Raw genomic sequence first — 70,932 nt, forward strand, 5'->3', positions numbered from 1 at the left:
AAAAACTGACAAGGAGCAGGATTATCACCTTTTCCCTAGGTGAAATGGGAGAACCTCAGCGAGCTGACAAATGAAAGTCTATGGATGATGCAGCTGGAGAACAGCAGATGAAATGTCGCATCTCTGTTCACTTCAACATGGAAATTCATAGGTCTGTAATTTTACTTCATGGTGTGGCAGGACCTGAACAATGTTGAGGGGGAAAAGCAAACGTGATCCGGGAGGCAGGCAGTCACTGGAATAGGAAAACAAGAGCTTCTCAGGGGACACCCAGCAGTTCAAAGAAGTTATCACAAACGAAAATCAAAGTGTTAACAGTTTTCCATGGTGTGGAGGTTGGAGAAGGAGCTGTTGTGGTGCCGTGTGGAAATTAAGAACAAACCTGTAGAAGATGGGAGGGCTGGTGCAGAGGAGCTTTGGGGTGACAAAGATATGGCTAAGAAGGTGATAGTGGAAGGGGTACTGCCCCATGAGAAAAGTGTCCTGGGGCCCTCCTTAGTGCCGATGTCCCCACAAACCACAGGAGAAATGAAGGGAGAATGTGACTCTATGACACTGCTATCTGTTCATTGCTCAGGCTGTGAAATAATCCCTAAAGTTCAATTCCTCCAAGACAGCCTCTGGAAGTTTGTTTTACAGTCAGGGAAGTAAGAGTCAATTGCCGTGATTTGTATTTTTTAGTGTACACTACGTTTTCATTTAGCTTCTTTGGTTTTCTATGTTATGTAGGAATTTGCCTTGATGTAGAAAAGCTGGACAGTGTAGCTGATGCCATCATCTGATTTTATGCTTCTCAATAAATCAGCTGTTAAACCAGAAAATGAAATTGTACAAATAATTCATAATGTGAGGCTTTTAAAGGTGGTGTACACTTAGTCACAGTTTTACAAGCAGAATGAATTGTTGGTAGTAAAAAATAACCTTTCTTCTTAATCCCTGAAAATATATTTGCAGTTCAGGCTCAACCTTTTTTTCAAAGGAGTGACCAAAAAAAAAAAAAAAAAAAAAAAAAAGAATTTGATGGCTCTGAGGATTTTTGCATATCCTGAAGTTAGCAGATTGTGAATACCAAGCACGGTGTTAAGTGAGGAGATGTGTCCTCATTATGCTCCCCCTTTTATTTTGTCTAATTTCAGAACCACTAGGCTATGTCAGTATTTCAGGGGGAGAAGCTTGGTATTCTCCATAATATTTGAATGGCCTAAGTTGGATAGAATAGCCATAAATGAAAGAAGCTGCACTGAAATGTATATTTGGTAGGTTATAAAAGCTCTTAAAAGTCCTTTTCAGTGGACAGTCATTCCAACCTGGTCACTATTACTCTTCAACCTGGATTTCCTTTTAACATCCCACCCTATGGTATGAAGTATAGGCAGTATACTTCTAAAAGACAATTTCAACTTTTTTTTCCTAGGGCAAAATTTAGATGTGGGGATTAGGAGATTCTGCACCAGAGTAATTATTTTATATATAGTCTGGATGCCTGTAATGGAAAAATAATGTTCCACAGATTTCCATCAGGCCATTTTATTACTCAGTATCGGGAGAAACTTTGCAAGTACAATCTTCCTTGCTGCTGGTGTTGTAAGGTAGCATCCACCTTGGTGTAACAGGACATTGTCACTATTATTTGTTGGTTTCTTGTTTACAAAGACTTCTTAGTTGGTCTTCTCTTGATACAGCAATGAAATCTCAGAAAACCCAGCAACTTGCCACTCTGGGTGTTATCTGGATAGGAATTGGAGTGCTCAAAACTGAATGCATTAAATATTAGCATTTGGACTGATTTCCCTTGGTTACAGCTGCTCGTCTGCTTTGGACAGAGGTCTGGGGCTGTAGAGATTTTCCTTTATGTTAAGGCTGAGTAGTTCCTACATGTGCAGTTACTAGGTAGCCCTTGGAGCAACTAAGTGAAAGAGTGGAGATGCTTTTGACCCAGGTAGAGTGCTGTTGAGTGAGGGTGCATACTGACATGGGTTTCCATGCACACTGGGCAGGTTTGTTACCCAGAGCAGAGTCCAGCTCTTGTGTGGCTGCACAGCTCCTAACCTGGACTCATGAGCATCTCCAGACATGAGGTGTAGTTGTGCCTGTGCAGATGCACCAGTGATAGTATCAGCCAAGCAGAGGAATAAACTGGCTTTAATTTGCAGAGAGATTAGGCAAAAGGACTTCTTTCAGGCCTTCCTTTCATTTTCCAGTGAGGAGCCTGGGCTATAAATGTTTGTGAATCCTCATGTGGATCTCAGTAGAGCAAAGCTTGCAGCCAAGTATGCAGTGCAATTTCTGTGTGTGTTAGACTGGAGCTGACCACAAGTCCTTCTCTCCTACCCACAGTGGTAGCAGATGCCAAGGGATAAGTGAAACTGAAGCGTGGTTGTCGCGGAGGGGATTCTGCTGCCTCTGCTGATTGTGGCAGAGGGGAGAAATTAATTGGTGCGAGAGGATATTCCATAAAAAAATATATCATTTATTAACTTCAATATTCCGAACTCTCGCCACCCCCAACCACTGAGTTTTGATAATATTTTGGATCTTTCATGGTTATGGAAGACTTTCTAGGAACAACACCAAACAGAACTTGTTAATAACCAGCAAACAGAGAGAGGAAATTTCCCCACGGTCAAATGCCGCTTGGGGTCAATATGCTGCTTGCCCAGTAGATGGGCTGAAGCTCTTTCTGCTCTATGGCAGAAGGCAGTAAAGAATTACAGAGGCATTAAAGCATCTGCTCACAAATTCTTATTAATTATCAATCACCCTCTGGGGCTACGTCACAGCCTGTATAAATGTCCAGTCTTCAGGGAAGCTTTGCCCATGGGCAGTGAGGCTGGAATCCTTACGGCTTCAGGGAGAAGGACAGTCTCCGACCTTGTTCTCCTGGCTTCTTCTGGACACTCTGTCCAGGGATTCTTAGGCAGGACCTCAGGTGCAGAAGTATGATGCCATGCAGTCTCAGCACAGTGTCACGCTGACCACACAGGCCGATCACGTGCAGACAATCCAGGGTCTGCTCCTGGTTAACTCCGTGGCAGTGGCGCGCACCAGGCAATGATAAGGCAGCAGGCGTGCGATAGGGTGCACGGCTGCACGGGAGACTGAGCTCTGTAGATACAGGCAGGCAATACAGGATCTAGTCCTGGTGATTCATTGCAGTGGCGTGCAAGTGTGCACGGCTGGCTGGGAGCCCATGGGAGACTCTGCGGGTGAGCAGGCAGTCAGGCAAGCAGGCATAAGCAAAAGCAGTGCGGGTGAGCCTAAGCACTTTGTTTACCTCTGTACCCCTATTTATCAAATGTGGGCCGAGTTTAATGGCCCTTTGGCCACCAAAATGACCAATCAGCCTGGCAGTTAGCCAATCCATACCGTAATAGGCGAGAGCCACAGGCCTGGGCCTCCCAAATGTGGGGGTAGCATTTGCCTTGCACCCGGTGGGCCATAAGCTAGGCGCATGAGCTTATGCAACCATGCCACACAACCAGGGGCCCTGGGCAGGCCAGACGTTATGGCACCAGCTCTGTTGTGCCCCTTTTGTGTTTGTTTATGTGTTTACCTCTGCTGTGGGCAGAAAAACATGTCCAGGCAAGGCATATATAAGCCTGTTCTGAGCCTATGGGCCCTCCACGACAGTGGTAATCCCTTTCCACTGTAGCCTCTCACACTCTGAGGGCCTCCAGAACCACCAGTGGTGACTTTGCAACACTAAGCACGGGTGTACCTAATTTTTCTGGAGTAAAGTGTAATGGGAGCTGAAAAGTCTCAGTCTCATATAAGTAAGACAGTGAAGAAAGGTTGTGATGGGGGGAAAAAGGCAACAATTCTCTTTGGGAGAAATTGAAAACTTTCAGTGGAGGTCTGATGAGTATTTTGCAGGGGCCTTCCTAAGCTAATCTCTCTGTTTCCTGATGTGTTTGGAAATATCCAAAATCAACGTGGTATTGTCCTTGGCTGGGGCTGTTTTCCTTTTCACCACCTTCAGTCGCCACTGAAATGATGGACATGAGGAACCAAAGGAAGGCTGGTTCTCTGTTCCCATGGTCCTTGTTAAGGAGAGGGGGGTAATACAGCTGTTTCACTTGGGTGAAGTGAAGGCTAAAAGGGATAAGATTGCTCTCAGAAAAACGCCAGGAGGTAACACCAGGGAAAGCAAGAAAGTCTCTGAGAAAGTCTCTGAGCTCCGTAACAGCACCACTAAAAAATCATCATAAACCAGAAGTGGATAAACTTAGGTGAGGTGGTGATTAGTGAAAGGCTTTGAGATAAAACCTTTATGGGAGGAGCAGAGAATAAATGTCTAGGGCAATTTGAGACTTTACATGCCAGAGCTCATAGTGTTCTTGAACTATCTTTTGGCTCCTTGTCTTAATGCTGTACATTCAATTCCCCGTCTGTGGGGGAGGCTGGAGAGGAGATAAAGTGTCTCTACAGTGTGTGCAACAGTTGTTTGGACACAGGAGGAGCTGGAAGCTTGTACCACAAGGGCCTCATACCTGGGCTATCACTTAACAGCTGTAAAAGTGAATGAAACCTGCCTGGACATGTTCCTGTGTGATCTGGTATAGGTGAGCCTGCTCTGGCAGGGGGGTTGGACTGGATGAGCTTTGAGGTCCCTTCCAGCCCCTGACACACTATGGTGCTATGAAAGCAGGAGTGTACCTGTAGGCACAGCATGAGCTTAAAATAATGTTTTAGTAGTTCTAGTAGTGTCCTTCTCCTTGCAGTTTGGAGCCAAACTGCTTCTCTGAAGAGGAAACGGACTCCTCAATAGATTCAAATTTCAAATGTCGATTATTTTTGTGCCAGATGAGCCAAGGTCCCTTTCTCCCCAGTTAGCTGACTGCTACCTCTGACCTGCAGCAAAACGTGTCTGGCTGATACCTGTGCCTGCTCCTTTCCATGCGCTCTGATGATGCCCTTTCCTGTCGGGTCCCCTTGCTTCTGACTTTGCAGCCTATAAGGGCATAAACCACCTTTTACCCAGACACAGGTGCACCTACCTGGCACCATTCCCTGTGGGACCTGCTCCTCTGCCTTCTGGCTTAATGCCTTGACCCTGAGACTCGTGGATTAATTCCTGAGAGACATTTGGGTGTTCTCTTGATTTATTTTTACCCTCTTTTTATTTTAATGGCAAGGGAAAATGAGAGGAATGCGAGAATGTGAATGCCCTCTTTGATCTGTGCTGTTCCTGAGCATAATCTGCTAAACTGGCAGGCGCCAGGCACAAGAAGAATTGTTGCCTCTAATAGGGAGAAACTTCAGCTACTTTGCAAGCAGTTGCTCATAGTTTTCTCTTTGGCTTGAGGTAAGCAAGTGGCCAAGAGAGCCTTGCCCCTGTGTACAACAGGGCAGCTGGATGAAATCACTGCGGGGCCAATCGCCTGCTGCTCACCTAATGGGAATTGTTCTTTTAAGCAGAGCTCAGCTCAAATCATGAAGGTTCATCTGCATCTGAAAGCTACACAATGAAAAGCTTACCCTGAAACTGGTAGGACTGTGGCATCTGCTTCTCTCTGGAGCAACGGGTGGGCAGCTGTGACAGGGACAACCTGCAGGAGCCATCTGCAGAGGTGAGACGCCACTGCTGGGTGCTGGAGGGGAAACGGAGCAGTTAACTTCAGCTCTGAATGAGCTGCGGCCCTGAACACAGGAGCTGGGGGCTGCCTGGAGGGTGTATTCAAAATACAAGTGGAAGGGCTCGACAGGGTTATAGGAGAGGGAAGGGTGATCTTGGCTATGTTAAACTGAACAATGAAACTGTTAGTAGCCAGCAAAAGACCAAGGCTTCAAGAGCTGGGCACTCCACCATACCTCTAACTGCTGTTTTCTACTGCGCTTTGAATGGACATTGTTTGATCAATACTCTGTAAAACACACTTATGCTTTGCTCTGCAGGACACTGGGAAGGGCTTTATGCTCTGAAATCTGCATTGACCATGTCTCCTCCAGCCTCTTCAGACCTGGGCTATGTACCCCCTGATGGTGGATGGGGGTGGGCAGTGGTGTTTGGAGCCTCCATCTCAGTTGGATTTGCATACACATTTCCTAAGGCTTTCACGGTCTACTTTAAAGAGCTCCAGAGTGTGTACAGCATCTCCTACAGCCAGATTGCCTGGATAACATCCATCATGGCTGCTACCACCTATGGAGGAGGTAAGTGAAGCAAGACTCCAGTTTTCTTTGGGAAAAAAAAGAGCTCTGATCTCTGCAGCAAGGGGGGAGGGGAGACTATGCCTTTGAGAAAGTTCTTGGAAAGCTCTACCTGCAAGCTCCTGTCCCTGTTTTCTGAAGATGCACGTTGGCAGAGCACAGTAAAGCAGCACTGCTGAGCACTGCCCTGACCACACGTGTGGCGTCATCAATAACACCACTTGTCTTTCATCAGCAGTCTCGCCTGTGTGGGCAGCGGCTTAGCCAGGCTGGAGCTGAGTCTTGGGCAGTTATTTTGGTGTGTTTAGCATCACGTATTTTGTTTATAGCCTTGGATTTCTTTGTTGGGAAAACAAAAAGTAATTTTTGCACCCATGATTGTAGGGGAACTCAAACCCTGAAGTTGTGCTGATGAGCAGGCATGGCACACTTGCATGTAAATCTTGAGGTGGTATATAAATATGGTTTTAAATATTCCCTGATTCTGCTCCTAAAAGCTTGCTGCAAGTCATTTTTACAGGTTTAGCACTCTCTCTGCAGAATCTTTCTGAAAGGACAAATATGTTGGTTGCTTGCTTCGAGGTAAAATATCTGCTGAGTACTTGCATCCCAGCTGCAGAAGTTGCTGTGGTGCAGAGGTTGTGGGTAGATATTGCTTCCTCATAAGGGAACCGCCAAGTGCCTGTTCTTGGAGGCATGTTTGCCCCAGATGCTGATGCCACGAATCAGTCTGCCACTTTCATCTGAGGAGCTGGTGTGTATCTTGCTGTTAATGGTTAGTAGAGGACCATCTTGCTTTTAGGTTGCTGGTGCCTGTGAGACGTGGCTGTTGAAGATTGTTGCTGGGCTCTTAGCAGAATCAGGGAGGTTCTTAGCCTGTTTTGCAACAGTGAAATGCAAAAGGATTAACAGTTAAGAACATGAGGATAGCCACATGGACTCGCATCTACCTCAGCATCTATTCTTTCTGAAACAAAGATCAGTGACACAGAAAGACTATTACAAACAAGCCATAGGTGGAGGGATCTTCCCACTATCCCCTTGCCTTCAGGACAGTGCAGTTTGGAGGCTTCCTGGGTCACACACTGCAAATGGCAGGGTACGCCCCAGTTACAAATGTATGCACGCTCATCTCCAGCACTTCAGCAACTGGTTTTTCTTGGCAATAACAAAAGAGCCGTTCTGTCATCTGATATGGGATGGATTAAGGTGAAAGGAGAACATTTGTGTAAGGCTCACCTGGCACTTGGAACCGTGATACACGTCATTCTGCCAGCTCTGAGTGTTGCCTGTGATGTTGTGGGCAGCCTGTGTCTTTTGCTCTTTTGACAGCTCATGCCTAGTGTCACTGAGTATTGAGTGATTCCCAAGGTGAATGTGTGCCTTGGAAAACTGGCAGAGGAACAAGTCACTTCTTACTGGTTGAAATGCAGCCTTTGACAAGGGGGTCTGAAGCCTCCTGCTGCCACCAAGCCAGCAGCTGGTCTCAGCCCTTTCCGAATCGAGGCAGGTACCAATGTCATTAATCCACCTGGGCTGACTGGCATGCTCAGGGTTTGGGATCTACATAACAAGAGAGGTGTGAGATGAGTTCCCTGCTTTCAGAGAGAGCCTTTTCAGGTCTGGCTGGAGTTGCTCAGGCAGGCAGAGATGAGGCTTCCTCAGATGCTTCAGGCTCTGCAGTCTCTGTCACAGGTGGGCAGAAAGATGCACTTCCCGGGTTATCAAATCAGCAGCTCTACTGAGCATCTATTTTGCCTTGAAACAATGACTGTGTATCGTTTGGCATGTTGGGAGCTGAGAAGGACTAACAGTCTGAGCAAGAGATAGAAGACAGATTCAGGCTGTGAGGACTGTTAGAGGGCTCATTTCCTCAGGGGTGTCTGAAACACAGCACTAAACGTTAGACATGTCTCAGTCTGGGATTTCTGGCCTCGCATTTTCCACTTTCCCTGAGCTAGGGCACTGTAGTGGGTTGGGAACTTCCCCTCCCCCAAGTGAGATTTACCAGACCAGCTCAGAAGGCTTGGAAGTAAGCCAAAGCTCTATGCACAGTAAAGCTACATTTACCAGCATATATACATGATTTATTTAGAGGTATGTACAATCTAGAAATAATGCCCCTCCCCAGGCAAACCAAAGAAGCCCAGAAGGCAGCCAGTGCCACCCTCTCTCTCTCCCAGGCAGAAACAACCAGCGAGGCTTACTTGTTACCTGTTAGCCAAGCTTAGTGGAAGAGGTGAGCAGAGCAAAGAGATCCAGCGCTAGAAGTAAAGAGGGACAAACCCTTTGTACTTCAGCTTTGTGTGCCTTTTAGCAAACCAAACAGTGATGTAGAATTTATCAGCATTTTCTTTTTACAGTGATCTAATTTTTCTTATTAAAGTATTCCAGTGAGCCTGAAACCAGCATAGGCACTTGGCACTTGGCTGAAGATGCAGAGGGAGGCTGTGGCAAGGGAACTGCTGTCAGTGATCTCGATGGGGGAGAAGCAGCTGGTAAAGCATGAACCTTGTGGTTTTCATCTTTCATCTTCCCACTTTTAAATACAGACTTCTATGAAATGTTACTGCTGCAGAGTTGTGGTTCTAACCTACAGCCACCTGGGCAAGTGCCAGCCTTTTCCAGGTGCAACAACTAGCAACAAGAGGGTGTCAGTGTAAGCAGGAGAGTACAAGATCCCCTGTCTGGGGATCTGTCCAATAGTGTCTTATCTATTGCTCTTCACTTCACTTAGGGCTTTTTAATCGCTCTGGCATCTGGGTTCATAAATAAACATACAAATATTGAAACAGAAGTCTTTGGAAGAATCTCTGTGTAATGAATCCAGACCCATCTAGAATTCAGGATAATCAATTATCTCCTCTGTTCTTGCAAATGATAAATAATTCTAAGCGTTTCCCTGTCATGTTCTCATCTTTCAGTTGTTGTTTGCAGTAAATGGTGCTGACATCTCCATAGATCTGAGAGCAGCAGCATGATAATAGTAATAGAGGAGGGAATGGTGATAATAATAGATTTAGGAGTCTCATATGAGGGAATAAATATCTTTGAGTGCATAAGTAATTGAATATTCAGTTTGATCTTCCTTTCAGCTACACCAGCACAAGTCTAGAGCAATGCTGCTGCAGCCAGTGAAGCTGCATGCTGTGCTTGAGGAAGGAGGAAAGCACCAGCAAAACCTGACCAGAGTGGTTGAGGGCAGGTGGGGGGTTGCTTCACAGAGGACTTTACCTTTAAACTCCAAATTTAGTTTTACAGCATTCAGAAATGGAGTGTCTTACAAACAGGACCTAGATACTAGGTGCATCTTTGAAGCCTGTCATTTCTGTGGCACTTAGAGGGCTCTTGGGAAGGTCAGTTGGTAAAGCCAGGATTACAACAATCTTGAGCAAAAGTCTCCTCTTTTTGATCTTGTGTGGTAACATGGAAAGGCCATGTTCCTAAAGAACAATCTGTGTAAGACCTTGAAAGTTAATACTGAAGCACTGTGTTTGATCTGCTGGACAGTGGTCAGCCAGAAGGGCAGAGCAATAGAGCAGATGCAGGTAAAGGAGCCTGGTTGAGTTCACCTCCAGTTCCGCTGTGCACTGCAGCACCCTGTGCTAAGGGCACAGAGGGCCCATAGCCTCCAGTGAGTCGAAAGTAGCTATTCACACCACCTGAGGCACCGACTGATTTCTTCCCTGGTTTGATTTGGTTTCTTGTTTTCCTGCATTTGAAAGGTAATGAAGGAGCTTGCTGAGTTTCCTCCACCCTATGGAGGAGAGTGGGTTACGTGTGGAGTGGTTGCCGACCTGGTCCTGCTTCCACCTCACTGTCTTGTTGTGTTTAGAAGCCTCACTGGTGACAAGAAGTGTGTGGTGTGAGATGAGATCTTTGATAACTTGGTTCTATTTCACTGAAAAGAGTAAGGAAACTCACAAGAGTATTTCCATTAGAAGCCACAGAAGGGCTGTGGGCTCAGTGGAGGTAAGCCCCAGCCCATGGGCGTGAGCTGCAGTATATGGTGGATACATCCATTAGCCATAAAGTCCTTTTGTGTCTGTGGGCTGTGACCTTGTAGAGATTGGCTAAATTTACATTCAGGGTGAAAAATGTAGTTAAGTAGTGTCATAAGTAAGCAGGACTAAGGTATCTAGCAGGCATCATGTGGAATATGTGCTGGAGTAACCCAAAGCATGGACAAACACTGTCCTTGGAAAAAATTCCAAGGATTTAAGTGCCTGCTGCCTTTTTTAGTACATTACCATCACTTCACATCTGAGTGAAGAGATGCACAGGATCACACAAAGAATTTGTAAGTAGAACTGGGCGTACAAAATGACTCTAAGTTGGCTGAAAGCGGCAGAAGATGCTCTGAGGTGGAGCAAACCACTGTCAGCCATGCAACTAGTGTCTCTGATAGGATCAGCTCCCCTGTGAAAGCATTGGAGATCTGCAGGGCATTGCCTGCGTGACACAGTTTGCATTTACCAGGACATCCCACCCTTGGCAGAGCAAAAGTGTTGGTCCTTGATTTTTTTTTTGTGTATGCTTTTGCTTCAAAATACAAGCAAGTGGGCAAAACAGGGGAGGCAAACTGGAGCAAGGTGGGATCTGGTACCGCTTTTACTCTGACAGTACTTGCATTCTCTGTGTATGCACCTTTGTTCTCTATGTGTGTTTACCTTGAGCAGAAAGGGCATGAACTTGTTATCCCATGGTAGAATTCCACAGCAAGGAAAACAAGGCCTGAGCCTGTGAGTGGAGAGCCATGGGGTGGGCAGGCAGATGTTTCCCTCTGCACACACTCTCCATTTGCTTTGAGTGCAAATGAAAGAGTGACCGCTCTGCTCTGGCTAATGTGTAATTGCACCTTCAACACAAGCTCATGCCCCAGCTGTTTGTTTGCCTGTGCTTGTGTGCTCAGTCTGAAATGCCACCAGGCTCTGCATTCAGCAGTGCTTGGGGAAAGAAAAACCACAGTGCTTGCCCTGATTCATAGTCATCCAGGGCTTGACACAGCCAGGCTTCTGCAATCAAAGTTAATAACTAAATTTGTGATGCATCTTTGAGTACTTCAACCATGTTGTTTTTCCCTTTCTGTGCAGTCATTTTCCAAATATGACAGAGGAAGATCCTACTGGGATTAAAATGTAAATGAGATGAAGATGCAATAGCAGAGGAATAATTTGTTTTAATTCCCCAGTGAAAACATTCTGGTTATTAGATTTAGATTAATTGTAGCCATCTTTTTACCAGCCTTAATGTCTTGGTTTGGGCTGCTGATTAAACTTCTGCAAGAGGAGAGCAGAAGAAGTGATGTCACTGCTTAGTTTATTTTATCATCTCGAGGAAAACAGCAGATTCAGCATCAATGCTTCCTGCACCTGGCTTGTTTGACAGAATGGATACAGGCCTGCAATCATCTAAGACATTTGCTGTTTCTGGAGCAAGTTATTCCACGTTGTATGAACCCCCCCCACCTGCCTGCTCTTAGTACTGGGGTTTAGCAGATAGTAACTTTAACATTTCATAACTTTCTGCTTTGACCTCTCTTTGAACCCCTTGTAAAACATTACTCAGTGGAAAGCAGTGCCATGAGGCTCTGCCAGTGTCCCAGCAGCTCTGAGCAGTGTCAGTGCTAACGTCCTTTGGTTCAGTGTGGTGCCACCCAGCTGCCCAGATGCAGGAGGGACATGTGGGACTGGCTCCTCAGCCCACAGCAAGGATCTCACAGAGCAGCAAAGAGGCTGTTTGAAAATTGAAAGTCCTCCCCAAAATAGCCACAGGGATGTCAAGGATTGCAGGTTGAACACATTTGTCCCAGGTCCCTTGTTTGGAATGTCGCTGGGTGCTGCCTGCATGCATCCTGCTGCTCAGAACCCAGGGAACTGATGGGCAGAGTTGGGTTCCTTTAATTAAAATCTCAGGCATGAAAATATTAGTGGTAAATCCCTGAAGGCTGGTAGCCTTGTGGTTAAACACCGAGGAATGTGTTGTATCAGCTCGGTCATGCTCAGCAGTGAGGAGAGCCTGTCGGGGCCGAGGGAAATCCTGAGCTTGCCAGAAAGGGAACTATTGATCCTTGCATTTCATGATTGCATCTGGTTGGGGTCTGGAGCCAAGAACTTGCTAAATTCAGACCTTTTCTCGGGTATATTGGTATGGATTGATCCCTAGGAAAAAGCCAGAATGTTATTAGGAACATAACTGTGCATGCCTGTTGTTGGAGGCCAGGGATATTGCTCTCTGAAGATGGAGTGCACTGAGGACAGCAACAGTCTCACAACCTGGGCCATGGGGTCCTGCCCTCTGGGTTTGTGGATGATTCCTACTTACAACCTCATTCATTGATTCAGAAGCTCTGTTTTTGACTGGACTGGATTTCACTGCTGGTGCATTTTATGAGCAAGTGCAAAGTGACAATGGAATTGTTTTGAGAGAAGTGCAGGTAGGCTGTGGAAGTGAGGTTCACAGAGAGATGGGTTAAAGTAGTGCAGTTGCTGTATCCAGTGCGGTTTTCATGCAGCAGAGCTAAGTAAGGAGTGATATTTGGGTTGATTTTATTTTTCTTTAATATGGAAGCAATTTCTAAAGCTTTTAATTGACTTTCAAAGACTCAGTAAAGGGAAAAGAGTGTTGGGGGTTATAGAGTTGTAGCTCCTAACTTAGGCTGCAATAAAATGCCTTGCATAGAAGGCTTTGAATAAAATTCTCTCCAAATACCAGAGTGGTCCACTGTGAATAAACAGAAAAGCTTTCCATTCTCAGAGGAGCTCAGGTTGTGGGTTTTTCTTCTTTAGGAGAGGAAAGACCACTCAGCTAGTCACTTCTTTTTGTTACTGACCTTATATTCTTCGCTGTGAAGGTGATGAGGTGCTGGAACGGGTTGCATTGCCCAGAGAAGTTGTGGATGCCCCATTCCTGGAAGTGTTCGAGGACAGGTTGGGTGGAGCTTGGAGAAACTTGGTCTAGTGGAAGATGTCTCTGCCCATGGCAAGGGGAGTGCAACTAGGTCATCTTTAAGGTTTCTTCCAACCCAAGCTATTCTATGACTTTAAATATTGTTCATTGAGCCTTGGGCTTCAACAAATTAAGGATTTTGTTTTAAAAATAATGACTTAAAATATCTCAGGGAACTGTGGGAGAAAGCTTTGCAGAGGCTGGAAAATGGCCCCTTTTGGGCGTAGAAGAAGAGGTTCAGGCTCTGCCTTTTTTCTTGCCCTCATTTCCCACTTTGCCCCTATTCTTTCAACAGCTCTGCAGTGGAGCACTGGGAATACAATAGCAGCCACTTATTTACATGGAGGACTGCGACAGAGAAATGAATCATTTGAAAAGGTATTTTGCAATTTTAATTAATTTTGTTGCTGCTTGCCAGCAAATTAAAAAACCTGCCCTCCAGGAAGCCTCTGCTGCGTGGATGAGCAAGCCGAGCCCAGCCTCGGGGGAGCCTGTGCTCCTGGAATAACGGGGGAGCACTCACGTGGGCAGCTGATGTGAGATCAGCCCAATTCCCCCCAACTTGCTAGAGAGTAATTTTTGACCTAGTGAGCCCAGGTTTTCTACTGTGAGTTCCACCTTCTGCCTTCAGGCTGTCATGCTTTGCTTCTGAGCATCTCTTCAGAGCAGTGATGCAAAGACAAAGACTAATTGTTCTCAGACACCTTTAGAAATCATTTATTTGCCCCTAATATCTCTCAATCAACTATTTTCCTGCTCCACTCTTGAGTCTGACACCAGCTTGTGTGAGTGTTTACCCAGAAGGTGTCATGCAAGTGTTTGCTGCAGAGGACATTATTTAACATGGCATCAAATCTAGTATTTCTGCAGGAGAAAAGTCCCAGTTTCCATCTGGGGTCATTGCTGGGGTTGCACCTGTGTGAGGAGAGGCTGAGGGAGCTGGGGGTGTGCAGCCTGCAGAAGAGGAGGCTCAGGGCAGAGCTCATTGCTCTCTACAACTACCTGAAGGGAGGCTGTAGCCAGGTGGGGTTGAGCTCTTTTGCCAGGCAAGCAGCAACAGAACAAAGAGACACAGCCCCAGGTTGTGCCGGGGAGGTCTAGGCTGGGTGTTAGGAGGAAGTTTTGATGGTTTTAAAGGGAAGGTGTGGTCTGAGCCTTAATACTCAGAGAAGCCAAGTAGGAAGGGAAGCTCTGCTTAGTGGAATTGGGAAGAAAGGGCCACACCTGCAGCACAGGCCACGGAACTGATGAATGGGGAAAATACATTTTCTAGAATGATTCACAAAATCTGCCTCCATCGTAGCCCAATCTTCATAGTTACAAGTGGGGAAAGAAGGTCTTCCTCTCTCGGGAAGCAGAGCTGGATGTGGCAGGCTGCTGACACTCACCTCTTACCTCTATGAATTTCCCCACAACTAGGGCCAGGAGGGCATGTGGCTGAATTCCTCCAAGACCTGTTGGTCTTGAAACCCTCCAGAGCCTATTCCTTAAGCCAGCAAGAGGCAAGGTTGAGCAAAGTGCATGTCTGGTATGAAATCTGTAGCTTTTCAGCAAGAGCAAACATTGCCAGTGTCTTCCCAAATGGAAGTTCACACACACAAAAAGGAATGTACAGTGAGTTGGTGAGCATAAACTGTGGCTGCACAACTGCACGAGTCCCAGTGGCGTCGTGGCACAGGGAGAGGAGGACAGCCTGCAGTGTGGTGAGGAAGAGAGAAGAGCATTCAATGGTTTAATTAAGGCCTGCGGGGTAGCTGGGTGCTGCTGCTATCCCCCCCTCCTCTGCAGCGCCTGGGCTCTTGGGGAGCGAAGGACAAACAAGAGGGAGCTGCAGGGTGGAAGTGAAACGCAGGAAAGCAGGCGAAGCCCGGAGGAGGTTCGGGCTGCGTCCCGTGTCGGGGCCGGGCCGGCCAGGCACGGGGCGGTGCTGGCGGCTCCCCGACCCCGGCTGGTCCTGGAGGCTGCGGGGCGGGGGGGCAGTTGTGCTAGTGGCCGCTCCGGGTCCACGCTCCCGCAGGAGGGTGCCGCCCTGGGGAAGGGTCCCTCGGGCGTTCGGGGATGCTGCTGGGCGCCTCGCAGAGAGGGCCGGGGGTTTGGCCCCGGTCGGAGCCGCCGGGTGTACTTTTACCCACCTCCGGCAGGCATTTCGGCACCTGCCCCCGTAGCGGAGGCAGCGACACGTCCGCCTGCCGCTCTGGCACTGAATGGCAGCGCGGTGCCACTCAGTGACGTCTGGGCACTGGGCGGGACGCTCCGGTCTAGGGGCTGGTAGAGAGCGGGACCGGACGGCAGCTGCGCTGGGACGACTCTTGTCACTGCAAACTGGGGTCTGGGGCAGCAGCACCTCCGGGACTGACCCTGCACCTTTGCACAGTGTTGCTGCAGAGTAGGGAGTCCGAGAGAGCGGTATCTGACTGCGCCTTTGCACTTTGTGTTTCAGGGCTTCCCTGGCTCGCACGGCCCGGCCATGCTACCTCCAGCTAACGCCGGGCGAGCCCCGGGCCCGCCTGACGGTGGATGGGGCTGGGTGGTGGTCTTCGGTGCTTTTGTGTCTATCGGCTTTGCGTACGCCTTCCCCAAAGGCTTAGCCATCTTCTTCAAAGAAATCCAGGATTTCTTTGGCACGTCCTATAGCGAGATCGCCTGGATCTCCTCCATCATGTTGGCCACGACGTATGGTGCAGGTGAGTAACCCCGCACCAGCCCCTGCTGCACGGCGTGCGGGAAGAGCAGAAACGAGCCGGAGACCTCTGCCCCGGGCCAGCCCAGAGGGAAGGCAGCAGTGTCGTTAGCACACAGGCACCGCCAACATGTTTTATTTTCTCATCGCGTTTCCAGCCTCGTTTGGGGAACCAAGTCTCGTGGAGCCGAACGGGGCTCAGGGCAGCTGTTAGAGAGCGGCTGGGGCCGGCTGGGACTTTGAACGAGCCTGGTGCCTTCAGGATTTGTCACTGCGTTGCATTTTTTGACCTCTTTGGGTTTCTTTTGGGCTTGCGAGGGACTCCAAATGCCTTTGAAAATGCAGTCTGTGAGTGAGCAGTTGGGTGCTGACATCTTTATTTCCAGCTGGGCTTGCAGAACCTTTGCTGCTTTCCCAAGGAGAGCTCATTTCACTAACATGGATGTGGAATTATGCAGATGCTTTTTTGACGGGGTGCAATATCCTCTCTGCACAAGAGCCTGAGGTGCTTGGTGTGTCCCGTGGCTGCACCCTCTCCACTGCCAGCTGTGGGATGTGTCAGGGATTTTCTCTGCCACCACAAACAAAATGTGGCCTTAGCCCTGTCACATAGCACGTCCACTTCCCCCAGAGTGGACAACACCAGCTCTGCTGCTTGCGTCCCAGTGGTGAGGGGGCAGACAAGACACTGGTGTCCCCCTGCCTTGCTTTGACACAAGCTGGGCACTCTTCCCAAGAGCCTGTGAGGTGCTAGTGTGGCCCGGACCTGGCATCTTGCTGAGGGTAGCAGTGGTGGTCGTCTGCACCAGAATCTTGCAATTACTTATGAAAGCTTTCTGTGGGCTTTGTCGCTCTGAGAAGAGGCTGGTGTGAAGTGGCTGGGGCTGGGTTTCAGCCAGAGGCAAGCATGGAGCAGAGCAATAAATGAAATAGCTGCTTGTTTATTGTGGTAGCTTATAATTACAGCAAATAAATCACCACAGTCAGTCATTGTCAGTAGCAAAGCAGTGCATATAACTTTGCTTTTTGTTGTTTTAATGATTTTGGTATCACTTTCATGACTCAATGAAAATCTTGGGATGCCTTTGATTAAATCTGCAGTGGGAGACAGACAGGAGCCATGTTCTGTAGTTGCAGAGAACTTAAATATTTATCCTGAATATTAAAGCAGTTCTAAAATATTCTTTATTTTCAAAGTGGGATTTTTTTTCCCTTAGTAATGCACTGTAGTGCAGTTGGTAATGGAACTAAAGACGTTTTGTAAAGATCTGTAGAGCGGAAGTGATGCTTGAATTAGAGCCCATCTTAATCTACTGCACTGCAACCTGCTGCAAAGGCTTGGTCCCACAGACAGTAGATCTGTAAGGACTGAGTTCCTATCTGAGGATGCACTTCAAGGAGAAACTTCCTTTAGGAAGAGAAATCCTTCACTTAAGCCAGTGCCTCTGTCTCCAGCCACCCTCTTGGCCTTCATGATGGAATGCTAAACCCAAGCCCTGGGAAGTGCTGTGGCTTTGGGATAGATTTCCACTGAGGTGTGTTGTTAAATCCAGAGGAAAGCACTTCTGCCTCAGTCCCAGCAACAAAAATAAGCACCATGCCTTTGGTGTGTTCAGCTGCCTTCGGATGAGTGTCTAAGAAGCAGAAGGGTTTGGATGTCACAGAGGTTGCTAATACTTGGTACCAAATGCATGCCAGTGAGTGGAGACTGCTGTAAATGTCATGGCTGTTGTGGAGGCAGGGAATTAACGTGGCTGGCGCAGGAAAATGTATAAAAATAGAATTATTTTATTTTCCTGAAACCTGCCTCCAGAACTATATACAGGAATGAGTTTAATTAGCAGACTCAGTTTGATTGAGAAGATCTTACAAGGATACCAAAGATAAATTTGAGTATTTCAGAAGTCAGGAAATGGAAAGGCTAAGCTGCAAACACAGCTTTCCCAGTTATCAGTCAGGCTGAGCAGAAAGTTATACTGCTCACAGCTGAGCCAGGCTGGCTGAGAGAAAGGGTGGCCCAGATGTGTGTCAGCTCTCTCCCTTTCAAAGGACATCCGAGGCTCCTTAGGCCTATCAGGCCTGCATAAAGGGGGCGCTTATGGTGGGAAGCTGTCCAAAGCAGAGAGAGTTGAGACAGAGCTTGTCCTTCGCAGTGCCAGGGGACTCCTTCTGCAGGAACTATCCAGGCAGGGGAGAACTCTAAGGCGGGAAGCACCCCAATATTTATCCCTTTCCTAGCCCAGAGCCTAGGCGCAAAGAGCACAGCCAATCCCGGCCCGATCCCAGCGCGGGCACTGCGTGGGCACCCTCGTGCCACAAGGGCTCCTTGCTCCCCCCCTGCACACCCCCAGGTCCGGGGGGGAAACAGGTTTTTCATGCCTTTCCTCTCCCATTCAAACCACGGAGGGAGAGGAATTTTGGGGTATCCAGGGCTCCAGGACAATGGCCTGGTGCTATAATTAGGACCTGACTTGTTGTGCAGGCTGTGGTTGAGGTGTTGGCATGAGCTGAGTTGAGTCTGCTGTTACGCACACCATGCTGCATCTAGCCACCTTCAGAAAATGAAGGTGCTAGCCAGAGCAGAGTATTATGGGGCTTGAAGTTCAGGCTGTAACATGGGAGGTGTGCTGTTCCAGTTGCTGCTTTGGGGTTCTGGCTTTTTTGGGTGTTGTCTCTTCCTCTAGGATGGTGGCCAGACAGAGAGGAATGGGGGAGTAGTCTTGTGGCTTGGGCTTTTGGCTTGCCTGCTTCTGCTTGCAGCTGCTTTGTGCTGTGCTTTTTCTGCCCATAAGCTAAGAGAATTACATGTTTTGTACTATGATTAGCTGATTTTGCTTGTTAAGCTCTATTCTTACTTCACCTTTTTTTAGGTCTCAATCTCAAAGTTGTGTGTATTACGTTTCCCTCACTCCCGTGTTGGGAAAACACAGAGGTTAACCCACTGGTTTGGTTGCACCTGCTTTGTTCTGAATTGAACCATTTCAGGTGTTAGTATTAGGTGAGTGTACTAAATGTGTCCCATGGGGACCAGAGACCTGCTGTCTCTGATGGCTGGCTACCAAACACATTTCTCTCTGTCTTCCCAGTAGCTTGGGGCATCACACAGCTCAGGCCTTCTTCCTGGGCAAACACTGTTTTTTTCATTGCATTCGCTCTTGGGTAGTTGTTAGCTGGGGCTGGAGGCTCCATGGTGATGCTCTTATGATTTCAACCACTGTCATCCACGGTGAAGCAGTGGCAAACCCTGCCCTGATATGGGGTGGGGTGGACCTTGTTGGAAGGTCTCCAAAGGTCATGTCCCTTCTGCAGCTGGCCAGGTGCTGAAGCAATCCTGTTGCCTGTCCCATACTGCTGCAGTAAATACACCAAGGTAGTTAGTTACTCTGGTATGCAGGACTATGGACAAGCAAGGAACACGCTCTGCAGATTAAATCCTGTGCTTGCCAGCCCCTGAGTTTCTCATGTGTCTGCACAAGATGGTAGGGGTTGAGCCTCTTGGTGCACAGGTTGTGGCCAGGCAGCTGGCGCTGGAGCAATTGGAGCACTGCTCTGATGCCCTCTGTCTTTGCTTGCAAACTTTCCAGCCCACTTTGTTATCTTTCTCTTCAAGTGTTGAAGCCAGTGCTGTGTAGCTGGGATGTGGCAGTGACCTGGTATCCCAATTAGCTGAGCGTCTCCTGCCTTTTTGCAAGGGACTTTACCCTCCCTGTGGCTATTGTATGGTAATATGGGGGATGATACAGCTGGGCACACTTAGTCTTAATTGCAGGCAATTGTACCTTTGTACCTTCCCACCCACCTTGCAATTGCTCAGGGTTATGTCCATTTAACAGTCCTCCTCTCCTCTGTTCTTCAATGAGATTTATGCTTGTTTGATCATCCCTCACTCTACAGCAATGCAAGCTGCGACGCTGAGTTGCTCAGTGGCTGCTAACAGGGCTGTGGTGGGAGTCTGCAGAACATAGAGCAGATGAAACACACGTGCCCAAGAGCCTATTTAACACATCTAATTTGATTGACTGGGCATTTAATGCCAGAGTGAGTTTGACTTATGAACGACTTCGATCATTTGGAAATTGTCGTTAATGGAACGAGGCGCTGGCTCCCACGAGCTGCCACAGCCTCGTCTGCTCTGCTGCCCAGTGGAGCTGTTAGGATGCTTGAGAGCAAAGCTTGATTTGCTTTGCTGAAAAACTAGACAGTGTCATAGAATCAGTCAGGGTTGGAAGGCACCATGAGGATCATGTAGTTCCAGCCCCCCTGCCATGGGCAAGGACATCCTACTCTAGATCAGCCTGCCCAGAGCCTCATCCAGCCTGGCCTTAAACACCTCCAGGGGTGGGGCCTCAACCACCTCCCTGGGCAACCTGTTCCAGCCTCTCACCACTCTCATGCTCAATAACTTTCTCCTCACCTCCAGTCTGAATCTCCCCACCTCCAGCTTTGCTCCATTCCCCCCAGCCCTGTCACTCCCTGATATCCTGAAAAGTCCCTCCCCAGCTTTTTTGTAGGTCACCTTCAGATACTGAAAGGCCACAAGAAGGTGACCTGAGAGCCTCCTCTTCTCCAGACTGCACAGCCCCAACTCTTCCAGTCTGTGCTCACAGCAGAGCTGTTCCAGCCCTCTGAGCATTCCAGTGGCCCTTCTCTGGACACACTCCAGCATCTCCACGTCCTTCTTGTAATGGGGGCTCCAGAACTGGACACAGTACTCCAGGTGGGGTCTCAGAAGAGTGGAGTAGAGTGGGAGAATCACCTCCATCATCCTGCTGGCCACACTTCTGCTGCAGCCCAGGCTCTGGCTGGCCCTCCGGGCTGCAAGTGCACACTGCAACTGCAGTTTAATGCTGGATTCTTGCTAATCTTTTCTGAAAAAAGGACATTCTCATATGCCAAAGAGTGCAGTGGGTTGGAGTGAGCCTCTAGAGGTCATCTAGTCCAACTCTTCTGCTGTAAGCCGGGTCAGCCCTAGCTAGATCAAGTTGCTCAAGAGCCCCATTGAGCCTGAGCTCGATGTCTCCAGGGATGAGGCCTCTACCACCTCCCTAGGCAATGTGCTCCAGTGCTCCACCATCTTCATAGTAAAGAACTATGCTTTCAACATAGTCCTGAGTGACTAGTAGGATTACTAAACCACGGAATCATTGCCACAGCTTGTCCATGCCTTTGCTTCCTTGCCCAGTGGCAGCAAGTGGCCATGATTTTGGAAGGTGGCCACGCAGATCAAAAGCTTTCCTCAAGAGCACACAAAGTCTGCTGTTTGCACAGCTGGCACCAGGGAAGGGCTGCAGCATTGATGTCCCTGGTATTTGTCCATATCTCCAGGCGGTGCTGTGGCTCTTGGGGCCAGGTTTCAGGGCAGCTAGGCTGACATCCAAGCATGGAGATGCTCCCCATGAAGACTGACCTGGCTGGCCAGCTTGGCTTCCTCCATCCCTGGGAATTTGGCACCTTGGCAGAGTGCAGAGGGTCCGATGCTCTCACTGACAGCAGCTTTGATTTTCAAGCACCCTCAGGAAACAATCCCTTGTGTCCTTGGCATGCTCGTTGGCGTGGACACTCATTCCGAAGCTGTGCTGCTCCCTGTGTAGCAGAGCTTATGTTTGCATCTGGTAAATAGTGCAAATGAAGAGTGTGTTCTGAAAATGCACCTGTGAACTAACCCAAACCTCCCCTGGAGCAGCTCTGTTGGCTTTGACAGCATGGATGAAGATTTAGGGTGATCACCTGAGGCTCTGTCTTGTAGCACCAGAGCAGTGCTGTGTTCTTCACACTAAGGCTGAAAAATCAGCAGCTGGCACTGTTTCTGTCCTTTGCTTTTTGCTTAATTCCCCATGGAAGCAGTTTTACACCAGCCGAGGCTCTGGCAATATATATTGCAGAAGTTTTAATGTCTCTTATCCCCCAGTTTCTTAATCTGAACTAGGTTGCAGAAAACAATTCTGTCACTGTAATACAAGTAGTAAAACAGATTAGTGTGCAGTAAAGTGGATAGCCTAGACTTTATGATAGGGTACTTGTAGTTCTTGCTGGTGCTCACGTTTAGCAATTCCATGTTTCCAGTTGCAGAGGGCCAGCTGGGAGGTTGGTGAGTGAGTGGCACAAAGGAACATTGCTTTTCTCTGAGCAAATCCTGCAGGGTGAAACCCTATCAGTCTGATGAAAAAATATTTCTGTTTTGCAATATTTCTCTTCTTTTCTCTTTCCCTTTCCTTTTCCCTTTCCCTTTCCCTTTCCCTTTCCCTTTCCCTTTCCCTTTCCCTTTCCCTTTCCCTTTCCCTTCCTTTCATCATAGGCAAAGACCTCATTCCTTACTCCAAAATGAGAACAGTATTATGGAGCAGAGACTGCTGTTTGTAAAGAAAAGGAGCCAGGATCTGTCCACAAGGGAACAGGAGAGATGCTGCCACCCTTTCTTCAGGAGCTCAGCTGGCAGGCGTCAGGCTCTGGGGGTGCTGAGGACACGCCAGTAATGTCCACATGTGCAGCATCACAGGACAGCTGCTGTGCACCCTTGGCAGGATTGCTTTTTGCAGGCTGCTTCCTTGGACTTTGCTGCGCCAACACAAGACTGAGGCTCCCAAGGTCTTGCCTCATGTACAGGGATGACTTTTGCTCAGGAAAGCAATCTTAAATAGTCTAATTGCAACCACCAAAGCCTTTGACCTTCACATCCCTGGCCTGGGCTGTGTGCCTGTGTTGTGCTCACAGTACCAAACTGTGCTGCCCTTCTCCTATTTTTAAGGGTGACACATTTTGAGCTAGGCCACATATGGGTCCCCAGAGATGGCCATTACCCAGGGAAAGCAAGAGGCAGCTGAAATCCTGGGGAAGAAAAGATAAGCAATATTAATTTGCCTGTGATTTAGTTGCCCTATTAAGCATTGAGGGTAGCAGCCAAACATTCTAAAAATACGAAATACTGATGGCACTAATTTAATAGCAGTAATGTTCTTGTAGCTGTTACAGTCTCCTCTGGGGCTACAGGAGAGGTAAGGATTGTGGGAAGGAGTAATGTCTTTTATTATGGCCAACTGCTAGAGCTTGAACGATGAGCTGTGCCAGAAGAGAGAGAATAATTCCATACCGAGACTGGTGTCTCCGTTTTCAGTTCAGTTTGTGTGTGTGTGGTAACTGTGTGGCCAAAATGCTCCTTTTGTTGAAATGAGACAACAGAAGTCATTTGAGTGGAACAGACACGCAGAGTCACTTCAGCAGCTAAGCCTGAATAGCTGGGGCTAGAGCAGGAGACATCTGACCTTTGCTTTTCCTCCTCATTTCAAAGATTGTCACTCTTTCACTCTTTCTTTTGCAGCTGCTGAGCAGTTGAGCCTGGTGTGCTTGCATGCAGTTTGCAGATGTAACCACGTGCTGCTTCTCTTGCCTTTCGATGTGCAAAAAGCTAAGCTGCCTCAGGACCCTAAGTGGTTTTATCTGGTATGGTGTGCAGTGGTCTCAGTCGTGCTGTATGCTGCTGTAGTACTCCCCCCTAAGCCTCCAGGGTGCTGTTCTTGCACATCCAAATTTCTGTTCAAACTGGAGAATCACCTTCTGTCTGTTTTGCAAAGGCAGTGGCTGAGAGCTGTTTGCTGCAAACAGAGGGAGAGTGAGAGCATTTCTGAAGTAAAAGCTTTATCCTGAAGCCAAACAGTCTCTGTTACTCTTGTTACTTATTGATTCATAGTTTGGATGAAATGTCTGAAGATTTAATTCTGGAGGCGCTCCACAACTGAGCTTTTCTCCAAAGAAACCTTCTCCCAGAGCTTGTAACTGCTCAATAGAGCATCTGCTAAGGCAGCAAGGAAGAGATTGGGAAGTTGAAGGTCGACCATTGACCTTGAACATTTAATGCAAAATTTTATAGCTGTATTTTATTACAGTGCTAGCATGATAAATTGCAGTGACAGGTTTAGAAAGCACCTTACAACATGCGGCAGCATAAAGCTATATTAATAATGAGTTCGATTCTGCAGTTTTTAACTTAATCAAAACTGCCAAATTCTCTTCTCACCTGGTTCAAGCTTCATCAAAACCTTCTTTGCTTCCAGATGACCTCACCCAGGACTCTTTACTCATCCCAAGTGTTATGAGGTACATCACTAAAAGAGGAAACCGAGGCATGGGGAGGGAGCTATAGGTGTTTTTCAAGGACAAGCAGCAAGTGGGTGACAGAGGCTAGGCCAGGCCTCAGAAGGTGCAAGCTCTCTGCAAGCCAGCTTTGGCTCCAATGTTGCCTGATGGGACCAGAAGTGCTAGGGCAGGACTTGCCCTGATGGGTGGAGACTTTACCTGCTAACAGCTCGGCTACAGGGGTGCTTGGTAAATCTGAGGGGCAGGGGTGCTTGGTGAAACTGAGGGGCAGGGGTGCTTGGTGAAGCTGAGGGGCAGGGGTGCTTGGTGAAGCTGAGGGGCAGGGGTGCTTGGTGAAACTGAGGGGCAGGGGTGCTTGGTAAATCTGAGGGGCAGGGGTGCTTGGAAAATCTGAGGGGCAGGGGTGCTTGGTAAATCTGAGGGGCAGGGGTGCTTGGTAAATCTGAGGGGCAGGGGTGCTTGGTGAAACTGAGGGGCAGGGGTGCTTGGTAAATCTGAGGGGCAGGGGTGCTTGGTGAAACTGAGGGGCAGGGGTGCTTGGTAAAAGCCAGCATTTTGCAGCTGGCTCTCTTCTGTGTGGAGTCCCAGCTGGCTGGACCTGGTCCTTGCTGCAGGAGGAAAGGTGTTCACAAGAGAGGAGAGCAGATCACTTTTGTGGAGCTCCCTGCAGAGCTGTTGTCCAGTTTATAATGGAATTCTGGAATGGTTTGTGTTGGAATGGAACTTAATGATCATCTAGTTCCAACCCCCCTGCCATGGGCAGAGACACCTTCCAGTAGATCAGGTTGCTCAAAGCCAGTGTGGCCTCTAAGGAACAGTCTCTCCAAGGCACAAGTGCTCACATGCTGTTGCTGCTGTCTTCATTCCCTGATGCTGAGCAATGAGCTGCCACAGCATGTGCTGGGCCTTTTTCTTGCTCTTTCAGAAACCCAGAGCCCCAAGCCTGTGAATTCCTACATGAGTGGCTTCACTCTTAAAAAGCAAAGAGGTTGCCCTTGTATGCCATGCTTGGGTGGCTGTTCTAAGGGAAGCCCATCATTTTCTCTAATACGGGCTTAACAGAGAAACAAAAGTGTGAGTACCTGAGCACAGTTTGCATTCAGAGATGCTCAGCCCATACTGATGCAGTGCAGATCTGTGGTGTGCAACCAGCTGCTCACTGGGGTCTCCAGAAAATCCAGCACCTGTGTCCTCTGTGTCCTGTGCTGTGTCTGACCACTCTGTGAGATGCCTCAGTTACCTGAGGATGTCCAAAATGGCATGAACACCTCCTCATCAGCCCTTAGTGCTGACCGAGGGCTACAAGAGGAGTGAGGAGGGGAGGACAGGTGGTATTTGCAGTAATGCACCATGCATCTCCCTACTTAGGTGTTTACTGCCTTGGCTCAACTAAAGTTCTGAGGTAGGCTGTTTGCTAGGGTTTTCCCAGGTGTATGCTTTTCCACCTGGATATTCTGTGTAGGCTGATACAAAAGAAATCTCTCTGCTTATCCACGGTAGGTATCCAGCATCCTGCCACCGTGGCCAAAGCCCAGGCATGTTTACCCTACATACCTGTGTCTCGGCTACCCCATGCTGGACTTCATCCTTTCACTTATAATCATCAGCTCTTTGAGCCTCAGCAAGAGCCCATTAGCCTCCCTTTGTCATTAGAACAGGAAGTCTTCTCAGCCTGGGGTGATCTCCAGGGTAGCAGCACAGTTATGACTGTGGGTTTTGTTAAGAAAGCCAGATGAGGAATGATTTGATTTCTGTAATGGATGGCACTGCAGGTTGGTATACTTCTCCTGACTCTCAGAGAGCACTCAAGCCCTGCAAGGTCACCACACATGTGCTGATATTTTTTATTTTTTTAAATAGCCCTGCTCTACTTAAGAGCAATAATGGCACTGTAGGTTTGGGTGAAATATTTCTGTGTTCGTGGACTTGGTCACAAAGCTTTATCATTTTGCCCTTCATTGGAGCTAGCAAGGCCACCAGGCAGCAGTAATAGAGATGTGATAGACTTAATAAACCCCAAGATTAATAAGAACTGGGAAGAAGAAAGCAAAGAATTTTGACTGGGAGGTGGTTAATGCTTTGTGAGCAGGTGTTAAGTCCAGGAATAAGTTATAATCCACTCCCACAAGTTAAGTTCAAACATGTGAAAGCTTCTTCCTTGGTCAATGCAGTACAAGTTCTGTGTGCTGCTGTAGGATGGAGTGCAGAGCGTTGATGTCAACTTGCCTTGCAGCATTGCAGCTTTTCTGCCCCTGGATGGTTTTCCAGTGTGATTGGTCTCTTGGTCAATTTATGCAGGGCTTCCAGGAGATGGACAAAGCCCTTTGAAGAGCAAGCCCAGGCAGGGGCCGATTTGCTTGTAGAGCAGTGTGTTAGGGCTGCTAACAAAGGGCTCCTGGTCTCAGAGAGCAGATGTTTCAGCCATGTAGGGAACTTAGGTTCTGCAGTTGGGCTTCAAATGACAGAAGAGATGAAAGTGTGTGGTCCTGCCAAGCAAAAGGTTAGCTGAAAGAATCTTAGGAAAGGAATTAAAAAAACCTCGAAGTCATGACCTTCTGAAGGTCAGCAGCTGTGATCTGCTGCGTGGGCAAGATCCAAACCAGCAGCCTGGGGAAACCGCTGAGCTCAGGCAGCTGCATGCTCAGCACCTGCAACGCCATCCTCTCGCAGGAGCAGTTATTTAATTGCCTAAATATGAAGTGACATGAAGGACCTTGGCTCCAGCCCCAGGTTTGGAGCCGCTGGCCTGCGGCTCCTCTGTGTGCTGCAGGAGCAATGTGTGTCAGCTGTGCACTCTGGAAACTGAAACGCCACAGCCTTGATCAGGTGAGATCGCTGGGCAGGGAGGAGGATGCTTTGTCCTTGTGAAGCTTGGGCCTCCTCTGCCTTGTTTAACTTCAGCATGCTGCTGTGGCAAATGCACCCTTTTCTGGTGAGGGGGTCAGTGTCTCCAGCTTCCCGAGGATGTGGCTGGTGGGTGCAGGGGAGAGAGAGCTGCCACAGTTTGGCTTCATTTACACCCATCTGCCTTCTCAGCCAAGTGTGGTGCCAGTTCTGCCCAGGAGATGGAGCAGCCACAGAGCCTGGATTGATGACCAGATGAGATGAGTGCAGACAGTCTCTCCCGTGCTTGGTTTATGCTTCTCATGGGGACTGTGCTGAAACTGTAGCCATTGCCCACTTGATGTAGAGATCATTTTCCTCACCTACAAAGAGGAACAAGTGGAGCTACTGTTGACTGGGTGGTTATGGGAGCTGCTATTGCCTGTGCTGGACTCCAGCCTGCTTGTGTAAAGATGATTATTTGCAGTGTAAGGTAATACTAGCAGAAGGCATAAGGGCAGTTTAGGGCTGGACAGGTCTTTGAAAGCTGCCCTTTGGGGTCTGGTAGTGGGATATTTGATACCATGGCTGTCACCTGGAGCATTTGCTTGCTGTTGCTTACCCCCCTGCACTGACGCTCATGACTATCCTGTCTCCAGCAGCGCTGCTTGAGGAAGTACCAGTTGTGTGCAGGCTCCTCAATCATTGTATGTGCAAAATAAACCATCTGAGCCAAGCAGCTGAGTCTAATAATACACTGTGCTATTGCTACGTACCAGCAGTTCTTTGGTGATCTCAGGTAGGCACATGCAAGGCTTAGTTGCCATGGGTCAGCTGGTGAGCAGCAGTTTTCCAGGCCCTGGTGACAAACATTCAAGAGCATGAACTATCCAGATGCTGAACCTTGGATTTCTTTTCAAGGAAGGCAAAAGACCAAAAGTCTGCAGGTTTTTATCCTCCCTTCCCTTTTCCCTTGCCTTTGTGACTGTGCCCTGTGTTCTCTCAGGCCACTTCCCTTTTGGGGCATATATCATTAGTGGGTGCTGATTGCTGCTGCTGCTGCTCCTCCCTGCCTCAGGTGGTCGGTGGATTCTGTCAGCCTGTTAATAACATGGGGGCACTTGCTTTCATTTGTGGGGTAATGAGGAGGTTGCTCTGCTACAACGGGCTGGGACCCTGGTGGATAAATTACGAGGCCAGCGGCAGTGTTGTTATTCCACCAAGGGAATGAGATTATTACTGAGGAAATTGCAGGCCTGCTCATGTTGTTGTTTTACTACTAGTGTAATAATAGACTTTGTTTTATTAGTATAAATGATTTCCTTCTCTTTCCTCCCAGCTGAGTACGCTCCTCCTTATGTCCCCAGTGACTCCACACAGTCAATGCTAGTCATGTTGTGCTGAGTTCCTCACTACTATCTGTGTTTTCTCAGCAGTTTGGAAAGTATTAACTATCCAGGCAGGTTTGTTGGTGCTGACCAATGTCCCTGTGCAGTAACAGCTCTTCAGAGACATTTGCCACTGCAGAAAAGTGGGAAAAGCTGAGCTGCATGTTGCAGTCCTGGTGATGGGGGCACTGCTGGTCCAAATCTGCCAGCGCTGGGGCCCGTGCAGTGGATCGTTTTAAAGGGCTGCTATTTAGTCATCTGAATGGCCATCAAGTGCTTTCTCCAGCAGACACAGGACATTTGCAGTGGCTCTGTGCCACTTTACACTCTCAGAAGGTCAGTCCTGTGAAAGCTGGAAAAAGCCCACGTTGCATGGAGGCCTCTAGGTTGTGGGGTCAGTCTTTCAGACTCTCAGCTGCTTTTCTGAGAGCCCTGCACAGAAGTATTCAGCAGAAATTCATCCAAACCAGAGTCCACCAAAAAAGAAGGAAACTGTTTCTGTCAGTATTAGGTCAGGTTAAAAAAAAAATGACAAGCCAAAGGTTACAAATGAGGGACGGGTTTTTATGGTCAGAAGTATGGGAGAGAAGAATGTTTTAGTCCTTGTTAAAAACACATTGGGATTTTGTACCAATGCTGGAAGTTTTGCAGCTCATGAAACATTCATGAGGCTTGCTGAGGAAAACAGGCAATTCAGGTGTCTTTGTTTTTTTTTGAGCACTGTCATACTTGCAAGAGTTTAAGCCAGCCTGGATTGATATTTCTAGTTAAATGCCAACTCTATGCTGTGATCCTCTCTGGATCATAGTTCAATGGCTCAAAAAGAATAAATTACAAGATGGCCTGGCTTTGTGCTGGAGAAGAGAGGAGAGGCCAGAGTATTTTTTTATGGTTTTCCAACCTCCTCTTCAGGGCCCTTTTCACTTCTGCAAACACAAAACTCAAGGTGAAAAGTAGTTGGACAAGCTAACAAATGAGTCAGGGTTGGCTGTATTTCCCACCGGCGAGCTGCTGTGTTTTGCTTGCCACCAGGATCAGCTTCTTTGACATGGCCTTTCATGTACCAGCTGACAACGAAGGGAAACCTGCCACAGGTATGAGAAAAGAGAGGCTTTGTACAGGACAGGCACTAAACCAGCATGATTTATATGGGCTGAGGATAGTGCTTTTCATTACAGCAGTCTTCCAGGAGTGCTGTGATCCCAACTGCATCTTTAGGGGATATTTGGTGCAAACTGCAGCCTTGTTCTTCTAAGGTTTTGGGATGAAAAGACAGGAAAAAATTTACTTCCAATTGTCTCATTTGAAGGTCGGCAGTGCCATGGCAGTGGGGGTGTGGGGACAGTGCTGGTTAGGGGACACTAACCCTGGTTGCTTCAGTCCCTGAGAAGCCATACATCAGGACCACACTCAGCAGCTGGGGTATTTTTCTCCTTGCTATGACTTTTTAGGGACTTAGCTGCTTCTGCAAAGTCAATGCAGGCAAATGGCAATTTTCTGAGAGTTTTGCCAGCTGTTTCTCTTGCCCTTTCCTCACCTGACTTTGTAAATTAAGAAGCAAAAATCAAGCCAATTCCTGCTAGCTTCTCCCACTGCTGGCTCACAGGGGAGAATAATGATTTTGTTTGGAGACAGGGAGCCTGTGGTTCCTGCACGTTTGACCAGGCAGGTATTAGCAAGTGAAGGTGCCTTGGGATGTAAGCTGCACACGTTGCTCCCAGAAATGGTTTCTGTGTGGTAACACACAGCCTCTTTATTCTCTTCATGCCGGCTGAATAACTGGTAGGTGACAGGTCCTGCTTGTCAGTTCCGCCACGTTTCCAGGGGCTGTCAAACTTTTACTTTTTGCAGTAGCTGCTAGCAATGCAGTAATTGTGTTTCCCGTTCCCCACAGCTGCACTGCTGGCTTTGTTGCTCCCTCTCCTTAATTTCTCTGCCCTGATGTGAGCTATTTGATGTTCTCTGAAGCTCCTCACCGCATTGTTGCTGAGGTTATCTAGTGCTTGATGGCCGATCAGCCCCCTGTGAGAAATACACTATGGGTGGCATGTGGCAGAGCAGGGCAGCAGAGGTGCACTGAGATCTGCTGGGTGTGATGCTGATGGCTGAAGGCGTTTGGGCAGGGCGAAGGTGTGCACGGCTGTGCTCCGTGTGCCTGCCCGGCCTGGCAGGGTTTGCATGCTGGCTGCGCACAGCTGTGTGACACATTGCGTGCACCGCTTGCTGCTGGGAGATGGGACAGCTTTTGAAAGCCTGCTCCCTGAAAGCCTATGCACCTATTTGTAGCTCAGGATGACTTAAGTGGAAGTAATTCTGGGGATGTGATTTTGTACTTGCTTCAGTGCATTTCAAAGGTCTGCTCAGGACTGTTATAAAACTATAAGCAGCAGCTCAGGGAAGTTTAGTTTCTTGACTGAATCCCTGAGTTGGATCCTCTGGTGTTGTGCTAGTTTGCAGCTAGCTAGAATGTTTTGGTGAGAAGAATTAGATCACAGGCTGTGAAAGAGAAACAATGGTGATGTCTGCTTCACTCATAGGCTTGCTGAGATGTATAAGAGCAAGAATCCAAACATTTGGGCACAGCCTGGCATTTGGGCACAGCCTGGGCTTTGAACTGCATTTCTCTTTAACCTCACCTTCTGTACCTTCTGTCTCTCTGATTAATCCACTTGCTTCCTAATCCCCCTAGCCAAACCCCCATTCTTCCTGGGGGCACAAGGCAACATTTGAAGTAAGGTAGAGGGGTGGGAGAAGGTGGAAGGGCAGTTGAGAGCCCCTCCTGGGGACTCAGGTTTCTGGGAGGGGAGTTGTGTTTCTGTATTACATTTTATTCTGTCTATAACTGTCTATACTGTAACTATCTGCTTGTATATTGTGCTAAGCTGCAAATAGAAGCTTCATTCAATTTCCAGAGCTGGCTGAGTCTAGTCTGGGTGATTTCAAAGTGTGTGGAGGGGAGGACGGGTAACACCCGAACCATCACAGGTGTCCTGTAAAGCCCAGGTCCAGCTGATGTGTTCTCTGCAGGTTGAGTACTCATCGTGACATTTCCTGTGCATTGTTCAGTATCTGTAAAGGTTGTTCAGTATCTATAAAGATTGTTCAGTATCCAGATGCTGTGCTCCTGTTTTCTCCTCTTAACTGGTTGCACTCAGTACCACAGAGATCTCCAACTCTCAGTCCTGTGTAGATGATGCTGGTCAGGGAGATCAAGTGCTGTCACTCAGGCTCACAGGGTCTGGACTTAGGGTTTCAGGGCTGTGAAGGCTTATGCTGCTTCTGAAGTTGGTTGCAGCTCCCTGTGAGCTCAGCATAGCCCAGGAAGATAATGCCTTTGAGACCAGAGGTCACCTACCTTGGCTGGCCATGTGGGACTGATTATCCCCTTGTAAAACTGATGATTCTGGTTACAGCAGGTAAAGGCTGCCTTGCTGAGGGTCACACAGACCTGCTGTAAAGCATTGCTGAGAGATCACACAGGACAAGAAGATGAGAATAGGGAGCAATTGTGGTCTCGTGGCCTAACAAGCGATGACTGGGAAGTTGGGTTACAGTTGAGGACGCTAATGGTTCGTGGAGGCTGTCCCAGGATGCTCTCATTTGTGAAGCCAGTGGTTGGAATATGAACTTTTGCTTTCTTCTGCTACAGCCTCCACTTTGGAGTGTCTTTGTTACCAGGAAGGAGAGCAGAATGTGTCCCACCTTCAGCTCCTTCCAGTTTATCATCTGCTGTCATGGTACCAATCTGTTAGCTGCAAATCTTCCTTCAAGAATGCAGTGTAGATCTCCACCTGTTGGTGAAGGATACCACACAGATTCCACATGATTCAGTGTGAATCCCACTGGAGACCTTTGGCATTTGTTCTGACTCCATTTATATAGTCTTGAGCATAGAGCACACACCTGCACGTTAGTGTAATCTAGGCAAGCACAACCCAGTCTTTTGCATACGTCACACCTTGTTCTTCTCATTAACCAGGTGTCCACTATCTCTTCTCTCCTGTGGGAGGTGTCCTGAAGCTGTGGTGTGGGAGCCAAGGCCCAATGGTCACAGACTGGCTGTTATTATTCCTTTTCACAGTGCATTCTCACAATAATCCATCCACACTGATGCGTGGAGCTTATACCAACAGCTTATAGGCTGGAGTGAGAGGGACACAGATCCACATTTCCCTTCTTCCCAGGCAGATGCTGCAAGAGTGAGATAAATGTGAGCGTTTTTGTTTTACTTCTCATAGCAGAGGCTTCTCTCCTCAGAGGCTACCCGAAGTCAGGATAGAAGAGAGACCTTAGCAGGATTCTCGTTGGCTTTAATTGCTCTGCTCCATGGTAGGACATCCTGTTGTTGTAGGGCCAGCGTGAGAGCCCTCTTCCAGCAGGAGAAGGTAACTGAAACTACATTTTCTTAGTTGAGTAATTAGATTGATTCAGGAGAAACGCAGACAAGTGGAAAATTGCAAAGTGGAGGAGTTGTGAGCCCTCGGGCTGCAGATAAATATGGTGGCGCCTTTCTGAGGAGCGCTGGCTCGATCGATTGAATTACAGGACACGTGGAAGCCAGCTCAAGCATGATACAAATCCAAGCCCTGACCAGTGGAAACTCAGTGAGAAAGGGCTCCCTTTCCTGCTGTGCTGATCTGACACAGCTCTCTCTTTCCCCAGAACTTCTCACTGAATTCTGTAGCGCTCTGTGCGGCAGCAGGATTCATGTGTGTGAATCCCATTACGGTATTAGGAAAGGAAAAGTCTCCACATAATTATACACTCACAGAAGTTTTAATTGAATGGTGCAGTCGATGGGACCTGCTTACAGATCACTCAGTTACAGAGAGGCTGTTAAGACTCTGCTTGTGTGTATTTAATTTCTGAGTGTTCTGACCTTAGACCTCTAGTGGAAAATACTTTACATCCCTACATTAAGCCAGTCATACCTACTGGTTTTCACTCATGCACACTAGAACAGCTGAGAACTTGTTTGGATGTTGTCAGCCAGGCTGAGGGGAGATTGGGTTTTGGGCCTGACTTCTGTGCCCAAGCGTGCGATGGTTTGCAGGGTCCGGTAGGAGCTCTGGTATGATTTCTGTCTAGGACTATTTAAGCAAAGGTAAACATCTACCAAATAACACTATGGTGAGGTAGATCCCACTGCCAAGCTCTTCAGAGATGCCTGTAAGCTTTAAACACCCATTTCCAGCAGTCTGTATGTGGATGGCGTGGGCTGTTTGTTACAGCAGCAATCACAGCATCACAGCAACATGCAGGTTGGTGAAACCCCTCAGGATCACCAAGTCCAAGCTCTAACCCCACTCTACAAGATTCACCTCAGACCATATCTCCAAGCATCACATCCAAACAACCCTTAAACACGTCCTGGGTGGGTGACTCCACCACCTCCCTGAGCAGCTCATTCCAGTCCCTGACCACTCTCTCCATGAAAAACTTTTCTTTAATGTCCAGTCTAAACTTCCCCAGCCTCAGCTTGAGGCCATTCCTCCTTCTTCTGTCTCAAATTACCTGTGAGCAGAGCCCAGCAGCAGCCTCTCCACAGTGTCCCTTCAGGTAGTTGTAGACAGCAATGAGGTCTGCCCTCAGCCTCCTCTGTTTCACACTACCCATCCCCAGCTCCCTCAGTCTCTCCTCATCAGATTTATTCTCCAGGCCCTTCCCCAGCTTTGTTGCCCTCCTCTGAACCTGCTCCAGCACCTCCACATCTCTCTTGTATTGCAGTGCCCAAAGCTGAACACAAAACTCAAGGTGTGGCCTCACCAGAGCCCAGTCCAAGGGGACAATCACCTCCCTGCTCCTGCTGGCCACAGCATTTCTAATCCCAGACAGGATGCCACTGACTGCCTGGGCACACTGCTGGCTCACATTCAGCTCCTGTCTGTTACAACCCCCAGATCCCTTTCTGTCAGCAGCTCTCCAGCCACACTGCCTCAAGCCTGTAGCGTTGCTTGGGGTTGTGACCCAAGTGCAGGACCTGGCCTTGTTGAAACTCATCCCATTAACGTTGGCAAGCAGGTACACTGGGCTCTGAAGAACCACTGCACTAGAAACAGTCAGGTAAGGTAAGATACTAAGTGCTGCCTCTATCCTCCTGTCCCATTTCCACAAAGTTTTGCAGTGTTTTGGTTTGGGTTTTAGTAATACAGAATCTTTGTCTTACATCTCATAGTTTGACTTCTGGACCACTCTGTCCCTTTTAGTTTGCTCTGCCTTGATTGGGAGGTTGGTCCTGAGACCTTTAAAGTCCCTCTGATGTATATTATTCTGTACTTCTGTTTTCTACTGGTTCTCTGCCTGGTTGAGACCTTCTTCCCTCCACTACCCAAAGCTGCTGGCATGTTCCAGTGCTTCAGATTCAATGTTTCCTTTTGGTGTGCACAATCTTTGTTAAGCCATTTCCCTCTTCCATAATTCTGCACTTTCCTGAACCGCCTCTTCACATAAATGGAAAACCAAACTGATTCTCTTGATTTCTGGCTAATCTCTCATCTCAAACTGTTTCTAGCCTACATAGACTGGTATTAAGATTTAATTAACAACTGTTCTGCTGAAGCCTCAGTCCTGGTCTGCAGTACTGGAATCAGATTAGAGGCATTAAAAATGCAACACTCTTCATTTTTTCAGGCTTGTTATGTGAACCACAGCTTTGTGTGTATGGTTTAGCATCGTTATCAATCAAGAAGCTCCTATGTTGAGATCCTGTGTTCACCTTAGCTGCCACCAGCTACGCTGCCACTGTGTGGCATGAGACTTGCTGCCATCTCCACACACACTGCGGATCACCTTTCTCTGTCTCCCATTTTCTCCCTGGAGCCACCCTGGAGGCTGTCAGCAGCACCTCAGGGCACTGATACTAGAGAGGTTTACCTACTTTGTGTCAAACATGCCCCACTCTGAGACGACACCTACCTGAAGGACCATTTTGTGCTCTTTCCCCAGGTCCCATTAGCAGCATTTTGGTAAATCGCTATGGCAGCCGACCCGTGGTTATGTTTGGAGGTCTGCTCTGTGGCACCGGGATGGTCTCAGCTGCCTTCTGCACTAGCATCCTGCAGCTCTACATCTGTGTGGGCTTCATTACAGGTAAGAAGAAAGAATCTCTTTTCCACCTGCACTTGAGGTTTGTGGGCAGTGGTTTTAAACCAGAGCAGAGTGGGTTTAGATTAGACATTAGGAAGAAGTTCTTCACTGTGGGGGTGGTGAAACACTGGAGCAGGTTGCCCAGAGAAGTCACAGATGTCTCACCCTTGGAAGTGTTTAAGACTAGATTGGACAAGGCTTTGAGCAACCTGGTCTAGTGGGAGGTGCCTCTGCCTGTGGCAGAGGAATTGGAACTAGATGATCTTTAAGGTCCCCTCCAACTCAAGCCATGCTATGATTCAGTCTATGATTTCTTGTCTTGGGGTGTCTCCACTTGGGTACCTCAGCCAAACACAGTGGGAAGCTGCTAAGATAAAAAGCTGGTGAGACAGGGACCGTTGCTCCAGATGAGTTTTAGCAAAGAGCATGTCCTCTGCTGCATGCTGTGTTCCTGGCTAAGCATGGCGTGCGGGGCCTTACCAGCGAATGTGCTCTTTGCAGAGGCGATGCTGTCCAGAGGCGATAGTGAGGCTGCGGCCATCAGAGCCTTCAGCTCCTGCTGAAGTGAACGCAGGCTGACTGTGCTTTGCCTTGGGCAAGGCAAGCTCCTGGAGATACAGTGTGACTGTGAGGAAAGAACCTGTGTTCCTAAATGACTCTGTGTTTTCTTCCCTTATGAGATGCATGAAATGAGATTTCAGGCATTTGCTTTAGTCTGCTTGCCCTTGCCTGCCTGTCAGGCTAGGAGGCCCTTTATCTGAAAACAATAACTCCTGGAGCTGGCTGGAAATATGCAGTGTTCTCCTTACATAAAACTGTGCTTCCCTATTGAAGGGGCAGTTAGAACTCTCTGTATTGAAGTATGAATTTCCATAGTGGAATCTCAATCAAGAGATTGAGATAGGCTCAATCCAGCATTTTTGAAGCCTGCAGTGGCTGGGTTATTTCTTTTGGAGGCAGATGGGTTGGAGTTCTCCACCTGTGTGAGTGTAGATGCTGAACCGTGACACTTTTGCTTACGATTATAAGCAAAGCGTACCCAAGGTACAGCCAATGTTCCTCCCGGTTGTAGCTAGGACATCTGCCTGGAAACATGACACAATGAGTTCAAAATGGGCTTTGGAGGTTGCAAGGTGTGTGTTTTAATGAATGTTCCCTATCCCTCTGCAGCTGCATGAAGCATTGCTTCCTGAACAGGGAGCGTGAGCTCAACATTTAAATCAATAAAACCAGCCACCAGCAAAGGAAACTGGGCAGAAAGTTTGTCACCTCCTTCTCCTACTCCAATATTACTTCACGACATCTGGACGGTAGTGAATGAACTGCCATGGAGGATTCCCTGTCTTAAACCTTAGTCTTTCTGAGGAGTAGTAGTTAGAAACCTAACTCTTTCTAATTGCTGTGGTTAGATGAAGCTGTGCTTTTCCTGAACGGATTGTGGTTCTGTGAATAACTCTCACAGATTCCATGAAGAAGATCCCAGAAACAAAATTCTGAGAAATGAAAATTTAACCAGTGTAGTCCTGTGGATAAATTCAACGTTCATCAATGCATGAGCTTGCACCACTCCCTGCTAAACAAATGTCCTCCAGCAAGTTGACTAATGCTGGATTAGTCCTTTGCTGAAAATGCATGCATTTTTGTGGGCTGAAGGGCTCAGGCAAGGAACAGGGCTGCAGGAAGGCACCGACTCCAGTTTTCAAAGGTGCTTGGCCAAAAACATGCCAGGAGAGAATTTTGTGCCTACCTCCGTACTTAGGACTTCTGAAGAGCCTGCTCCTTTTTGATCCCTGAATATCTTTACCTATCCCAAAGAGCTGATAGTGCGAGCTGTGCTCAGTGCAGCCTCATTCCAGCAAGAAGGTACAGGGACTAGCTGCCCACTCATCTGCTCGTCTTTGAGGCTCAGAGCAAAGCACAGGCTTGTTGTGTCTGTGCCTTTTCCTCTTGCTCGCTGAATGAGGGCAGCTGTGTGGATGGGTTCCTAGCTAATAACCCATCATTTCCAGCCCGGTCTGTGTGCTGGGGAAGGAATATTAATTGGATGGAGGAGGGAAGAGGCCTGTAATTCTCCTAACATGCTTGATGCCTCTAATTACTCTTGAAGTGCTGTCAGTGGCCAGGCCTAACATGGATGTATTCAAGGGTAATTATGAAGCTGCCTGCTCATCTCACAGCTGAGATGGTGTTGCTGTACAAGGAGAGAGACGACGGAAAGGCGATTTGCAGTGACTTTAACGCAACCTGTAAACATCACACTCTAGTCTCCTCACTGCCAGCCTGAAAAGGAAACAGGCTAGGGTAGAAGACCATATCCAAGTAATTAGAAGGGATGGTGATAAAAACAAGATGCTAAGAGGTTTCTGCTATAGTCTTGTGCCTTTGGCATGTTAATGGAAATCTCTTCAGAGTAGCAGGGCAGGAAGTATCTGTTTATGGTGGAGGGATTAGACAAGGCTACCTCAACTGCTTTCTTGATTGTGCCTGTTCCCATTGGCATGCAGAGCAGGAGATGGGCTCTGCCGTGGGAGGCAGCTCTAAAGAAGCTCTGTCTTTGCTGGCACTGAGCTGTGGGCTGCATGAGGCACTCGGCATGTGCTGTAACCCCATGCTCTCTTCTCAATTGTTTCACTATAGCACTTAGAAAAATAAATGGGGTTTGCAAGCTGTCGACCTGGATCGGTGCCAGCCTGGATGCATTAAATAGGTGTTTAGACATGCAACCCCTGCTTCAAGTCTGAGGCAGAAGCAGCAAATCTCAAAGCTAAACACAAGGCAATAATGGCTGGTCAGAGTTTAGTTCAATCTGTACCAATTAGACCACTATGAAATAAAATGGGACCCGAGGTGAAGAGTGCTTACTCATCTTTGCACTGCTAATGCTGATCGTTGGCATTCCTGGGTGGGATCTTCCCTTACTAACAAAGTAAGAGCAAGGTCAATAGCTGCACAGCTCACTCCTGTACCACCACTTACTCCCTTCTAACGTCAGGAAGATGTATTTGTTCTAGGGAAGGTTGCTCCTTTTGGCACAGGCTTGGTTCTGTTCATTCAGTGCCACTGGTAGACATCTCTGGCATATCCCTGAGGAGAAGGTGTGGTTGAGTAGCAGTTTAAGCCATGGAAAAGCTGCTGTAGTTTCTGAAAACAGGAATAAAATGGATTTAAATATTTCCAGCTAAAGTCAGCCAAAAGCTTCAAGTAAATGGAAATTCTAGTCAGCCAAATTGGAACTCTCCAGATTTAATTAATGGCAAGAGCATGAGGTAATATTAAATTAGATTTGTCCAACTGGCAAATTAATGTTCACATAACAAAAAACTTGAGTTGATTATTGTTTAAGTGGGTAGCTGGCATCCAGTCTGATTTTCCTTCTCTGCAAGATATGTGGTAGGTCCCTACCAAAAATGATTCTGCAGGAGTGATGGTTTGATTTCTGCCTTTACCTGCCAGCCTGGGACATACAAAACTAAAGCAAACACTAACCCACCATGTTGCATCTTCTGAGGCGAAAGAAGCTGGGTTCCTGTATCTGAGCACCAGCAGGGCTGTTCTCTAAGTGAGGCTGTGTTTATATGCACAGTTCTCGGGTCAGCCCTCTGGTGAGGAAGAACGTAGCCCCTTCTGTGTTGCGAGCAGGCTGTGTTTTCCAAAGGCCTGCCTTGCCAAGTGCATGGGCTCGCGAGGAATTGTCACGCTGTGAGTGTGCTTTATACCGAGATTAATTTGAATATGTTGCCATTTGGGTTTATTTTTAATGCTGTAAACTTCCAAGCAAATAAAAAATAATGAAAAGAATCTTAGCCTTGGCAAAAATCATAACGGTGCAAAGTGGTTCAAGCTGAAGCTACCCAACGCTGGCTGAATTCTGCTGTATCAGTTGGATTCTACTTCATTGGTGACTAATGATAGTCTCCCTTAATTAATTTTGAGGACCTTGACCCTTCTAAATTATCTTCTGTAAAGCAATATGCCTAATTATGTACTGCACAGTTAAACAAACTAATTATATAGACTAATGAACAAGAAAAATTCTGCATGACCCTATTTTCAGGATTCGTGTTCTCTGATATAATCACCTCAAGGATTACATTTGTGCTTTGTGCTAATGTGACTCATTCTTGTCCGGATGATAGGGTGGGAAATATGTGCCATGATTTTTAAAATGTCATTTGGATGGAGTTCTGAAAATGTAACTTCTAAAGGAAGTACTGCACATGATGGAACTCTTTGAAAAGGTGAGCTTGTTCTATGCTAATGCTCTCAGATGGAACCACAGCAAGTTGAGGCTGTACAGCATTTGGCATTTCTGCCTTCAGACTTGACCTGTGCAGGAGAAGCCAGCTGACTGAATTAGCAATGCAGATGTGTGATGCCATGCATATATCTAAGTGCAATAAAAATGCATTTCCATTAAAAGAAACATGATAGGCTCCTGTTTCATTAGCATCCTCAGTAGCTGTTTTGCTGTGTACATGCAGAGCTCTTAATTCGGAATTGCTCGTACCACCAGCTAAGTAGTGGCTGAGAGAGGGTTGATGTTCTTCCTGTGCAGGTCTGTCTGTGCAGCAGCAGTGTTGGGTGCCCACCATCCATGCAGGGGGGTGCCAGCCCCAGTTACACTTCAGAAGGATGTGCTTCAGTGGTTATAGAATCATAAAATGGTTTAGATTGGAAGGGACCTCAAAGCTCAGCCAGTTCCAACCTCCTGCCATAGGCAGGGACACCTCCCACTAGAACAGATCACTCAAGGCCTCATCCAACCTGGTCCTGAACACCTCAAAAATCACATTGGGTGATTCTGTGCTCCACAACCTCCCTGGGCAACCTGTGCCAGTGTCTCACCACCCTTGCTGCAAAGAACTTCTTCCTAACATCCAGTTTAAACCCATTCCTCCTCATCCTGTCATTACAAGACCTTGTCAATAGTCCCTCTCCATCCCTCCTGTAGCTCCCTTCAGATACTGGAAGGCCACTACAAGGTCTCCCTGGAGCCTTCTCTTCTCCAGGCTGCAGAGCCCCAACTCTCTCAGCCTGTCCTCATAGCAGAGCTGCTGCAGCCCTCTGAGCATCTTGGTGGCCTCCTCTGGACTGGCTCCAACAGTTCCATGTCCTTCTTGTGTTGGGAACTCCAGAACTGCACTCCAGGTGGGGGTCTCAGGAGAGCAGAGTCCAAGCCAGAACAACTTTCCTCAAACTCTGAGCTGTGATTTTGTTTAATAGATCCACCCTCTCCTCCCACAGGGCTGCTGTGTCTGGACAGAACCAGCCAGCGTTCGCTGAGGGTGTAGTTTCAATTGATTCTGAACCAAACTCTTTGTTCTATGCTTGCTGCCCACTGGATTTGCAGTATGAAAGGAAAGGGCACACTCTGTCTGAAAGTGTCTTTCTGGGTGTCTGATTAACCAAATCCGGCAGCCAGAAGTTTAGGGATTTCCTGAGTGAAGTTTGCCTCCAGACTATTGCGTTGCAGAGCCACCAGTATCCAATTGTCCATTGATTTGCCTTAAACAAGGAGCTGAGGTTACATGGAGCTCAGATCTTCCTTTGTGTGTCTCACCTGTTTTTTTCTGTCCCAGGACTTGGCCTTGCTCTCAACCTTCAGCCATCAGTGATAATCATTGGGAAATACTTTTTGAGGAGAAGACCTATTGCGAATGGCCTCGCCATGGCAGGGAGCCCTGTGATGCTTTGCACCCTGGCTCCTCTCAACCAGTTCCTTTTTGACAATTTTGGCTGGAGGGGCAGCTTTTTAATTCTTGGGGCAATTTTATTACATTGCTGTGTGGCAGGAGCTCTCTTCAGACCCATTGGGCCAGCCAGAGCGCCAGTTAAATCCCAGGTGGCTGGGAGGGAGAAGAATGCTCTGAAAGAAGAGCTCGCTAGAAATGCTGTGGAAATGAGTAGTGCCACGAGTGTGCTCACGGAGAAGAAAATGGAAGAGGAAGAAGGAGAGGACTGCTGTGAGAAGATCAATCAGTACCTCGATTTTTCTCTCTTTAAGCACAGAGGGTTCTTAATTTACCTGGTGGGAAACGTGCTCATGTTTCTGGGGTTCTTTGCTCCCATTGTTTTCCTGGCACCCTATGCAAAGCACATCGGCATTGATGAATATTCAGCTGCTTTCCTCCTCTCAATCCTCGCTATCGTGGACATGATTGCCCGACCGACCACTGGCATCATTGCCAACAGCAAGTGGGTGAGGCCACGGATTCAATATTTTTTCAGCTTCTCCATTGCTTTCAACGGTGCCTGCCACCTTCTGTGCCCACTGGCTTCCAGCTACACAGGGCTCATCGTCTACTCTGCCTTTTTTGGCTTGGCCTTTGGCATGGTTTGTGCCATGCTCTTTGAAACTCTCATGGACCTCGTGGGAGCTTCCCGCTTCACAAGTGCCGTTGGCCTGGTCACCATTGCAGAGTGCTGCACAATCTTGCTGGGACCACCTATTGGAGGTGAGTGAACTACTTTCTTCTGCTTTCACTATGTTGTTTATGTTGAGATTCTTACAAGCAGGTTGCAGGAAGTGATTTTAAAGGTCATTTCTCTGCTTCTCATCCACTGTTTTTCCACTCATAATCAGAAAAGGAAGGCAGGTTCCAGGTGTCTCTTCCAGCATGTCCTTTATACTCCTTTCTGTGTGGGCCTCCAGCTGAAATCAACAGTTTGGACAGTGAATTTTCAGTCCCTGATCCCTTCTAACACTTGCAGAGTGGGACTTCCTGCAGCACCAAGAGCCTTGTGCTTCAGACCACTCCTCCTGGAAGCTCCTCCTGTTTCAAAAGGTTCCAGTCCACCACAATTTAAGCACAATTGTGATTGTCCCCTTGCACTTTGCTCTGGTGAGGCCACACTTCGAGTGTTGTGTTCAGTTTTGGGCACCTCATTACAAGAAGGATGTGGAGGTGCTGGGGCCAGTGCACAGGAGGATGAGGAAGCTGGGCAAAGGCCTGGAAAATAAATCTTATGAGGAGTGACTGAGGGAGCTGGGGATGGGTAGTGTGAAACGGAGGAGGCTGAGGGCAGACCTCATTGCTGTCTATGGCTACCTGAAGGGACATTGTGCAGAGGCTGCTGCTGGGCTCTCCTCACAGGTAAATAGTGATAGAACAAGAGGCAATGGCCTCAAGCTGCCACTGGGTAGGTTTAGACTGGACATTAGGAAATATTTTTTCCCAGCAAGAGTGGTCAGGGACTGGAATGAGCTGCCCGGGGACGTGGTGGAGTCACCAGCCCTGGATGTGTTTAAAGGTCATTTGGATGTGATGCTTGAGGACATGGTTTAAGGGTGAACTTTGTGGAGTAGGGATATCAGTTGGACTTGGTGATCCTGAGGGTCTTTTTCAACCTGGATGTTTCTGTGATTCTGTGATAACAGTTATGTGAAATTCTCTTGTTGACTCAAACCTAAGCCTTGCCATTTGTGTCTAAGGCTCTGAGTACTTGTGCACTTCAGTTACCTCAGCCTGTCTGATAGGTTTGAGGCTGTTTGAAATTTTTGTTTTAAAAAGTTTAATTTGGATGTCATGGTTTGAAATACCAAAAGGGAGAGACCCTGAGAGGTCCACGCTGACAATATTGACCCTCCAGCAGGGCTTACAGTCACCAGAAGGGAGCAATGACCTGTGATTTTGAAGCCTTCACTTGTTTCCCTCTCTAGCATATGCTCCACTGTCCACAAAGAACACAGCATGAGTGGAAGGCACCATTGGCTGGGAATTGGCTCAGTATGGTCCTTGCCAAATTTGAGTCAGCCATGGGCTAAATCACTTCACAGGTGGCAGCACCTCAGATCTATAGATTTCATTTGTCATGGAGGCAGGGAATTAATGTGGCTGAGTCAGGAATTATAGAAAAAGAATTATTTTGTTTTCCTGGAACCCCACCCCCAAACTAGATACAGAATTAGTTTAGTTTATTAACAGATACAGTTCGCTTGGGAATTTCTTCCAAAAGGATATTATAGATAAATGTAGAGATTTAGGAAGTCAGGAAATGGCAAAGGCTAAGCTCTAAACACAGCTTTACCCCACTATCAGTTGGGTTGAGCAGAAGATTAAGGGAACAGCAGGGCTTAGCCACACAGGTGCGATAGGCATTTGGCAGTGATCCCTTGCTGGATTCCTCTGCAGGAGCAGCCTTCTGACACTGCAGGCAATATCCAATAACAGATCCACACCGCAGAAGCCCAAGGTGAGAGCCACCAAACTCAGAAATGTCTCGAGCACTTCTTCCCAAGTGGGATGATCGTGGAACAATGCTGCCTTCAGAGCGGCAGAGGAGAGCCAAAACTGCTAGGGTCCCCCAGTCCAGGAGGTAACCAGGAAGTTGGGTACTGATATGGTCTGAGAGAAGGCTGTCCAGATGTCACTGGTGACTCTCAAAGGACCCCCGGGCTTGCCAAGCCCAAAGGCTAGCACAAAAGGGTGCAAAGGTGGGGAGAACCATCCAAAAGCAGGGACGGCATAAAACCAAGAGCTGTACAAAAGGCAGGAGCCATCCAAAAGTGGGGACAGTCCAGTCATGACAGGAACCTGCCCTGCCAGCACTCTGCTGGAACTCTCAGGCAGGAACTCTCAGGGCAGGGACCTCAAGGCAGGGCCCCTTGCTCTATTGATCCTTTTTCTAGACAAAGTGTCTATTTACCATTTATACTGGGCACAAAAACCCAGCCAAGCACCAGCCCTATTCCAGCATGGGCTTCCACATGGGTCAGCCCACCTGCAGAAAGGCACTTTTGCTGCCCCACTTCGATCCCACAGGGCTGGGAGGGAGGAAGCAGTTTTCAGGCCTCCTTCTCCCATTCAAACCTGCAGAATGGGAGGGAGAAGAAAGGAATTTTCGGTACCCCTGGACATCATTCTATCTTCATACATCCTCCTACAATTTGCCTTTCTCCTGGTTTAGAAAATGGTCACCTTTAAGTATGCAGAAATGTTTAATTAGCAGTGTGCGCTGTCTGGTTTTGTATGTATAGAAGTTAAACTCTGTTGTTTCTTCAGTGTGACTCTAGCACACCAGAAGTAATGAATGCACAGAAAGAAGGCAGTTTAACCTCATTTAGAATCACAGAATGGTTTAGGTTGGAAGGGACCTCAAAGTTCATCCAGTTCCAAATCACTGCCATAGGCAGGGACACCTCCCACTAGAACAGGTCACTCAAATTCTCATCCAACCTGGTTTTGAACACCTCCAGGGAGGTTGTGGATGACAGAATCACAAAATGTGATCTATGATCTATGATCACTTTTTGTGATTCTGTGCTCCACAACCTCCCTGGGCAACCTGTGCCAGTGTCTCACCACTCTCATTGCAAAGACCTTCTTCCCAACAGCCAGTTTCAATCTCCCCTCTGCCAGTTTAAACCCATTCCTCCTCATCTTGTCATTATAAGACCTTGTCAATAGTCTCTCCCCAACCCTCCTGTAACCCTCTTCAGATACTGAAAGGCCACTCCAAAGCCTCCTCGAAGCCTTCTCCAGGCTGCAGAGCCCCAGCTCTAGCAGCCTGCCCTCATAGGAGATTCCTGGATTCAAAACCGAGGTCTGGCTAATACCCTGTGGGACACACCTAGCAGAACCATTTAATTCTTCATGCTGCCACGTGTGGCTCATACAGTGTGACAAAGGCAGCTGTATCCCCCTGCGCTCTTAGAGATTCATTATTCAATTAATGACAAACAGAAGAAAATGCAATTTTAGAATTACTGTCTTCTGAATTATGTAATTTTCTGTGTGGAAGATTAAGTTAATGACCAGAGACTGCTAATGAGGCTAAAACTGTTCTATATAATAGTCAGTAATATTAGTTTTGTAGGGTTTTCCCCACCATTTTAATAAGCAGCAAATTTATTGGTTCTTTGGCATTTTAATAACCTACTGCAAGGTTTTGCTTTAATGAACTAGGTAAATTGTTCCCAGTGTGTTTTATGACTCTATCTTATTCTCAAAGGAAAAGAGGCAAGACTATCCTACTGTTGAATTTTCCAATACTTTACTCATTAGAACTCTCATTGAAACCTATTTAGGAGACCTCTAGGTCATCCTGATTAGCAGAAAAGGAAGAATTGTTGCAATTAGCATTTCCTTGATGTTTCACCAGTAGCATGAAAAACTCAGTGCATTGAAAATGGTGTACCAAGGCACCTAGGAATGATTCAGGAAGAGCTGTTGACCAAACCCAGTTAAAAATATTTCTTTTGTGATCAGGAAATCTATTTGGTGGCCATGAAAATCCCTTGTTAGTGTAATGCAGTGAGATAATTAATCATCAGTGTTTCAACATTACAGGTCAGTCAGGAGTTAATTATAGGTGCCTCTTTTTAAGGAGGAGAGCATACTCCAAAGAGCCTGATGGATGATGGGCCAGCCTCAAGGAGGGCTATCTATACTATGAAGGCCAGGTTAGGAGAGGGTCTTATCTAATTAGGATTTGGGATGTTAAGAATGGTCTGTGTTGCACCAGTAAATGGGAATTAATGTTCAGGATCATAGTCCCAGTAAGATTTGCATTACATTTTGACATAATGGAGAACACTGACATTTCAATTAAGCCATCTCCCTTCAATTGCTCTGTAGCTCCGTAGCAGAAGCATTAACCTTTGAGAGCGAACCTGTCACGTTTGTCTCGGCATTGAAACTGTCTGACACTGACAGCATCATCTTTGCTGTCCCTGGAACTAATGTTTTCCAGTTCCGTGCAGTGCTCTTCCATCTTTAGATCATGAGTATGAATGCAGAAAGGGCAGCTGTGACCAGGAGCTGAGTGCTCTCTAATGCTGGTGAATGACCCATGGTGGAATAAATTGAGAGGTCTTCGTCAGGAGTGTGAGATGAGACCCAGCAGCCAGGTGCCACCTTGCCAGCCTCTTCCTGAGAGCTGCTGCTTTTGTTGGCAGCCTGAGGACTGCTAAGTTAAGTGGATATCCTTGTAGGTGATCACTGGAGTTAATGGAGACTGTCTGCAGATTCCGTGATCAGAGGACTTTGTCTCTGCGTGGAAAAAACAGATCTACCTGAGACGTCCAGCCTGTGAAGTGTAGGGTTTCTGTCCTCTTCAACTTCACCCTACTAAGGAGTGGCAGTGTTACCTGTACCAACATTAACTACCCACAGGATGTGTAGTGCAAAATGTGTGAGGTATCCACAGAATCAGAGTATCTGGGGAAGAGATTGGATGTCCAGAAAATGTTTCTTCTTCTCCTAAGGAGACAATGGTCTCTCCTTGGTGTTTAGGATCTGAAAACACAGTGTTTTACGTTCATCTCTAAGTTTAGTGGTTTGTTTTGGATTTTTTTAATGTATGTTTTACAGGAACTCTCATTGATACCTTTGGGGACTATAAGTACATGTTCATTAAATGTGGAGCGGTGATGGTCCTGGCAGGAACCTTCCTCTTCATCATGAACTATTACAATTACCGCATGCTTGCCAAGGAGGAGAAGGAGAGAAAGACAAAAGAAGAGGACCCTCAATCTGTAAGGACAGAAAGTGAGGGCAGAAATAACTTGAACAAAGAAAGTGCACTGGATGGGCCTGAGCTGGAACCTTTGAGGGAGGAAGGAGAAGGACTGAAGAAGGAAATGAATGGCACAAATGAAGTTTAAACCTCTCCCAGTGTGCCAAACGGGGAATTACTTCTGGACTGCTTATGTTGATACCAGCTGTAAAATAAACAAGTTTTAAATGTTTTTCTTTATGCTCTGCCATATTCATCCTGGTTTTGTTTGAGAAGACTGGACCAGAAACAAGTTTAGTTCCTTATGAAGTGATGGGATGCAGTGCCAAGGGTCCTGCAATATTTTCTTTAGCTAGTTCCTGTTTCTCAGAGAGTTGACTAAGGGTGTAACTGGCACCCCACAGCTTCTCTCAGTTAAAAGGCTCATGGCCATCAGTCGCTGCAGATGCTTCCAGCAGCCTGAACCAGCTTTTCTCACCATGCAGTCACAGAATCATCGAATCTTAGAATCAGTCAGGTTGGAAGAGACCTCCAAGCTCATCCAGCCCAACCTAGCACCCAGCCCTATCCAGTCAACCAGACCATGGCACTAAGTGCCTCATCCAGGCTTTTCTTGAACACCTCCAGGGATGGTGACTCCACCACCTCCCTGGGCAGCCCATTCCAATGCCAGTCACTCTCTTTGCCAACAGCTTCCTCCTAACATCCAGCCTGAACCTCCCCTGCCACAACTTGAGACTGTGTCCCCTTGTTCTATTGCTGGTTGTCTGGAGAAGAGACCAACCCCACCTGGCTACAACCTCCTTTCAGGTAGTTGTAGACAGCAATGAGGTCTGCCCTGAGCCTCCTCTTCTGCAGGCTGCATACCACCAGCTCCCTCAGCCTCTCTTCATAGGGTTTGTGTTCCAAGCCTTTCACCAGCTTTGTTGCCCTTCTCTGGACACCTTCCAGCACCTCAACATCTCTCTTGAATTGAGGAGCCCAGAACTGGACACAGTACTCAAGGGGTGGCCTGACCAGTGCTGAGTACAGGGGAAGAATAACCTCCCTTGTCCTGCTAGCCTTGACTTCAGTGTCAGAACTGTCCCAGTGATTGGGTACTGCCTTCCACTGTCCGCTGCATGGTGGTTTGCACTTTTGTCTCATGGAAATGTAAAACAGATCTTACACTCATCTCAAACGCACCATGAGAGAGCTGCTTGAACAGAACAAGAGCAGCAAGCATGTCTCTGTGTGCAGTGGCAGCAAGGCAGCCTGTCCTTGTGACCAGAGTGTGCTAGGAAGCACCCACCTTGGGGTGGCTTGACCAGGGCATTTTTCAGAGACCTCTGCACTTACCAGAATGCCCTGAGAAGGGTGATATTATACAGGGAAGGCTGACACACTGAAGGAGTTCGAGGTGCTTTGTGCAGGGCAGAAATTCAGTTCAAAAGGGCTTAAACTTTGATCTGCATTTGAATAGTGCAGATTCTTTTCAGTTTCCCCCAGGAGGTTCCAGAGTCCTTTACCCAGTGTGAGTGCCTTACTGTTCTGAAGCATGCCTTTTCTTGACAACACCTTTGTGAGGTGGTAAGTGTTGCTGTTAATTAATTGAAGAAATGAAGAACTGAAGTACAGAGGAGCATCAGTGAATAAAGCTTGGGCATGCTGAAATGGGATCCACTGCCCTGAGTTCAGTGCCTGAAAGCCCTGCTGGGTGCAAATAGTCCCCCGCTAGAAAAGAGGAAATACCATGGATAGTCGTGCTTCAAACCACAGCTTTCTTTGCATGCAGCCTCTCTGCTTCATACTGCTCAGGAGTAATTTTAAACACTCTCTTACATCTGCTGTCTTGTGCCATGTTTTTTCAACCTGTTTGAGTTGCATCCATCCTGGAGGGAATCCAAACACCACTGCCTCTGCCTTGTCTGGGCTGGGTCAGACACTTCCCTGTTAGCACTGCAATACCTGCTGGCCTCATGCCATCATAGAATCATGGAAAAGACCTCTTAGACCATCTTGTCAGTCCAGCACCACCATGACCATTAAACCATGTCCCTAAATGCCATGTCCACACATTTCTCAACACCTCCATGGACAGTGACTCATTTTGATTGGAAAAGACCTTTAAGACCATCAAGTCCAGCCATTATGTAACTCTACCAAGTCTGGTACTAAACCTTGTCTCTTAGCACCATGTCTTTGAGTCAGCAAGTCCTGTTGCTGTTTCATGCATGTATCCTGCTGCATGAAATAAAGCTTCCTCAGGTCAGTGACAGAGCTGGAGCTGTGTCCATAAGACATAGAGATGTGGCCACAGGAGGCTCTTATCCCATGGTAATAATTTTGAGCTGGGAAGATCTAGACCCTGGAAGAAAGCACTGATGTATTTTGTGATAGGCAGCTGCTGCCCAAGAGCCATGGATGCTAAGCATGGCATCATGTAGCTGAATTGTCAGCCTTGCTCCAGGTGACTAGATAAAAACAGGGACTTTGCACGTGGATCACCCAGATGCAAAGGCAGCACCAGTCCAAAGGCTAATTCTCCTTTCTGTTTGCTCCAGCGGTACCCTCAGGTAATCAGGTAGTATTTTTTGTGACTGAAGGTCTCTCATTATCACCTGTGTGCACTCTATTAAGAGCAGCTTGTAAAACTACTCTCGTAAGTACAATACACTCCCAAACTTACATCACTCAAATTCTCTCGGACAAAACCTGTTCTTTGAAATTTTCTGTGCCACTAAAGACTAATGGTCCTTGACCAGTCGCTTCAGTAGGACTTCTGTTTTCTCCTTATGTATTAGCTTGCTTTTCCCCTGGAAAACAAAATCTGTGCAATATCCTTGGGCTTCTGTTGCTGTGCTCTTAGTACTCTTTATTTCTGTCAAAGATACCTATGGTATTTCAATAAAAAGGCACTGGTAGAAGGTCCTGAACATTTTCCAGTGTGCGTTCTGGAAGCTGTCATATACTTACTAGAACTCTTTAATAAATGAGATGAGTTTATATTTGTCCACTATGATGTGTAGCATAATGCTGCCTCTCAACTCAGTAAGGAATTGATCCTCACAAGGCTTCTAGTCCTGGCTCCGAGTGCATGGTAATGCAGCTCTTGGTGGTAGCCTCTTATTCCAGAACCACCACTGGGAGCTCCTGGCCACAGTCTGACATTTTCAGTGATCTGGACCAGCCTGACTCACTCCTCCAGCTGTGTGGGCCCATGCACCTGAATGAGCTGAAAGTAACTTGCAAGGATCTGAAAAGATCCTTCATACTTTTCCATTCAAGATTTTCATACCTTCCCACCAGGGTGTATCAACTGATTCTAGAAATAACAAGGCAGATCTCCAGCTGTCTTTACTGCAGGAGCTGATGCTAAGGCTCTTTGTCTTGCAGAAACCCAAAGTAAGCTTTTTAGACCACAAGCCTTAGTGAATACAGATGTGGTTTTCAATGAAAACGCTTTTCTGTTCAGCTGTCTGAAAATCCTCTGACGAGGAGACACCTTTGTTAACCTGTCCTGAGAGCTAAAAATGCTACAGCTTCAGAAAACTAACATTAAGCAGCTACTTCATACAACCTACTCAGCCCCTGCCACAGAAGCATATACCATCTTTAAGATTGTGGCACTACTCTCACATAGGAGTCAGACTATTTTAATACAATTTTATGGCTGGTTCTCAGCAGTGAGTGACCTGCCTCTCCTCTTATCCTGCCTCCTGCTCCAGCTGTAGGTTCAAACATCTGGTCATAACAGCTCATTAATCAAAGCAGCAAAGCAATGCCAAATAACTGTGTACTCTTCAGCTTGTGAGCAGTCCTAGAAATGCTTCCTGGAGTCAGATCCCATGAATTCAACACCTTACAGGCTAAGTCTGTAATCCAGACTTGGAAAAGTCTCAAATTTTCCTCAGAACATTGTCAGTTATTAAAACTGACTGGTGCAATATGAAATACCCATTAGAAAAAGCTCTTGTGAAGGAGTAGAAACTGCCTGTGCATCCAATTTAATGATTTGGATAGCAAATTAAACACAATATTCATATTTATAGGCATGCTTATGTCTGGAGAGCACCTGTGTAGGAGAATCAGGAGATGTGAGTCTTGTACCATAAATCTGTGTACGAGGCATATGGGGCACCTCGGCCATGCAAAGATGATTGCTAACACTTTGATTGCAGTGCAATTATTAGGTGTCTTTCATATTTCATTAGCTTGTGACCTTATTAGAAGTAATTACTGATTGTTTCCAGAGCTGCTTGAACTTCCACAAGAGCCTGATTGTGATGCTGAGCCATCATTCCCAACAACCACCAAAGAAACCAACAGAGCAGGCAGCAGCGCAACACTCCCTGCAGCCGTGTTCTGCTGGTGAGGCACGAGAGGTATTTGATGGGGAGATGTGACAGGTACCACGGGCTGAATTCAGATTTATCCCACGCACTCATTTCTTCCTTACAGTTCTGACTTTTTTCCCTCCCTATGTTTAGCTTTCTAAACTTAAAGGCATGGAGGAGGAATTAAAATATTTCAGCACTTGTTCTGAAGTGGCAAAATTTGTACACCTTTTAACCTCCCTTTTTAACAGAATGATAAAGAAGTGACAGTGCCAATTGTCATGCCACTAGAAGGGGATGCTGTTTCACCACCACACATTGTGCTAGGTGCTGCTTTGCCACACGTTGTGTTGTCTTGCCCTTAGAAAGGAGCAAATAAAATGCCTAGATTGTGCTTTTACCAAGAAATGTTGGACCAGATGATCCTTGAGGTCCCTTCCAACCTGGTATTCTATGATTGAAAACAGACTGCCCGAGAGCAGTGCTGATGAGCAAGGTAGGGGAGATGACGCTGCTCGGCTAGCTCAGCTGTAGGTCTGAGCTCATCACAAAGATCTTTAGTGATTTTTTGTTTATACTGCTAACGAAAACCTTCAGTGGAGTGACAGCTAAGAGGACACCAGTGCCCAGGTCTTAAGGAGAGTAAAACCAGTCTGTACTATAAATTAGTGCTGAAGGCTGCAGTTATCAGCCTCGTAACCATCACTGGTACTTACTGGTGCAGCTCTGGGCAGCACACTCAGCATACAGAGGCACTCATGCCTTTGAAGGGAAAAGACATTCCTTCACTGGCACTATGTGCAGCAGTAGAGCAAAATACAATTGTCCTCCTCTTAACACAAAGAACGAGCCTTGTCCAGAAGGTGCTAAGCATAGGAGGAGCCCAGAACCATGAATGAGTAGAGGTAAGTTGGTAGTAATTGTTAAAAACAAGCAAACAAGCAAAACCAAAATGGTAAATGAAGTGTCAATCTATGTGTTTGGAACATGTAATCATCTTAGACAACAGGAGGGATAATTTAGGACAGCTCCTGTGGCAGCTGACCCCAAATTTATTTGGCTGTGTTCAGAAAACACCCAGCAGACCACAGAGGTGCATTCAGATTACATTGAGGAATGAATTTAGAAGACAACTTTGATGCCCCCTGCAGTGACAGCAACATTGACTATAAAACAGCACTGTTTAGACTTACCAGAAACGCATAAAGGTGTTTTGATGAGTGACATTCATTAACTGCCAGCAAAGCTTCCCATCACGGCAGCACAGCTCAGAGGCGAAGACCCGATGTGCCGTCTGCTTTGGCACTCACTAAAGTTTTGCCTCTGATTGTGTTTGTGTTCAGAAAGAGGCTCCTTTGCATTCACCAAACAAACGAGCAGAGATAAATGGGATCTTCCATGTCACCGCAGTCAAAACCACGCTGTCACAGGTAATGGTATATATAATTCTTTTTACCACATTACCACGTACCAAAATGGTGCTGAGTTGGGTGTGTTTCTCCCCCAGTGGGAGGAATTCCCTTTAGGAAACATGCAGCCCATTGTCCTTGTCCTGGAGTCCTGTATACCCCTGAATTCCTCTCCCTCTGTGGTTTGGATGGGAGAGGAAAAGGCACGAAAGGACCTGTTTCCCCCCCTGCCCTGCAGGCGTGCAGGGGGTGAGCAAGGGGCTCTTCCAGCAGGAGGGGTGCCCGTGCAGTGCCTGCCTGAGAATCAGGCTGGGGGTTGGCAGTGGTCTTTGCACCTAGGCAGTGGTAACTCTGCTCTTTGTCTAGGGAGGGTATAAATATTTGGGTTCCCGCCTTGGGGTTCCCGCCTTAGAGTTTGCCCCCATCTGAGGGTTCATGCCTGCCTGAGAGTTCTCCCCCCAACCTGGATAGACTCTGCAGCAGGAGCCACTGGTGCTCTGCTCTGAAGGACTGTGGACTGTGGCTTCCCACCATTAGCACCCTTTATGCAGGCTCAGTAGACCTTAAAGACCCTTGGACGGCCTCTGAAAGAGAGCGAGGGGACAAGCAGCTGGACCACCCTTCCTTTCATCCAGCATGACTCACCTGTGAGTAAATTTTGGCTCAGAGTCCGAGGGGATGCTGTTCAGTAGCTCCAAGTGCAGGATGCTGCACTTCGACCACAACAACCCCATGCAGAGATACAGGCTGGGGTCGGAGTGGCTGGAGAGCAGCCAGACAGAGAGGGATCTGGGGGTGCTGATTGATACCCACCTGAACATGAGCCAGCAGTGTGCCCAGGTGGCCAGTGGCATCCTGGCCTGCATCAGGAATGGTGTGGTCAGCAGGAGCAGGGAGGTCATTCTGCCCCTGTACTCTGCACTGGTTAGACCTCACCTTGAGTGCTGTGTTCAGTTCTGGGCCCCCCAGTTTGGGAGGGACATTGAGATGCTTAAGCGTGTCCAGAGAACGGCAACAAGGCTGGGGAGAGGCCTTGAGCACAGCCCTACGAGGAGAGGCTGAGGGAGCTGGGATTGGTTAGCCTGGAGAAGAGGAGGCTCAGGGGTGACCTTATTGCTGTCTACAACTACCTGAGGGGTGGTTGTGGCCAGGAGGAGATTGCTCTCTTCTCTCAGATGGCCAGCACCAGAACGAGAGGACACAGCCTCAGGCTGCACCAGGGGAAATTTAGGCTGGAGGTGAGGAGAAAGTTCTTCACTGAGAGAGTCATTGGACACTGGAATGGGCTGCCCGGGGAGGTGGTGGAGTCGCCGTCCCTGGAGCTGTTCAAGGCAGGACTGGATGTGGCACTTGGTGCCATGGTCTGGCCTTGAGCTCTGTGGTAAAGGGTTGGACTTGATGATCTGTGAGGTCTCTTCCAACCCTGATGATACTGTGATGCTGTGATACTGTGATACTGTGATTAAGTGGGAAAGGCTATCATTTAATAGCTCAACAAGCCTTTTCCAACTTCTGACTTCCAACATAGCCAAATTACCTATGGTATCCTTGTAGATCTTCTCAAATGAGCTGAATCTGCTAATTAAAACTAAATTAATTTCTGTATCTAGTTTTGGGGGCAGGTTTTCAGGAAATAAAATAACTATTTTTGTATAAACTCCTGAGTCAGCCACATTACTTCCCTGCCTCCACAACATTAATGGCGCAGCAACAGCACAGTAGTTCAATAGTAGAATTTCTTCATGAGAAGGGATGCCTAATCACAGGACTTGATTTAATTTGGGCTCAGCAAAATTGTAAGAATCCAGAGAAAATCCTGGAGAAATTATCTGAGAGTTCTGACCCTGTGATTACCGAGTCTGCAACAGAGTGTTACACTGTTGTTTTGGGGTCAGTGGTGACCCAGGCTCAGGTTGAATTTGAAAGTTATGAGAAAAGAATCTGCTAATTAAAACTAAATTAATTTATGTATCTAGTTATGGGGGCGGGTTTTCAGGAAATAAAATAACTCCCTTTTGTATGAATTCCTGTCTCGGCCGCGTTAATTCCCTGCCTCCACAACAGTGCTGCAGACCCCAGCACCTCTCAGAGGGTGACCTTGCTGTGGTAGCTGTGTCTGTAAAGGCTGAATCTCCCCGTATTCAACAGCACAGGTGTCTGAAGACTTACACACAGTTCTACATGGCCTGAGATACTCAAGCCTGTCCATCAAACAGAGAGGACATTTATGAAGGGAAAAGTTGCATGTCCCCTCCCTCCAAAAAAGCACACATGTGGATGATGTTTTTAAGCAATCCTTCTCCTTTTAGTGTTTGTCTGCTTGTGTGTTACTGCTTTCTGAAACAATCTCTGCATCTCTTCAGCATTAGTGATGAATCTAGGCTGAAAATTCTTCCTCCAATGATTTGCCTTTCTTTCTAAGCTGCCTTAGTCAGACACGTCACCTTTACACTTAACTTGGTTGTCACAGTGTGCTGTTTCTGTACTTTTTAAAAACATGTTTTCTCCTTTTCCAACCATTTAAAAAGTCATTTCAGGAGACATTCAAGATGCACTTTTGCTGGACATCTGAAAAAACCTGTTACAGTGCAAAGCCAGAGAGGGAGAGCTTCAGAAGTGCAACCCCATGCCTCTCAAGCAGGTGCGGGGCACTTGATGGAAAGTCTAGCACAGACGCTGAGGTGTGCACCCTGCAGACAGAGCAGTCCCTCCCACTGTTCAAAAGATGTGATTTCTCGGAGTTCACAGGCAGCCCAGTGACAGGTGTTTGGCCGTAAGTGTCCAAGACTGTCCTGAGCAGCTCTCTTTTGTGAGCTGCAAGCAGCCGAGGACCCTCTCTTCAGAGGCTGCATTTCCAACACTGCAGAAACCACTTCCCTGGGAAGGGTTACTGAAATCCCACCAGAGCCTTGTGCTTACCTGAATCAGTGCTTCCCAGCCAATAGTGTCCCAAAAGGCCAGCAGCTAGTTTAAATGCAGCTCTGGTTTGTCTCTTACCTCTTAGGACGTATCTGACCAGTGGATTTCAGGTGGGATAAGAAGAAAATCTCTCTGTTGTTACAAAGGCAGCTAAGAGGTATCTGATGCTGGAAAGGTTGGGGGTGTCCCTCTATGTATGCACACTTTGCACAAAGGAGCCAAAGTCCAGATCTGCTTTGAACTATCTGATATGGATGTACTGGAAGGTGTCCTCAGAAGGGCCATGAGTATGATCAGAGGGCTGAAGCATCTCTCCTATGAGTTGGGGCTGTTCAGTCTGGAGAGGAGAAGGCTCCGAGGTGACCTTATTGTGGCCTTTCAATATCTTAAGGGGGCCTACAAGAAAGCTGGGGAGGGACTTCTTAGGCTGTCAGGTAGTGATAGGCCTGGAGGGAATGAAACAAAGTTGGAAATTGATAGATTCAGACTGGATGTTAGGAAGAAGTTCTTCACCATGAGGGTGGTGAGACCCTGGAATGGGTTGCCCAGGGAGGTGGTGGAAGCCTCATCCCTGGAGGTGTTTGAGGCCAGGCTGGTTGAGGCTCTAGGCAGCCTGATCTAGTGTGAAGTCTCCCTGTCCATGGCAGGGGCGTTGGAACTAAATGGTCCTTGTGGTCCCTTTCAAAACTGGCTGATTCTATGATTCTATGATAGTCCTAATGGTGCAAACACCTCAGCTGCTACTGCCCATGGCCACACCGCCATCGGCTCAGAATGGCTCATTTGTCACTACCAACTCCTCAGCCCATGAATTTGTCACTTTGCACACCAGACTAAATCTATGGGTGAAGAAACACAGAGAAACATGGGCTTCCTGTCTCCTCAGTGCAAAGGTGTCCCACCAAAAGGTGCTGCATGAATAAAATGCCACCTTCTGTGGGAACACTGCTGCTTCAAGTAGGCACCAAACAACTATTTCCTTCTACACTTTCCTGCTCAAATCCTTCAGCTTCTGAAGAGGGGAAGATAGCCATGGGCCAAAGACATCAGCTTCAAGGTCTAATTCTGACTAAACTCAGTTGCATCAGGTTCTTTATGTGTCCTGGATTCCCTTTGATGTACAAAGCAGAGTTGTTCAGTGCCTGCTGCGGGTGAGAGTTGGTGCAACTGAAATGAAATAGGGCAAGCACTCCCTCGTACTGCAGGCCTTGGCATTCCCCTCCTGGACAGATGAGACTCTTAAGTAGTTTTTAATCAGTATGTAATCAGCCCCAGCCATTAGTTATGCCATCTGATCACAAAACACAACTCCAGAGAGACTTCCTTCCTATCCAGGAGGATCCATGTATTATTAAGTGAAAAAACCACAGACTCTACCTATCACACTTTAGTACTGTCTATAATAAGTGCTTGTTGAGCAAACCTGCCAAGTCTAATTATTCTCCCAGCAGACTGTGGGGTTTTTTTGGCACTTCTACAAGTCTGATGGAAACCACAGCAGACCTGCATACATCCACACCCCAGCCCTGCTTCAAGAGATCAAAGGGGAAACGCACAAGTTAAAGCCTTGCATGAAGGGGCTGCATTCTCCAGCTATATCTGAATTGATGTCTTGAAAAAGTGTGGGTCACCTAACTCTGGTGACAAGAGTGATCCTCAAAGTAGCTTTACTGGTGCCAGTCCTACCCAGGTGCCAGTTGAAATGTGAAGCAAGAAGGGAGCTCCTTCCAGTGCTGACTCGACCCCAGACTACAGCAGGCGACTGAGCAGCTGGATCAATGTGCTCTCTCCTCCCTTCTACTCTTCCAGGCAGGACAAGCCACATAATAAAGTTTGCTCACAGCTCATGATGCAGCACATGATGAATAATCATTCATATTTCTTATTTCTATTGACATTTTTTCCCTTCTTTTCTGAGATCTTAGTGCTAGTCCCAGCTCTCAGGAATGTATTTGCAGGGTAAGATTTTTTGATCCAATCATGAGATGGTTTATTCTCCAGAGAGCCAGCAAAAGTCTGTCAGACAGCACTGATGGTGGGTTGATAGGATGAAGACTTGTAAGTCCTTACATGTTGTTGAAGAAGTTAATAAAGATGATTGTAGCAGTTAATTAAGACCAGAAGCAACCCCCCCACCCTGATGCTCAAAGGGAAGGCCACAGTTATGCCAAGGCTTCTTTTGCATGGAATGCAAATCTGTAATCTGTATGACAATAACTAAAGAGAAGGTCTACCAAGAGGAGTCATCAACTCTCTGAAGAGAAACTTCTGCTTGGAGATCTCTGTTAATGGACTGGCTTAGAAAATCCCAGATAAATCAGAAGGTTGAGGTCCTTCTCACTAAGCTCAACATTTTGGAAAACAGCCTGATCACTTTGATTTGTCATTTTCTCTTTCCTTTTTTGTCATTGAGTTAATTTACCCAATAAGTATTTGTCCTTTAATTTACCTGTTACCAATGTCTTTCAAATCAGAGTATTGTGTACTATATTCCAGTATGAAATGTGAGGGATAATGATTCCACGTTTCCAGCTTCTGGCCAGAGAAGAATAGCAATTATGCACTCTACAAGCAGAAGTGCAGTGAAGCTGCTTTGTAACTGGAGTGTAACTAAGCTCTACTAATGTACTTGTATTCTGAAGTGCATCTGAAGTTAGCAGTTTGGGCCAGTAGATGATGAAACACCAGCAATATACTTACCTTCATGCTGCATGTTATTTTTCACTCCTATCTATCATGAATCTAGATATTTTCCAGGGATTAATGATAGGCTGTGAGAAGTTGATAGCCTGAAGTTCAGCAGAGAGCCATTAAACTGGCCTGGTCATTAATCCCTAGAAAGTACCCTGCACCAAGGTTGTTAAAAGGTGAATATGGAAAATAACTTTCTGCTCATGTTGACTTTTGTCCTGGCTGCTATGTCTTTGATAGTGTGTAGGAACAACACCCCAGATGGGACTCCCTCTCCACTGCATTTGCATGTGCTTGATGTTAAGCCCTCCCTAATTTCACCTTTGTACAGTGCTGAAGGCTGCCCCCAGACCACCCTGAGTAGCCAGCTTGTGTCCCAGAAAGCCTGATCTAGCCATAGTTGTCTGTCAGCATTTGGAGGTTAATTTTAGTCTGAACCTCCACTTTCTGAGATGTGTAATTGCAGCTTCTCTCAGCTGAGAAACAGCATTGGCAGCCAAGTAAAAATATCCATTACCAGGGGAATATGTAAAAACACCATTTCATCACTCATCCTGCTCACACAACTCCCTCCCAGAGCTGAGGGTGGTAATGAAAGTAATTTAACATACATCTATAATTAATTTACTACATTCTTCCTGCTGATGGCAATCATCTTACCTAGGAAAGTTCATGAAATTGATCTTAATGCATAAAAATAGAGAAAGAAAAGCGGTAAGGGCTGCTAAATGTGGTTTACTTCTGAGCATGTAAGCAGTTAAGTGCTGTTTGGAGAAATGTTTTTGGGGCTAATCTAGCAGGAGCTGTGGGAAATGATGGGGAGCACACAAGCAAGGGCTTTGTCCCTGACACATGAGAGTTTGGGAGCACTGAGGAGAGTAGCGGAGCTTCGCACAGAAGGTGAGTGCAGGCTCAAAGGGCTTTGCAGAGGTGATGGGCACTTAGAGGTACCACAAAGGATGTGAGCTGCACCAGTAACAGAGCTGTTCAGCACCATTTGAAACCACCAGCCCAGACCTCCTGTAGCAGCTACACAAATGCAGACAGATAGAGTCTGGAAAAGACCTTAGGGATCGCCAAGCCTTACTTACACTGCTGAGTCCACCTCTAAGCCTGTCACCAAGTCCCACATCTACACATCTTTCAAATACTTCTAGGGATGGACAGTCAACCACTCTACTGGACAGACTTTTAACTGTGTCTTCCATCACTGTGACTTCCAAATGAGGGAAGACAGTGGCCCTGCATGCCATGGGCCAGAGGCATCACTCACTTTGGTATTCCCTATCTTCAAGGTGGAGCACAGCCTGTCCTGCCTGTACTGCAAGCGGGGAAGGAAACCCTGCACAAGAAACATAAATTCTCTTATTGAAGATCCCCAAACAACATGGGCAATTCCTTCATTCTCTACTACTGCCTTGTGTGGGAGAGCCACTGAAGGACACTTGGCCTTGTAGCCAGGGCTGCTCCTCGCAAGCCTGCTTTAACAAGAAGGATTCCCTGCTAAGGCTCAGCAAGAGTCATTTTTCTATGGACTGCTTCCTCCAAGAGCAAAGCTGTTGACTGGCTTCTCCTTATTGCCACAATGAGCAGAATGTGTCAGGCTCATGCTGCTGGAGAGAGAGGCATGAATCAGCCTAAGGATCCGCGCAGATGGCAGAGGGCTGCTGCAGGACTTTTATTGCCTGTTGGCTGTCATGCAGCTCCTCATCACAGGGCAACAAATGCGTTCAGTGCCGGCTGCTGCAGCCCTGAGAGCAACAGCCAGTGGCGCAATGTGAAGAGTGGGTCTGAAGCCAGCAGAAAGCATTCAGGGTTGCTTTAAAATGCTGGGGTGTGAGCCCTGAGTGCCTGCTTTTCACAGTGCCCCGTGACAGGAGCTTGGGCATCTACTCTACTGCTCTCCAAGGAACTACAGAAAAGGTATTAAAATTGGGGAATATCCTCTACACAGTTTTTTGCTCCTAGTTTATGCTGGCATGAGCATGACTATTTGCCCTGCTCTCCTGGATGAGCCTCCAGAAGTGCCAGTCCAGCCCAGCTCTCACCAACTCCTAGTGTGCAAGACCTTCACACCCTTCTCCTTTAACACTACAGTGACATGAAAGCAGAAAATCCTTGCAGTAAATGCTTTGATTACAGATGCTGAGGAAGTATCAGGATGCACACATCACCTGGAAAGTCCAAGATTTGGCCTGGGTCAGGGTTATCCTCCTTGAGGAGCAAGGTCTCTTTCTTCCCATAACCAGCTGTTGCTAGTGAGCCATCACTGCCAAGGACAGGTCTACCTTTTCCCCAAAGGAAAGATTTCAGCAAGAGGCAACCCCCACACACACCTCCCTGTGCTGAAAGCACAATCTGGGGAGTCTGGCTCTGCCTCCAGTGGCAAGCCCCCACTGGCTGAGCAACATTACCAAGAGGAATGATCAAGATGTGCTAGTTCATGAGATTTTCGAATGTAAGAAACATCAGAAGGGTTGTTCTCACCTAAGAAAGAGGATTTTAGTGGTGCTCTTGGTAGTAGGAGAGTTAGATCAGTGCCCAGTTAGATCTCAAGCACTTGAAGATGAAACCAAACCCACCTCTTCTATAAATTCCCATGCCTCTGAGCTTGGTGCCTTCCCACTACATAATGGTTATGTACTGGTTAGGTGTTTCTGTCTTTCCCTGAAGCTGCTGTGGGTTTTGTGATAACTTTATTAGCTGTCCTGAGACACCCAGCTGGGGAACAGATCATGGATGTTAGCTGCTGTGAGGGCAGAATGGAAACCACTTGGGATGCAAAGGGTGTGATAGGCAGTGCACCCTCCAATGATGTGTGCTAGAATGATCTGTTGAATTCTTAATCATATCTTCTGTAATTAAGGAAAGGTAGTATTTTATCTGGACAAAAAATGGCCTTTTTCAGAGGACAGCGATGGAGTTTGTGGGCTTTTCTCTCTGGACTTACTCAAAGCTCATCAGCAGCTGTTATTATGCAATGATTGCTAATGGAACACAGAAATATACAGCAGTGCTGTGTGCTTTGTCAGCTAATAAAAGAAGGCCCTTGGATGAAGCATGTGTGAGCAAGTGAAAAAAGCAGTGGCACTGTCACCATTTATCTTGCAGCTTGAGGGCAAACCGGTGAGTTTAGGTTGTACAGCAACAACCAGAGGGACATGAGCTCTCCTAACAAACCCAATACAATGGAGCCCTTCAAAATACAGAGTATTCATCAAGTCTGTCTGCTTTGAAACGTGTTTTGGATTCTCTCTTTCCTCCTGGTTCCTGTGAGTGGTGCTAGAAGGTGGCTGATTTTCCCAGTTACCTTTTCACAAACTCTGAGAAACCAGAAAACATGAGCCAGGCACTAATCAAGTGTTGCACCTCTAAGCAAGAGCTGCTTTGCTGTCTGGCTGATTGCACCAGACCGTGCTTTGCCTACTGAGGAACTGCATTTTCCTACTGGAGAGGAACCATTCTTTTTCCTGCCAAAGAAGTAATATCTTTTTTTTTTAATCTTTGGTAGCTGTTGCTGGAGTACTGCAAATATCATGGGTGAAAAAGAATCACTTTGTTGTTTTCATTCCCTCCCCCCCTTATTTTTCTTTTTTATATTTTATTTGTTATAACTAGGAAGAAAACTATTTCAAACAAATGCAAACTACTTCACATCTTGCTTTTACCTCTCCTTTTCCCCCACCTTTTCTCTCTCCATCAGTCATAGGAGGAACAAGACTGGATGCCACAAAGTAGAAAGCAAGCAAGTATTCAACAGAGAATAAAAAAACTGCAATTACTTTGCTGTAGAATGTAAAAAAAAATTCTAGAAAGACCTAACCATGAATGTTTTCCTTTTTTATCCAAATGATTCTTTGAAGAAGCCCAATACATGAGACAGTTCTGCTCCAAGAGACACATGGCAGTGCTGCTGCAGACACAGCTGCTAAGAGAGAAAATTCAGTCCTGAGTGTTACCTAAATAAGACCACAAAAATCTGGTCCTGCTATCACCCTGCTCTGGGTCACAGTGCTGGGAAGCAACCCCTCACAAGATAACCCTCGCCTCCAAAAGCAGAGGAGCAGGAGCATTTAAGAAGCGCAGCAGCTGTGCCCGCAGCCGCTAGAGATCAGCCTTGCCCTGCTCATGGGCGCAGCACTCAAACCCTGCAGCTGCCTTCGGTTTTCTCAGTCCCCGCCTGACTTCTGCCTTTGCACATCAGATTCCCTTCTTTCCTTTTGAATGTGCCTGCTCTTTCCAGTGCATTTTCAGAGTCCCCCCCCGCGCTTACCCCATCCCTTGCAAATTGGATATCGTTAGATAGCCAACAGCATGATAGATACATTTCTAGCTGCAGCAGAAATGAAGCACTCCCTCTTTCTCCAGGCTGTTTGCTTTGATTTAGCTCTTCTTTTATACCGTGCTCTGTTAAAAACCTGTAGAGTTGTGCTTCCTCCCTGTCTTCTCCCCTGCAAAATGACTGTGTTAGTACCTGACGTTTTCCTTGCTGAGATGCACACAAATTTGGGGAGAGAGACAAAAATACTCAAACGAAAAGGCTATTTGGCTTTTCTACGAGGGAACTCCCATCCCAGTCTGTTGCCTGCTCTCTGAGAATGGAGGCAGTGGGCAGCATGACGAGTGCAGCAATACCTAACTGCTCGGGGCAGGGCTGGTGGGCAGCCGTTGTCCATTCTCTCCTGTACCTGCAGCACTTGACTTATGCACTAGGAAGGAATACTGGAGCAGTGCTACTGCCCTGCATGATAACTGAAGTGGCAAAGCAGTGTGCTGTAGCCCTCCATAAGAAACAATTCAGCAGATGCTTCCCCTGGAGCAGTGCTCCATCAGCTCCCATTTAGTGCCACACTCAGGCTTAATCTTGCAATTAAGCTCATAGTTTCCCTGCTTCATATAGTTCAGAACTTCTCTGATCAGCTCTCATTTTGCACCTCAGAAGTGTATTGAGCATGATGTGCCAAGGTAACCAGCCGTGACAAATTGTTGCATAGATGTGGGAAGGAGGTGGAATACAAAAGGGTGCAAAATGCCGAGAACTGGGATTGAAATTAATTTGTGTTATTAACCTCAGTTGTAAGTTTCAGACCTCAGTCTTATCTGCAGAGCTGCATTCACCCTCAGGATTTTTCCCAGCGTTTTGCCAAAGAGCTGGGATCAGCTTCCCAAATGAAGAGCACCGGAGGAAATGTGCATGTGCATATGCTTGTGCTGGGAAGTGCAGCTCACATGAAATGTGGGCTTCACCTCCTCCTTCTCTGGGCTGGCCAGAAGTGGCAGCTCCAAAGGAACATGCCGGCCTGAGGTCACTGCTGCTCTGCAAACAGTGCTGTGCAACTACTTGAATGGGTGAATTTGAAAGCTGCTGGGAACTTTCCTCCTCCTGCTCATCTCTGGGAAACAAGTGCAGAAAGCACAGGAAGGTGGCCACAGTTAATTAAAGAATTCAGCAGAGATTTTGGTGCTTATGGGTTTCTAGATGTGGCAGTTAGCATAAATGGCATCAAATATCTCCTTTCATACTGGCAGGACAGTTGTCAAACAGCCATAAATTCAGATCCTGGCAGCTGCATCTACCTCAATCTTGAAAGCCTTACAGTGCTGATGTCCCCACATTAGACTTGTGATGAGCAGGAAGGCCCCTTGAAAAGCCAAAAGCTAGAATCTATTTGTCTGCTGAGCAGTGAAAACTGGATCAAAAGAGGAGACAAAGTTATCCCTGCAGACTGGGGTGAGACCTTGAGAATCAGAGACAGGATGGGAGGAGATAAAGCTGAGACAAGAGAGAAGAGTGTGAGCAGAGTCAGTCCATGGCTACCCAAACAGAGCTTTTCTTCTGCTTTTACACACGGGCACATCTGAATCTTATGGGTTCACTTAATGTCACCAAAGCCCTTACATCTGCAGGGAACAAAAATGGGCCTGGCATTATGATATCCATTCCTGCATGTTTATGGTACAGAAGATTTTACGAGAAACATGGCACTATCTGAGAGCCTAATGTCTTTCAAAGAGAGAAAATAAGCAGGAAGCACTGGAGTGACTCCCCAAAGAGATGTCACTGCATTTAATGTGTATTTATGCAGCTATTTAGAGGCAAACGAGAAGCAGTGATTATGTATAGAATAAAATGGAACAACAGATTGAGATTGTTTTAGCTTCCACTCTATCTGATTAGCCAGGAAGAGCAGCAGACTGATATGCTCTGAACAAATAAAAATAGGCTAAGCCTAAATGCTCTGGTCCTTGGGGGGTTCGCTTTTATTTACTGCACGGAACAGAGGGAGAACAAAAGAGATTTTGTGAATCAGCTGGGAGGCTTGGCAGCCCAGGCTGAGCTGGGCCTTCTGTGTACCTGAAGGTACTGAAGCTACCAGGCTCTCTTGGTGCTACTTCTCTGCTACTTGGCTAAGACAGTTAATCGCAGCACAAACAACGGCAGCTCTGCGAGTCAGCCCTGGCAGTCGGTGGGAACTGCGGTGTGGGGAAGGGCAGCAGCACAAGGTGCTCCTCTCCTAAACTCATTTCACAGCAGAATATTAGGTTGAATATCTGAACCTGATGCCTCAGGGTCCCCCAGCTCAGCTGTCTGCTCAGTGCTGTGAGACACAAGCCAGCTGCTGAGAGAATGAAAACTCATTATGGATATAGCCAGAGAGAATGGGCAGCTGTGATTTATGGGCAGAGACAGTGAGCCCTCCAACCCCCTCCCACATCTGTTGGGAGCAGTGAGCCTCTGAAATGACTGGCAGCATCACGACACATGATGAACTGGGGAGAATTCCAGAGGCCAGGTTTTAAAGAAGGTAGCAAATTGTAATTGGGCAGGAGCTCCTCACTAGGTCTACAACAGCTCAGAAAGACCAAAGGCACCAACCCCTAGCTTTGTGCTCACAGACCCCTGACAGGCACGCAAAAGGGAGGTGCTTGGGTTGAACAGGAGCTGCTGGGTGAGCTCTTTGGAGTGTTATGATTTCATTCACCTATCTTCAGCACACACCACAGGATAACAAGTCCCTAACAAATGGCATTGCTCAATGCACCAAGGGTAACATGTCTTGGACAAGTGACATAGTTCCTGAAACAACTCTCTTAGTGGTAAATGAGAGTGTTCAGTAGCTTTTTTGATACAGCACATAAAATCCTACATCAACAAAGTCCTCACAGCCTAAGTAATAAGTAACGCCAGCAGAGCAGGCAGTAAGACTGCACAGAACAAGTATTTTGTGTACATGCAGCCATCAGACAAATCTTTCACTCAGCTTGGGAAGACATCTACATCTTGTTTACTCCTGTTCTCTTGTAGGGCCATGGTGGTGTGGGCACTGCTTGGGGCACAGTGCAATAGAGCAGCAACACATTCAATTAATTCCTCACCGCCGGCCATCAGAGCCCTGCTCCCTCCCTGCTCTGTGGGGAGGCAGTGGTGCTGTGTATGAGACAGGAAACCTGAGCATATTCCAAAAGCTGCAAAAAAAATGAAATATGGCCTAGTAAGTGATAGACTCTGCTCTCTTTCATCAAAATACAGGGCATCGAGTGCTTCATTCTGTGAACCTATCCCTGCTCTCTTTAAAGTTTTAACAACATTCTGGTTTTCAGTTGTGGTTTATGTGGAATGAGAAAGTGAAGTTTCCCCACAAAATGTGTTGTGCTCTAAACTCCATTAGAGATGCACTGAAACACTCACATAAAGAGCCTAGCACAGAATGGGAAGAACTGTTCCTACTTGGAGTCAATGGCACAGCTTCCAACTTGCAAAAAAAGGTCTTGTTAAATACAAAGAAAGGTCAGCAGCAGCAACTCCATCAACTCTTTGTTCCTTCCCCACCCTCCCACCCCCCCAAAAAAATAAAAAGGATGATTCATCAGAAAAAAAATAAATCTGTGGTTTCTGCAAACAGACTTTAACAAATTTCTGAATGAAGAATGGCAACAGTTTAACACAGCCTGGCAGGGAAAAGGTAGCCATGGAGCACAGCACCCATAACGCAAAAGCTGAGCGCAGCAGGGAGGCTTACCAGAGGATGTCAGAGGGTTCAGCTGTGATAACCACAGGGCTTCTGCACTTTAGTGGCCTTTAGCCAAGTGAGGTTCACACAGTCCTACTCCATGTACTTCTATGTGTCTGTAGATCATCTATAGATGCTCAGAGGGCTGGAGCACCTCTCCTATGAGCACAGACTGAAAGAGTTGGGGCTGTGCAGGCTGCAGAAGAGGAGGCTCTGAGGTGACCTTCTGGTGGCCTTTCAGTATCTGAAGGGGGCTTACAAAAAAGCTGGGGAGGGATGTTTTAGGCCATCAGGGAGTGACAGGACTGGGGGGAATGGAGCAAAGCTGGAGGAGGGGAGCGTGAGGCTGGAGGTGAGGAGGAAGTTGTTGAGCAGGAGAGTGGTGAGAGGCTGGAATGGGTTGCCCAGGGAGGTGGTTGAGGCCCCATGGCTGGAGGTGTTTCAGGCCAGGCTGGCTGAGGCTGTGGGCAGCCTGCTCTAGGGTAGGGTGTCCCTGCCTATGGCAGGGGAGTTGGAACTGGCTGATCTTTGTGGTGCCTTCCAACCCTGACTGATTCTGATTCTACGATTCTATGATCCAATGTCTGTTCTCCTCAAGTAATTTTGGAACCTATGGAGCTGCCTGCAACAAAATTGAAAGGGAACAGCAGTATGAGAAGCATCCAAGATCCTCTGGTTGTCATAAACACAGGTATTGCTGTCCCTGCTGGTGGAGCACTGCAGGCAGGTCTCATCCTCATTCAGACGTGGAAGAATGCACACAGGGAAAGGTATTATCAGCACCCAAACTTAGGCAAATGTTCCCCTGGAGTCTGCCACTTCTTGGCTACCAGGAAATCCACCTGTAAGAAATGAGCTTTTATTTCACCTCACTGCTGAAGCAAAAACTTTTTAAAACTTTAACTTCTCTGAGCAAATTTTGTGAGGAGAAATCTTTTTACTTCTGAACACAAATCTCAAGGCCGTCGCAATAACCAGTCAGGGGGCTCTTCACTGACAGCCAGATCTGCAGAGGACACAGCAGGAGATGTACAGACTGTGGAACCTTTTCTGTCACTTGTGGAGCCCAGGGACACGCTTCACACTTTGAATTCACAGGGAAGCCTCAGAGAAGGTTGCAGTCCCCTCCTCTGCCCATGAATGCAGGAACAGATGATGCCTTCAGAAGAAAAACTACAAGACTGTTGTCCTCTATCCTGAAGATGTCTGGGAGATTTTGAAGTGGACTCTTAATCTCTGTACCAAGGCAAACCTTTGGTGGAGCCAGGTGAAATCCTGTCCTTCACTAAACTGGGGGCCAGCATACAGGGTCTCTGCTAGGCTCAAGGACCTAGGTGACTCTCCTTGGCAGCAGCAAGTTTTGATTCTTTTGATGTTTTGGTCTTTAGGCAGGTCTGGGGCCCTATTGTTGAAAGAATGCTCAAACTTGAGGATTTGGATGGCTCTGCTCAGCTCTCAAATGCATCACTTACTGCCCAGGCTTCCTGCCAGAGATTTCACTTTTGTCAGCACTGACGGTGCTGAAGGTACTTTGCCATTACAGCCAAGCCCTATGGTCGCTCAGATTCTCACTGCCTGACACAATTCAATGCTCAGGACATGGTCAAGGCATGCAGAGCTGTGTGTTCATCACTGCAGGGCGTGAGTGTGTGTGAGTGTTTGCAGAGAAGAGGTCCTGGCCTCTCTCCTCACTCTGACTATCCCTTCTTCATTTCACACTTGACAGATGCACACTGCCCTTCTCATCTGATAGCTAATGGCCTCTTCTGTGCCTATATTTCCCTGTGCCAATGGGCTTTGAGGTGCATGGGAGCTGAATGCTAACAGCCAGGTAAAGCAAAACCTTTCTCTCCATTCCCCAAGTCCCAGTCTGACATGTGGAGGTAAACGCGTGAAAGACTGACACAGGCAAAGACCACACCACAAAGCAGAGACAAAATATGTACACCAAAGACCTCAGGCAATTCTAGCCATACAACAGGATAAATCCCAGAGCCATCTCAGAGCTGGGAAAGCAAACCCAGCTTGTCCTGAGAGATCTTCCTTCCAGGCTGGAGCTATCCTTTCTACAAGCTCTTGCATTGTCCTGTATAAAAGTTGCTATTCAGGTCAGCGCTAGGTTGGATTTCATGGACACGTTGTGAAGCACAAATACCCCTGACACAACTCCATTTGCCCCAGCCTCAGTAATACGTCACACTGCCCTCCCAGATTTTGGAAGGATGAAGGCAACCATCCTGTTACAGCATCACAGTACTTGTGTGCAGGTTTGGGGAGAAGGGTGGGATTGTTGTCCACATGGATAAGAAGAAGGATGACTGAACTAGGAAGCATCATTTGAGGAAATGCCTGTGTGCATCAAGGCATGATGATGCCCATTTATCTATTATCTCTTCCCTTCTTCAGCTGACCAGTGAGATTTTACAGTGGCCAAATCTGGCAGGCTTCATTTTGTGCATTTGCCTTTTCCTTGTCAGACTTGCAAATGAATGCACACCACACACTGCCTGGTTTGTCTGTACAGCACATGGAGACTGCCATCTCTTAGGAGTGCACCAAAAAGGTCAGAGCATTCAGCTTGCATTGCAAATCAGCACCAGTTATGTACTCTGACAGCACCAGATGTCAGCTCCAAAATGAACTGCATCTGTTCAGCAGTACACAAGGAGCAATGCATGTGAGGATGAGACTAGACTCTTGAACGGCCCCTCAGAGCCAGGGCTGTGGACTTGCATTACAAATGCAGCAATGAGTCCACCTGCAAAAGCAGGTCTGGACTTCTCACCTAGAACTTGTTGATCTGCTTAAGCTGAACTGAGTATGAGAACTGAAGGTAAAATAGAACAATCAGGGGAAATAACTGACCTTGAGCCTGGCCTGAACATGGCAATTCCCTTTCCTGACTCTGAGCAACTCAGGTCTGCTCTTATTTTACCACAAGCTGTTTCCTACTCCAAATCCTGCTCCCCACCAGTTAGGTGGTGTTACAAGACACTCCACATTACATCTACAGCAGCCCCTTAACTCTACCTGTTGGCTGGAGCAGATGATTTCTTTGCTGAGCTTTTGGGACAAGGGAGGCTTATCCACCCACATTTTCCAATCTATTTGTGCAGGTGCCTCATGTCTCATCAGTGGGTGGTGAAGTTTAGCTGAACTTCAGAGACATGATGTGCAACAGCCTTTCCATCTTTGTAGCTTCCTACCTCATCCCTATAACCTCCTGAAGGAAGATGACTGTTTCCAACAGGCTATGGGAAGCATTTTGGGAGGACTAGTCCTAACTCATGCACCACTGCTAAGCAATTCAGACAGTCTTGGCCTGTTGTGTATTTGGAGTCAGTCAGCTGAAGGGGCACTTGGGCTACTCTGTTACTCTTCTGAGGGAGTCTAGACTGGGTTTTGTAATGTGAAGAACCTACAAGTTGTTTCATGGCTGTTTCAGTGAAGATCTGACCTGCCTGTGCTATGTCAGTGGGAGCACGGACAGGGTTTTAACTGGAGCTAGGAAGCTCTGTGTTTTGCCAAGGGTCTTCTCCAATTAGAACTTTCCTAATAGATTTACAAGCCAAATAATTAGCCCCCTGTAGATGCACAAGTCCAACCTTCACAGTAAATCACTGGAAGAGAAGCAGCCACTACATTCCCTCAGCATTGCAGAGCAAGGCAGCAGCACAGGAGAGGAAACACCTTACCTGTTTTGATTGTCCATAAGTGTTCACTTGTTTGTGAGTATGAGAAAGCTCAGCGCATTTAACAGCCGTGACACACTGCCTGCTGCTCTTCAGAAGTGTGCTGAAGACTCAAGGTGGTTTCCTTCACCTTGTCCAGCCCTCGAAGTGTCTGCTCTCAAAGCACCCACCCCCCAGAGTGCCAGTTTTCACTGATGGCAATGGAAGAGCCTGGCAGCTTCAGCTGGGTCAGGGCAGTCTAGGCTGGAAGGGCTTCTCAGAGCCCTGCCTTTTTGAGTTAATCCTGCCCATTGCAAGATTGGGCAAAGTATCTGCTCACTGCATGTGATGAGGAGAACCTGGCTTATCTTGTCTGCTTGATTTTCTGGAGGTAAGGGCAAAGAATGATTTCCCTTCTTCCCTTGCACACCTACCTGATGTGATAAATCTTAGAACAGTAATGAGAACGAGTTAATATGGGACTATATTTTCTCTCCCCACGATGAGCTTTGTCATGGAAATAGATTGATTTTACATCACTTTCTCTTCATGATAGGTGGAATGAAGTAGCAAAGTTTTCTTTCGTAAGTTCAATATAAATTTGCCTTAGCCTATGTAACTTTCTGTTTATTTTGGCCACCTATTTCCCATCTTCCCTGTTTACAGCCTGGGAAAGGGGAAATGGCCAATGGATCAAACTCTGGAATATTGAAAAGGTCACAGCCATGCACATGAGACCACCAACCCCTGCGGCATTAGGCATTTCCCAGCTGCTGCATCGCTCCAGGCGTGCCTTGCTCTGTTTCCCCTGTAGTTTCTTCAGGCCCTGGAGGAACTGAAGGGAAGACAAATCTTACCTAAAGGAAGCCCAACTGCAAAGGATGGGAATAAGAGGTTTCTGCCTCCCCTCCAACCCGAGCAGATGTCTTGTCTGGCACACAGTGAGCAGCGCGCCATGCTGTCACGAGCTGCCGTGCTCAAGTATGGCAAAGCTCCTCTCACGCTGCTGTTATCCTGTCACTGATAGTTGTCAGCCCCACAGAGGCAAATTGGATTAACTATTTACCAGCTTCTTCCAACTGCTCTTCACTGCAGCCCCAAAGCATGACACTGAGGATCGATTCTGAATCATTTCCCCTTGAATGCTGCATAGCTTTGTCCATCCACTTAAATTTCTTGTGTACTGCTTTTTATTAGTCCCCTTTTCTCCAGTTGAACAGCTGCCACTGGGACAGAGAAGCAACTGCATCCCAGGTACACACAAGTAAATGAGGGGCTGAACTGTAGGTGT

The 70,932-nt window shown here is 47.2% G+C and overlaps 1 protein-coding gene across 2 annotated transcripts; it reads left to right on the top strand.

Annotated features, from left to right (window-relative positions):
• Positions 1 to 5,936: 5,936 nt before the first annotated feature.
• LOC135182243 (monocarboxylate transporter 2-like) lies at positions 5,937 to 46,855 on the top strand. Of its 2 annotated transcripts, none has more exons than XM_064156074.1 (4): positions 5,937 to 6,153; positions 35,026 to 35,169; positions 40,746 to 41,621; positions 46,479 to 46,855. In XM_064156074.1, the coding sequence occupies exons 1-4, from the start codon at positions 5,937 to 5,939 to the stop codon at positions 46,769 to 46,771; spliced, it is 1,530 nt and encodes a 509-aa protein (XP_064012144.1). In that variant the 3' UTR covers positions 46,772 to 46,855. The 2 variants fall into 2 exon arrangements, with proteins under 2 accessions (XP_064012144.1, XP_064012143.1); XM_064156073.1 differs by lacking the exon at positions 5,937 to 6,153 and adding an exon at positions 15,566 to 15,782.
• The last annotated feature ends 24,077 nt before the right edge of the window (positions 46,856 to 70,932 follow it).

This window comes from Pogoniulus pusillus, chromosome 16, assembly GCF_015220805.1.
Source record: "Pogoniulus pusillus isolate bPogPus1 chromosome 16, bPogPus1.pri, whole genome shotgun sequence".
Classification (NCBI taxonomy): domain Eukaryota; kingdom Metazoa; phylum Chordata; class Aves; order Piciformes; family Lybiidae; genus Pogoniulus; species Pogoniulus pusillus.

Excerpts from the sequence above, each read along its gene's own strand:
- LOC135182243 (XM_064156074.1), top strand. The coding sequence starts at position 5,937 with ATGTCTCCTCCAGCCTCTTCAGACCTGGGCTATGTACCCCCTGATGGT. Across the intron at positions 35,170-40,745 it reads CTGTGTGGGCTTCATTACAG|GACTTGGCCTTGCTCTCAAC; the intron begins GTAAGAAGAAAG and ends TTTCTGTCCCAG. Across the intron at positions 41,622-46,478 it reads GCTGGGACCACCTATTGGAG|GAACTCTCATTGATACCTTT; the intron begins GTGAGTGAACTA and ends TATGTTTTACAG.